The sequence below is a fragment of the Anomaloglossus baeobatrachus genome, chromosome 6 (assembly GCF_048569485.1).
Source record: "Anomaloglossus baeobatrachus isolate aAnoBae1 chromosome 6, aAnoBae1.hap1, whole genome shotgun sequence".
NCBI lineage: Eukaryota > Metazoa > Chordata > Amphibia > Anura > Aromobatidae > Anomaloglossus > Anomaloglossus baeobatrachus.
The window spans coordinates 327,570,255-327,642,343 of NC_134358.1; the positions used below are offsets into that span (position 1 = coordinate 327,570,255).

The 72,089-nt window shown below is 45.8% G+C and overlaps 1 protein-coding gene across 1 annotated transcript; it reads left to right on the forward strand.

The window, feature by feature from the left end:
* The first annotated feature begins 6,643 nt into the window (after positions 1-6,643).
* Positions 6,644-60,424, forward strand: RMP24 (ribonuclease MRP subunit p24). Its single transcript, XM_075316535.1, has 5 exons — positions 6,644-6,776; positions 7,284-7,306; positions 8,788-8,987; positions 20,241-20,446; positions 58,617-60,424. The coding sequence occupies exons 1-5, from the start codon at positions 6,697-6,699 to the stop codon at positions 58,771-58,773; spliced, it is 666 nt and encodes a 221-aa protein (XP_075172650.1). The 5' UTR covers positions 6,644-6,696; the 3' UTR covers positions 58,774-60,424.
* The last annotated feature ends 11,665 nt before the right edge of the window (positions 60,425-72,089 follow it).

Below are 72,089 nucleotides of genomic sequence, written 5' to 3' on the forward strand. Positions count from 1 at the left end.
CTCTCCCCACAGGACATGCACCTAGGACGGAGTAATCCTATAGCTGCGTATACATTAAATGGAAGTAAACTTGGGACTACAGAACAGGAGAAGGACTTGGGTATTCCCATTACAAATAAGCTGAGCAGCAGCACTCAATGTCAAGCAGCAGCTGCTAAAGCAAACAAGATTTTAGGGTGTATAAAAAGAGAGATTAGATCCCGTGATCCCAACGTATTGTTACCCCTCTATAAATCACTTGTAAGGCCACATCTGGAATACGGGATCCAGTTTTGGGCTCCACATTTTAAAAAGGACATTCAGAAGTTAGAGTCAGTTCAAAGGCGGGCAACTAGACTATTACAAGGAATGGAAGGCCTCCCATATGATGACAGGTTGAAAAGGTTAGATATGTTTAGCTTAGAAAAAAGATGTCTCAGAGGAGATCTCATTTATATGTATAAATACATGTGTGGTCAATATAAAAGGACTGGCACATGACTTATTTCTTCCAAAGACAGCACTAAGGACCAGGGGCACTCACTGCGAGTGGAAGAAAAGCGATTCCGACACCTAAATAGGAAAGGGTTCTTTACAGTTAGAGCGGTCAGACTGTGGAATACACTACCACAAGAGGTAGTAATGGCAGATACTATAAGGGTATGTGCGCACGTTGCGTACTAGCCCAGCACCGTAAAAGGTGCGCTTCAGAGCGCAGCTGAAAAGCTCCGTTCTGAGGCGCATGGTGCCGGCGAGAACGTGCGCTCTGCCTGCAGCTCCTGCCATAGACAGAGCAGGAGCTGCCGGCAAAGCGCACGGAAGAAGTGACATGTCACTTCTTTTTACGCAGCTCTTCGGCAGTAGCCGAAGCGCTGCGTTGTAATATGCCACGTGCGCACGGCCCCTGCACAATCTCCATAGATTGTGCAGGGGACGCAGGACGCATGCAGTTACGCTGCGCTACAAAGCGCAGCGTAACTGCATGAATTTACGCAACGTGCGCACATAGCCTAACAGCTTTTAAAAAAAAGGCTGGATGATTTCCTCAGTACACAAAACATTGTTGGTTATAAATGACTTAGTGACTAAATGTAGAACTGGTGGAGGAAGGTTAAACTAGATGGACCTAGGTCTTTTTTCAACCTAAGTAACTACTAGAAGGTGGCCCGATTCTACGCATCGGGTATTCTAGAATTTACGTATTGTGTAGTTCATGTATGATTTTTGTTATATATATATATATATATATATATATATAAATATATATATATATATATATATATAAATATATATATATATATATATATATATATATATATATATATATATATATAGATGTTGTTGTGTGTAGTTACCAAGTGTTTGTGTAGGGCGCTGTACATGTTCTGGGTGTTGTCTGGGTGTGGCGGGGGGTGAGAGCGGTGTTGTTTGTGTGTTGCGTTGTTTGTGGAGCGCTGTGTGTCTGTAGCGTTGTGTGTGTGTGTTGCGCGGTTTGTGTGTGTGTGGTGTGTTTTGGGGGGAGGTATGTTTTGTGCAATGTGTGTGTTGTGCGGTATGTGCGTATATTTGTGTGTGCAGCGTTGTCTGTGTGTGGGTGTCTGTGTAGGGCAGTTGTTTGTGGTTCCCAGTGTGTGTGTGTGTGTGTGTGTGTGTGGTGTGTTGTGCAGTGCGCGCGTGTGTGTGTGTGTTGGGGGGAGGTGTGCACTCCCCATCGTGCTCCATCCCCTATGCTGCGCACCCCCCATCGTGCTACATCTCCCATCCTGCGCACTCCCAAACGTGCTCCATCCGCCATGCTGCGCACTCCCAAACGTGCTCCATCCGCCATGCTGCGCACTCCCAAACGTGCTCCATCCGCCATGCTGCGCACTCCCAAACGTGCTCTATCCGCCACTCTGCGCACTCCCCATCGTGCTCCATCTCCCATGCTGCGCACTCCCAAACGTGCTCCATCCGCCATGCTGCGCACTCCCAAACGTGCTCCATCCGCCATGCTGCGCACTCCCAAACGTGCTCCATCCGCCATGCTGCGCCAGCATCAGCCTCTCTACCCGCAGCATCAGCCTCTCTGCCCGCAGCATCAGCCTCTCTCCTCCCAGCATCAGCCTCTCTCCCCGCAGCATCAGCCTCTCTCCCGTAGCATCAGCCTCTCTGTCCCCAGCATCAGCCTCTCTGTCCCCAGCATCAGCCTCTCTGTCCCCAGCATCAGCCTCTCTGTCCCCAGCATCAGCCTCTCTGTCCCCAGCATCAGCCTCTCTGTCCCCAGCATCAGCCTCTCTCATCCCAGCATCAGCCTCTCTGTCCCCAGCATCAGCCTCTCTGTCCCCAGCATCAGCCTCTCTGTCCCCAGCATCAGCCTCTCTGTCCCCAGCATCAGCCTCCTCATCCCAGCATCAGCCTCTCTGTCCCCAGCATCAGCCTCTCCATCCCAGCCTTCCCCAGAATCAGCCTCTCTCCTCCCAGCCTCCTCCAGCACGCCATGCTCCTCTGCCGACACTCACACACCCGATCGCATACACTCACGCACACACACATTGACGATATTGCACATACGCGCTCATACTCACAACATCCGGAGATACCACATGCTTCTGGCCATGTGATCCTCCGACAGGTCCTGGAAGGTCACAACAGCACAGTATCGAGGCCGAGAAGCAAGCGATATCGCTGGATGCTGTGAGTGTGTGGATGCGATGTGATGTATGTGTGAGGTGTGTGTGAGAGTGAGTGTGAGCCGGTGTACACTGTTAACTATGATACACATCGGGTAACCAAGGGACCTTAGTTACCCGATGTGTATAATGGTTAACAGCGTTCACGGGCTCCGTGAAGATCCCAGCATCGCAAGGTTATGTCTGGCGCTGCTGGGATCGTGATGGAGCCGGTGTAGAAGCAAGCGATATCCCAGGATGTTGTGAGTGTGTGGATGTGATGTGTGAGGTGTGTGTGAGAGTGAGTGTGATCTGATGTGTGTGTGTGTACTCACCTGGGAGTCGGAGCTACGTGTCAGTTGGGCAAGAGCGAGCGTGCATTGCGTGAGGGGGGCGAGAGGCCAATCCGTGTGGGGGGGCGGGGCCATGGCGAGCCCAGCGGCCAATCAGCTTTGTGTCACCGTAAGGACACAATTTTGGAGCATGACAGACAGACAGACAGACAGACAGAATAAGGCAATTATATATATAGATGTAACTATGACTACTCCTCCTATTATCCTCCTCTCCCCCCAGGACTTCTCCTCCTATTAGACTCCTCACCCCCAGGACTACTCCTCCTATTATCCACCTCTCCCCCCAGGAATACTCCTCCTATTAGACTCCTCACCCCCAGGACTACTCCTCCTATTATCCTCCTCTATCCCCAGGACTACTCCTCCTATTATACTCCTCACCTCCAGGACTACTCCTCCTATTATCCTCCTCTCCCCCCAGGACTACTCCCCCTATTATCCTCCTCTCCCCCCAGGACTACTCCCCCTATTATCCTCCTCTCCACCCAGGACTACTCCTCCTATTATCCTCCTCTCCCCCCAGGACTACTCCCCCTATTATACTCCTCTCCCCCAGGACTACTCCCCCTATTATACTCCTCTCCCCCCAGGACTACTCCTTCTATTATACTCCCATACCTCCCAACTTTTGAAGAAGGAAAAGAGGGACAAAGTTTGCGGCGCGCGTATCGCGCCGCGGCAAATTTTTAGGCCACACCCCCTAACCACACCCATTTCACAGTCACGCCCATATCCACTCCTCATCCACACCCATTCAGCAAACTGAAACTGCACAAGCTGTCCGTGATCGCTCTGAGCCACCACAGATGCGCAAGCGCTGGCCATATGAACCACATTACCTATTACCGCAGGCGCAAGATTATGGGCGGCGCTGTGATTGTCATCAGCAAAGTCATCCAAGTACCCACCCATAATCTCGTGCCCACGCTTCTCACTCTGCCTCCACCGTTATGCGCAAGCACTGTCCATATGAACCATGTTACCTATTACCGTGGGCGCGAGATTATGGGCGGCGCTGTGATTGTCATCAGCAAAGTCATCCAAGTACCCGCCCATAATCTCGTGCAAGCGGTAATAGGTAACATGGTTCATATGGCCAGCACTTGCGCATAACAGTGGAGTCAGAGGGAAAAGTGCGGGCACGAGATTATGGGCGGGTACTTGGATAACGCTGCTGATGACAATCACAGCGCCGCCCATAATCTCGCGCCTGCGCAATCACCTGAAAAAGCGTTCACATGCGCAAAACTTCGGGAGGACAGTTACATGAGGAAGGCGTCCTTGTGTATGTAAATGAGCAATGGGGGACTGCGTAAAGCGGCAGGAGGGGGAATAACGGACGCTAGACAGCCCGCCCCCGTGACCATAAAAAACATTTGCATACAAAAAGGTAAGACTTCATAAAGTATTTTTGTAGGTCTCAAAGGGGGCACAATAACAACAGGAACCTTTCTAGAAGCAGCCCAGGAGCTGCAGAGGGGAATCTATTACTTTCATTGTGAAATTTCTGCTGACATGTTCCCTTTAACTGGTAGGGGAGCCAGGATAAAGCAGAGCTGAAGTTGTTGGGCAGCTAGGACCCAGCAGCTCCACAGGCAGGAGACCACTGATCGGTAAGCTAATAGAAGCCTGCAGATGTCACTCTGCATAGGTTATTACTGGCCAGTGCTATCTGCAGGAGAGAGAAGTGCTGATTGCACTTTCTCCTCAGCTTCCTGATTCCCCGTGTGTCTGCAGCAGTGAGAAGCCGCACACGGGGAGTCAGAGAGAACAGCTGCAGGGAAGCTCCGGGGCTGGGGATGTCGGCTCTGGGGGAGGGGGGGGGTTGGCTCTGGTGCAGGGGATCCACTCCGGGGCTGCGGATGTCCGCTCTGGGGGAGGGGGGGGGCTCGGCTCTGCTGCAGGGGGGGGGGTCGCTCTGCTGCAGGGGGTGATTCATACCTCAGCAGCAGTCACAGGAGTTTCAAGGTGCGCGCTCGACTCTGTAATGAATAGAAGGGAGAAACAGCGAGGCGGGGCTACAGTGGGTGGGTGGAGCCACGGGACACTCAGGCCCACGGGCGGGACTCGGGATCAAAGGCTCAAAAGAGGGACTGTCCCGCTGTATCCAGGACGGTTGGGAGGTATGTACTCCTCTCCCCCGAGGACTACTCCTCTTATTATCCTCCTCTCCCCCAGGACTACTCCCCCTATTATACTCCTCTCCCCCCAGGACTACTCCCCCTATTATACTCCTCTCCCCCCAGGACTACTGCCCCTATTATCCTGCTCTCCCCCCAGGACTACTCCCCCTATTATACTCCTCTCCCCCCAGGACTACTGCCCCTATTATCCTGCTCTCCCCCCAGGACTACTCCTCCTATTATCCTGCTCTCCCCCCAGGACTACTCCCCCTATTATACTCCTCTCCCCCCAGGACTACTGCCCCTATTATCCTCCTCTCCCCCCAGGACTACTGCCCCTATTATCCTGCTCTCCCCCCAGGACTACTCCTCCTATTATCCTGCTCTCCCCCAGAACTATTCCTACTATTATACTCCTCTCCCTCCAGGACTACTCCTCCAACACACACACACTGCACAAAACATACCTCCCCCCAAAACACACACACACCCACACAAACCGTGCAACACATACAGCACCACACACACAATGCTGCAGACACACAGCGCTCCACAAACAACACAACGCAACACAACACAACATACACCACCACACACACACACACACAAAGCACCACACACACAACGCTGCAGACACACAGCGCTCTACAAACACAACACACAACGCAACACACAAACAACACCGCTCTCACCCCCCCATCACACCCAGACAACACCCAGAACATTTACAGCCCCTACACAAATACTCGGCAACTACAGACATCTATATATATATATATATATATATATATATATATATATATATATATATATATATATATATATATATATAAAAACAAAAATCATACAGTAACTACACAATAAATTCTAGAATACCCGATGCGTTAGAATCGGGCCACCTTCTAGTGTGTACACACATATACATATATATATATATATATATATATATATATATATATATATTCAAATTGTCTCTCCAGTAAAGGAGACAAACTCTAGCACAGCGCCACCTATTGGAAGTAGCGATCCTAAACACGATCCTATATACACACACACACATATATATATATATATATATATATATATATATATATGAGGACCTCAGAAAATCAACTCCATTCTAGTGGTTTCTATGAGGAGCTGTCTAGATTGGAGTTGATTTTTTGAGGGAGAGAGATCCTCAAAAGATCAACTCCATTCTAGTCACCTCAGTACAGAGCCATCTAGTGTGGAGTTGCTAAACTGAGGGACTCAAAAAAAAAAAGCGTCTGCAGTGAGGGCCTCAAAAGATCAACTCCATTCTAGTCACCTCAGCACTGAACCGTCTAGAGTGGATTTGATAAAATGAGGTCCTCAAAAAATCAACTCCATTCTAGTCACTTCACTAGTGAGCTAGCCGTCTAGAATGGAGTGGCTAAAGGATCACAAAAAAACTCCATTCTAGACGCAACCCTGCCGCTTCCCGCCGGCGCCCACAGCTCTGCATCGCACTGACGAGGCCCCGCCCCTTCCGGTGACGTCATTGCAAAAAAAAACAAACAAAAAACAACAACCTCTCTGCTCCGGCACTAGGGCCCCTGCTCCGGTATGGCCGTACACAACAGGTTCCTCAGAGAAGCGGCCGCTGCCGTGAAGGACACGTGCCCCGGGCTGTCCCGGTACCTCATGTGAGTGTTTTATTAGTTCATTGGTTCTCGTGGAGATATCACCGGCCACGTGTGATCTAAGTCACGTGAGTCCGTGTACGGAGCAGCAGGCTGACTCCGGGGAAATGCACGGGGCAACAAGTCGTGTAGGCTGGAAAACCAGATCGATCATTGTGGATGCCAAGAAGATCGTCCATGTGACTGCTGCATGAGATCATTCACCCCTGCCATTCGCAGATCGGCCGTGTGACTAACGACGCTGCGGGCGATCATTAACCCCTGCCATTCGCAGATCGGCCGTGTAACTGAGGACAGTGCGGGCGATCATTAACCCCTGAGTGTTGTCTCCATCGGTTTAGGTCTTGTACGCAGTGTGTCCTCCCAGCGCTCGGCCGTTATCCGTGTTCTCCACCAAACCCCAGAATGCTCTGAGTACGGCCCGGCAGGATCTGTCATGTGTAGTATGCTGCTGTCATACCCACGCACACACCCCTACATAAAGTGTCTGTTTTTTTTGTCTTTTTCTAGGTCACATCATCGCTTGCCTGAAAGTAAGTATATAAAGGGTTAAGGGTGTAATCTCCTTTACCAGTCTGTATTTGTGGTTGGCACAGTGTCCTGCCTTTTGTGCCATGGGGCTGCCTGTGTAGCATCTGTAGGGATTGGAAAAGAGGTATTCCCATTTCCAAGATCCTATCCTAATATGTAGTAAGTGTAGTAATAATAATAATAATAATAATATTAGCAAATACCTCCAAATAGAAATGTAGTATAGTTCTCCTGATTAGCTATGCCACTTACCTCATGTGCAGGGCATTGCAGGACCTTAGCTATCCATGGTTATGAACATGAGTAACTAAGGGTACCGTCACACTTTAGCGACGCTCCAGCGATCCTACCAGCGAGCTGACCTGGTGCGTCGCTACATGGTCGCTGGTGAGCTGTCAATAAGGCAGATCTCACCAGTGACCAGCCCCCAGCCACTAGCGACTAGTGGAAGTGATGCTGCGCTTGGTAACTAAGGTAAATATCGGGTAACCAAGCAAAGCACTTCGCTTGGTTACCCGCTATTTACCTTGGTTACCAGCGCACACTGCTTAGTGCTGGCTCCCTGCACTCCTAGCCAGAGTACACATCGGGTTAATAAGCAAACCACTTTGTGTGGCTATGTGTGCAGGGAGCCGGCACTGAGAGCCGCGGAAACTAGTAACCAAGGTAAATATCGGGTAACCAAGCACAGCACTTCGCTTGGTTGCCCGATATTTACCTTGATTACAGCTTACCGCAGGCTGCCAGACGCCGGTTCCTGCTCCCTGCACATTCAGATCGTTGCTCTCTCGCTGTCAAACACAGCGATGTGTGCTTCACAGCGGGAGAGCAACATCCAAAAAATGAACCAGCAGTGTGTGCATCGAGCAGCGATTTCACAGCAGGGGCCAGATCGCTGCTCAGTGTCACACACAGCGAGATCGCTAATGAGGTCACTGCTGCGTCACAAAAACCGTGACTCAGCAGCAATCTCGCTATGTGAGAAGTACCCCTAACTGTGACAATATGCGTGGTCGTAACCATGGATACCTAAGGTGCTGCAATGCCTTGCACATGAGGTAAGCAACATAGCTAATCAGGTGAACTATACTACATTTCTAATTGGAAGTATTTGCTAACATTATTATTATTATTATTACACCTACATATTAGGATATGATCTTGGAGATGGGATACCCCTTTAACTATCGGCCATTCTCCCTCTCCCAGTGCCATGTTGAACCTTTTAGCATTGCGTTGCTCTCCAGATACTCCAGTATGTCTAAAGCACTGTCCCCATTGGGGCTCACAATCTGTATTCCCCATCACTATGTCTTTGGAGTTAGGACTTTTAGCACGTATATAATTGTGAATGTAAAAACTAGACGTCACTTAGAAGTGATAATGGAGATGTGGCGCCACATAGATGGGAAGCCGCCCAGATCCCCTCCGCGCCCACTCTCAGGCAGTGTAATAATACATGGGATACTTTCTTCTGTTGCAGAGAAGAAAATACAAGAGAGGGGAATTTGTCCATTCTGTTTCCAAATCCTTCTGCCTGATAATCACAAGGTTCGTCTGAAGCCCAAAATGAAGATCACGCCACAGATTGAAGGTCTGCTAAAGAAGGAAGCCAAATGCCACAGACTGAATTTAAAGCAAGCCAAGCTTCTCAGGAAATATAAGCTTTCTAGGAGCTGTCTGGTAAGAAAGCATGTCCCCAAACCACCTGTATTATCAGACTGGTAAATGTCGCTACTCGAGAACCCCCTCCCCAATTACCAGACTCCCCCACATGGAGTAACACACCTTTACTCCGCTCCGATATATCAACATTGGCACAATCCTGCTTGGCACATGGCTGGCACAAGTGATAAGAGCAGTGCCCTCTGCCAGCTGCTAGGATTGATGGAAATGCTCTTCATCTGCTCAGCTATGGCTTGGTATGGAAAATGATAGTGTGTAATCAGGACTTTAGTCTTGGATATGTTGCTACACACGGCATAGGTCTTCCACTGATGGTGACATTAGTCATTTATATTCCGCGCCCATAAAACCTATTACAGGATATCCAGTGATTGTACAGCAGAAGGGAGGGTTGGTCCTATTGTCTTTTCTGTTGCTTGATCTAGTAACATTGAGTGAGGGTCCCAGAACCCAGACCTGATGATTACCCCAGTAATGTAGTAGGGGTGATGTATCAGCACTAATAACTTATCATCCCGCTTATGATGTAAAAGTGAAGTGTAATCTCAGTGTGCTCCATAGCTGGCTAGTCTGAGACCGCTGCCACTCTTCCCAGCAGTGCTGCGCTATCACGCTGCATGATTGACAGGATGGATGAGTGGCAGTGGTCTATCGTATTAGGGGATGATTAGAAGCATGATTAGGTAGTTGACACAGCACTCCTAATACATTATTGCACTAGATTCTGAGGACTGGGTTCCCTTACAGGAGTTGTCTATTCTTCTGATAGGTCCGGTAACTCCATACAAACTGTATGAAGCATAACTCCACAGCTGCGTACACTCTCTTGTGGACATTGCTGGGTACAGCAGATCAGCTCTTGTTGTAAAGTGGGGAACCCTCTGGCTCCGTACACTGAGCAGTCCCACATATTGGTTTTCACAGTTTGCTGCTTCAGTGTTTTAGATCTTTTAGGCTATGTGCGCACTAGAAAGTGCATTTTTCTTGAGAAAAAAACGGACCCCCTGAAAGAATCCCGCACCAGCGTTTATGCCGCGATTTGCCACAGTTTTGCCGCGGATTTTCCATGGATTTTCCGCTAGTTGGTCCCCGCGGTTTTTACTATTATCTATGGCAAAAACCGCAGGTACTTGCGGAAAAGAAGTGACATGCACATTTACTCAAGAAATTTTCTCAAGAACATTCTTTCTGCAGAATTTCTTGAGAAAAAACGCAGTGTGCGCACAGGGCCTTAATCGGATGATTTTTGAGTACAATTATAGTAATCTGAAGTTTAAACCTTCTAGTTACAAATACATGAAGCACATGTAAAGACTCAATAATCACAGTAGTGACCTTTAGACTATGTGCACACATCAAGTATGTGTTGCAAAAATGTCTGCAATATTTCTTCATCTCTTAGCTGGAAAAAGACACATTTTTCCCTCACCCCATGACTGCACCACGAGAGGGGGGATCCGCCCTTCAAGGACCAGAAACCTATAGGATAAAAAAGGCGGTACTTCTGCCCGCATCAGTTGGTTTCCTGTTGTCCTTGAATAGGGAACCTCAGGATGATGGCCCTGGAGGGCCTAGGAAGTTTTTCATCGCTTACCCAGCCTTGGCGGTCAGTTATGGCAGTAGCATAGGTCGTGCCTCGAATAGCGCGAGTTCCTGGAGATGCCATGGCGAGCCCACGGGGGTTTCGACCATGAGCAGACGCAGGCTGCGGTCCCCTCTTGTAGGGATAGCCACTGCCTAGCGTCTCCGGCAGCATGTCAGGCGGCACCATCTTGGATGTCGCCGCATGGTTTTGCGCATGCGCGAGAGCTTCAGCGCCATCTTGTGTGTGTGGCGTTGAGTGCTCCGTAGTATGGGTAAAATCTGTAGCAGAACGCAGAAAGAATTGACATGCTGCAGATTTGTTTTGCAAGGAGAAAATATACTTTGACAGCCAGCTTCCAGCCTAAGAACTAATGTAGTCCTGGATAACCCCTTTTATATATGCCTAATATAGAGGCGATGTTCCAGGGTCTCTACCGGTTTATATGGCAGTGAGTCCCCCATCTCTCCAAGGCAGAGGGGAGGTAGATCAGATCATGCCCCGATGGTGCTGAGCCTCATAAGGTGGAAAGGTATCTTATATATATTTTTAGGTTTGTTACCAATAAACCTACGTTTGACTTCACCGCTTACACTTGTTAGCCTTTCCGCACATAACCTCCTTATGTAACTTGTACAGATCAGTAGAGCTCTCTTACTAGATCAATTTTCATTACACTGGCAGATAATGTGATTGCCGTGTGCCCATGTAGAGCTGGCAGAACTCAAGGGCATATTTGGCCTAAGGGAAGTTTTTTTCTTTTTTCTGCTAACAATCATTGCCCTTCAAAATAATGGCTCAAAAGACTAGATAAATATCACATTGCCTGTTTGCTTGTATGTGATGTATAGCCGGGTCAGTGGGGCTATCACCGTCACCTAAACCTATAGGAAGTGTCATTGGTACTAAAGGTTAAAGCTCCACTTCAGTGTTTTGTTTTTTATAATGTCTGTATCGGGTGGTATCACTGTCTGTTCCCCGCCCTTACTAATATACAGTGTGTTCGTAAAATCACGATGCACTTTTGTCCGGCCACAGGAAAGCAACAAAAGATGATAGAAATGTGAAATCTGCACCAAATAATAGGAAACCCTCCCAGTTTCTGTAGCATGATGTGGCAGCATGTGCGCATGAATAGGTGTGACACTGGGAGGGTTTCCTTTTTATTTGGTGCAGATTTCACATTTCTATCGTCTTTTGTTGCTTTCCTGTGACCGGTAAACGTGCACCATGCCTTTATAGACACACTGTATATACCGGCCATCGTCTTCTGCTCTTCCTGGCGTCCTCCTGTTCCACCATCCCGTGACCAGCTCCTGACTGTCCAGAAGTCAGAACTAATGGTTACAAGCTCTCTAGGCGCCAAGCAATGTATTGCCTTGTTATAGCCATCATAGGCTTACATTGAGAAGTGACTTCTGGCTCATCCAGCAAATGCTGAGGCGATCTGGCAGGTCAAAAACAGCAACAGGAGCCAGCGGCTGGTCAGTATTTTAGGATGGGCAGGGAACATGCATAACTGACAACACTCTAGTGTTAAAATGAAAAATAACGCCGTGGTTGGGATTTAACAGTAACTAGATGTATAAACAGATCAGTCATGACATTAAAACTAATCAAGTGAATTGATAATCTTGTTATCATGGCAGCTATGAGAGTTGGTAAGGGAACTGTTAACCATTAGGAAAAAATTGCAAGAGAGTAGCTGAGCGACACTGACAAGGGCTCAGATTGTAATGGCTTACTTACTGGATCAGAGTGTCTCTAGAGCAGCTGGTGTGTACATGGAGAGAGACCTGTCAACCATGGTCTGATTCACGCTGCCCATAGTTTTTTAACCAGTTTGCGACTTTCAATGGTAAACATCGGAGCTTACTGGGATCGGGCGCCCCAGAGTTCTGCAAGTGCCGGGATTCTGGTGCAGAACGCTAGCTTTGACCAGTGACCTCATCGGGACCTGATTCGCTCAGGTTCCGATGACATTTTACCTGTGCTGTCGTCTAGATGCTGTGATCAACAGAGATCGTGGCATTTCAAAGTTTGTGAGAGGAAGTGGGCTCCTTTTGTCTCACCCCACTTGCTCCCCCACCACATGAATACGGGGAGCCGTGGGTTGTCATGGCAGCTGAAGGTCATATATTTATATGAAGGTCATATGTTTATATATACTGTATGTATGTGTGTGTGTGTGTGTGTGTGTGTGTGTGTGTGTGTGTGTATATATAATATACTAGAAGGTGGCCCGATTCTACGCATCGGGTATTCTAGAATTTACGTATTGTGTAGTTCATGTATGATTTTTGTTATATATATATATATATATATATATATATATATATATATATATATATATATATATATATATATATATATATATATATATATATATATATATATATATATATATAGATATAGATGTTGTTGTGTGTAGTTACCAAGTGTTTGTGTAGGGCGCTGTACATGTTCTGGGTGTTGTCTGGGTGTGATGGGGGGTGAGAGCGGTGTTGTTTGTGTGTTGCGTTGTTTGTGGAGCGCTGTGTGTCTGTAGCGTTGTGTGTGTGTTGCGCGGTTTGTGTGTGTGTGGTGTGTTTTGGGGGGAGGTATGTTTTTGTGCAATGTGTGTGTTGTGCGGTATGTGTGTATATTTGTGTGTGCAGCGTTGTCTGTGTGTGGGTGTCTGTGTAGGGCAGTTGTTTGTGGTTCCCAGTGTGTGTGTGTGTGGTGTGTTGTGCAGTGCGCGCGCGTGTGTGTGTTGGGGGGAGGTGTGCACTTCCCATCGTGCTCGATCTCCCATCCTGCGCACTCCCAAACGTGCTCCATCCGCCATGCAGCGCACTCCCCATCGTGCTCCATCCCCCATGCTGCGCACTCCCCATCGTGCTCCATCCCCTATGCTGCGCACCCCCCATCGTGCTCACTCTCCCATGCTGCGCACTCCCAAACGTGCTCCATCCGCCATGCTGCGCCAGCATCAGCCTCTCTGTCCCCAGCATCAGCCTCTCTGTCCCCAGCATCAGCCTCTCTGTCCCCAGCATCAGCCTCTCTGTCCCCAGCATCAGCCTCTCTGTCCCCAGCATCAGCCTCTCTGTCCCCAGCATCAGCCTCTCTGTCCCCAGCATCAGCCTCTCTCCTCCCAGCCTCCTCCAGCACGCCATGCTCCTCTGCTGACACTCACACACCCGATCGCATACACTCACGTACACACACATTGACGATATTGCACATACGCGCTCATACTCGCAACATCCGGAGATACCACATGCTTCTGGCCATGTGATCCTCCGGCAGGTCCTGGAAGGTCACAACAGCACAGTATCGAGGCCGAGAAGCAAGCGATATCGCCGGATGCTGTGAGTGTGTGGATGCGATGTGTGTGTGAGGTGTTTGTGAGAGTGAGTGTGATCTGATGTGTGTGTATGTGTGTGTGTGTGTGTGTGTGCTGTTATGTGTGTGCGTGTGGATCTTCCGCCGCTGCAGGACCTTGATGTGCTGGTTACTATGCTAGCATGGTTACCAGCTGGTAACTATGCTAGCATGGTTACCAACATATCCCGTCCCCCGCTCGCACGGGAGCCCACACCAGCATACGGCGGCAAGGCCAGCAATGCGAGGGTAAGTGTCGGCTGGGTTGGCGGCGTACGCTGATGTGGGCTCCCATTGGGGGTGGGGGGTGGGGGGTGGGAGTACAGTACTCACCTGGGAGTCATGGCTCCGTGACGTGTCAGTTCGGGGAATGCGCGCGGGGGGGGGCGGGGCCAGAGCTAGCGTGCATTGCGTGAGGGGGGCGGGGCGTGGCGTGGCCGAGTTGCCAATGCCTGCAGGGTGCCGGGGCGAGAGGCCAATCTGTGGGGGGGCGGAGCCTGGGCGAGCGGCTGGCCAATCCGTGTGGGGGCGCAGCCTGGGCGAGCGGCCAATCCGTGTGGGGGGCGGGGCCATGGCGAGCCCAGCGGCCAATCAGCTTTTTGTCACCGTAAGGACACATTGTCACCGTAAGGACACAATTTTGGAGCATGACAGACAGACAGACAGACAGAATAAGGCAATTATATATATATATATATATATAGAAGATTACAGTCAAAATTGTTGGTACCCTTCGTTTAATGAAAGAAAAGCCTGCAATGGTCTTAGAAATAACTTGAATCTGACAAAGGTAATAATAAAAAAATCTATGAAAGTCAGACATTGCTTTTCAACCATGCCTCAACAGAAATTTTTTAAAAATAAAGCTCATGAAACAGGCCTGGACAGAAATGGTGATACTCCTGAAAATAATGTGACAAAAGGGACATGCTAGATCAAGGTGTGTCCACTAATTAGCATCACAGGTGTCTACAATCGTGTAATCATTCAGTGGGCCTGTATGTAATGCTACAGATACTCACTGTGCTGTTTGGTGACATGTTGTGTACCATACTCAACATGGACCAGAGGAAGTGAAGGAAAGAGTTGTCTCAGGAGATTTGAAAGACCATTATAGATAGGCATGGTAATGGTTATAAGACCATCTCCAAGTAGCTTGATGTTCCTGTGACTACAATTGCACATATAATTCATTTAAGAAAATTTAAGAACCATGGGACTGTAGCCAACCTCCCTGGACGTGGCCGCAGGAGGAAAATTGATGACCAATCAAAGAGATGGATAATACGAATGGTAGCAAAAGAGCCGAGAAAAACTTCTAAAGAGATTAAAGGTGCACTTCAAGCTCAAGGAATATCAGTGTCAGATCGTACCATCCGTCGTTGTTTGAGTCAAAGTGGACTTCATAGGAGACGACCAAGGAGGACACCATTGTTGAAGAAAAAAAAAAAAGCCAGACTGGAATTTGCGAAACTACATGTTGACAAGCCACAAAGCTTCTGGGACAATGTCCTATGGACAGATGAGAGAAAAATGGAACTTTTTGGCAAGGCACATCAGCTCTATGTTCACAGACTGAAAAATGAAACATATCAAGAAAAGAACACTATCCCTACTGTGAACCATGAAGGAGGCTCTGTTTTATATTCTGGGGCTGTTTTGCTACATCTGCCACAGGGTGTCTTGAATCTGTGCAGGGTACAATACAATCTCAAGACTATCAAAGGATTTTCATTAATGTACACTCTGGACCCCATCTTGTCAGACAAAAACACAGAAATGTAGAAATTTTTGCAAATTTGTTAAACAATAAAATCTGAAATATCGCATGGTCATAAGTATTCAGACCCTTTGCTCAGTATTGAGTAGAAGCATCCTTTTGAGCTAGTACAGCCATGAGTCTTCTTGGGAATGATGCAACAAGTTTTTCACACCTGGATTTGGGGATCCCCTGCCGTTCTTCCTTGCAGATCCTCTCCAGTTTCATCAGGTTGAATGGTGAACGTTGGTGGTCAGCCATTTTCAGGTCTCTCCAGAGATGCTCAATTGGGCTTAGGTCAGTGCTTTGGCTTGGCTAGTCAAGAATGGTCACAGAGTTGTTCTGAAGCCACTACTTTATTTTAGCTGTGTGACTAGGGTCATTGTCTTGTTGGAAGGTGAACCTACGGTCAGGTTTGAGGTCAAGAGCACTCTGGAAGAGGTTTTCTTCCAGGATCTCTCCGTACTTGGCCGTATTAATCTTTCCTGTAATTGCAACCAGTCGTCCTGTAACTGAAAAATATCCCCTTGGCATGATGCTGCCACCAACATGTTTCACAGTTGGGATTGTATTGTGCAGGTGATGAGCAGTGCCTGGTTTTCTCCACACATACCGTTTAGAATTATCACCAAAAAGTTCTATACTCGTCTCATCAGACCAGAGAATCTTATTTCTCATAGTCTGGGAGTCCTTCATGTGTTGTTTTTGCAAACTCTATGCAGGCTTTCATATGTTTTGCACTGAGAAGAGGCTTCCGTCGGACCACTCTGTCATAAAGGCCCGACTGGTGGAGGACCTTTATGACATCTCGCTACTGCATTCCTGGAGCTTAGCCACAGTGATCTTTGGGTTCTTCTTTACCTCTCTCACCAAGGCTTTTTTCCCTCGATTGCTCAGTTTGTCTGGACGGCCTGGTCTAGAAAGAGTTCTGGTGGTCCCAAACTTCTTCCATCTAAGGATTATGGAGGCCACTGTGCTCTTTGGAACATTGAGTACTAGAGAAATTTATTTGTAACTTTGGCCAGATCTGTGCCTTGCCACAATTCTGTCTCTGAGCTCCTTGGGTAGTTCATTTTGACCTCATGATTCTCATTTGGTCTGACATGCACTGTGAGCTGTGAGGTCTTATATAGACAGGACTTGATTTGAAAGACGCACACCTATAAGTTTAGGCTAGGTCCACATTTCCGTTTTTCATGATCAGTCACAATTCGCCGCTCTGATAAACAATGCAATCAGTTAGGCGGATTCCGTTGTTCCCATAGACTTGTATTAGCGGTGGATTGTGACTGATGACGCTGCGTTGCGCCCGCCCGCCCGACTGAGGAACCGTGGAACGACTGAGCATCGGGCGGCAGAAACGCAGCATGTAGCGTTTTTTGAGCAGTGAAATCCTTTTGATTTCGCTGCACATGCTCTCTTGGCGGCCGAGCGATCAGCTGATCACCCGGCGGCCGGCTAATGAGAGCGATCAGCTGATCGTTCTCTCTCGTTTTATAACGGAATCCGCTTTCTCTTACAATACTTGTCATCCGTTGTACAACGCGTCAGTCACAAGCGTCAAACAACGCATGTGACGGATGCAAAACAAGGGAAATGTGAACCTAGCCTTAATTCAACACAGCTGCACTCCAATGAAGGAGTAGAACCATCTCAAGGAGGATCACAAGGAAATGGACAGCATGTGACTTAAATATGAGTGTCTGAGCATAGGGTCTGAATACTTACTTATGACCATGTGATATTTCAGGTTTTTTTGTTTAAAAATTTTAAAAAAATTTCTACATTTGTTTTTTTTCTGCCCAAGATGGACTGTAGAGTGTACATTAATGAGAAAAAAAATTACTTTTTTTTTTTTTTTTTTTTTAATTTATCAAATGGCTGCAATTAAACAGTGAAAAATGTAAAGGGGTCCGAATACTTTCCGTCCCCACTGTATATCTGGTATCTCTGTAATTCCCCTGATCTGAAGAATAAAACTGCCTAATTGTTATAAACCACAGTGAGCAATGTAATAAATAAAGGCAATTCTTGAACTGCTATTGCTTTGTTTTTTTCTGCCTCCCAAAGATTGCAGTAAGGCACGGCTCATATTTATCTTGTGCTCTACAAAGAGCGCTTACAACAGCGATTACATGTAAATCTCTAAAATACTTGATTCGCACAGCACCCCCTACAGAACATTCACTATAATGAGGCAGAGGGAGTCACTTTGAACTGTGTCTGACCAATGACCCTGCGGTGTCCATCTTATTAAGCGTTCATTAAAGAGCTGTGACTTCCTCCAGATGTCATTTACTTCTGAAGAAGGGGACAGTGAAGTCAGTGCAGATTGATTGCAGGGATCTCTTGACACAACAGTGTGGGGTCCCACAAAAGCCAGATCTGACCATGCTGGAATGGTGCTATTAGCGGAGGTGAGTAAAGCTGTTATTATTTTACTGGGGAGGAAATGTAGGAATTGAGCATGGGTTGTCTTTGTACCTTGCAGGGTGCACTAAATAATTCTCGTGCCTCGGGGGTAAAAGGATTGCCAAGCAGGAAGCCCAAAAGCACGAAGGGAGAATTGAGGCCTGAATACTTCAACCCATCCCAAAATCTAAGGGAATTGACTATAATGGGGTTTATAATTTGTGTGGAGATAAATCAGTTTCATGTGAACAGCTGGGTGCATGCTCATGTCTTACCCAGGACATAGATGGCACCAGGATACACTGTAAGAAGGAGAGCCAGGAAACCTTAGATTCTGCCATTCACATGAGTATTACTTTACCCTATGCCACATACTAGACACCTAAGGCAGCTAGTTCTTTCAGCAAAATAATGCAAATAGCAAAGTGTTCAAGGTTTTAATGTTATGTGCTGCTGTAGGTGTTGGCTTCCCACTTTGGATATTCTCTCCAGAACAGTGGTCCCCTACCCACTGTCCTCCCTGGTGAGGCAGAACCTGGACTCTGCATTTTGCGTCAGTGTTGAGTGGAGTGGTAGTCATGCATGGCTTGGAACTTTCCATATACTTTAAGGATTGTGAAAATGGCTGAGCAAGTATGGAGATTGGATCCACATTTATGGCATGTGCCATAAATGTCTAATGGAAATACCTCCTAATGCTCATGGCTTACTAACCATTACAACACCTATTACAGATGATCTATATACTATTTTCATTATGATCGTGTTTGTGTAGTAATTGCCATCTAACAAAGGTTTATAACTGGGCATAAATATTTCCCGAAAGATTATCACTTTTCATTTTAGTAATACACAATTTTGGAATAGGTTACTACTCTTATTGTATAAAGCGTGCCTCCTTGAGCACCTGAAGGCTAGAGAAGTCTGTAGGGCCTGCAGCTTATATTCATCCCCCCATAACGTAGAGCCATGTGCCAAGATATTTACATTTTCAGGGAAAAGAAGCGATAGAAGCAATAAATAGCGTCCAACAATCTTGTGCTAGGAGCACCTCAAAATAAGCAGGTCACGGCTGATCCTACCGTAGTTCTAGCTCATAGAGGGGCCACCAAGAAACGGACATTTGGGGATTGACTTGCCCCACTAAAATATGTTCTAAATGACCAGTCTCCTTTAAAAAATCCACCATTAGGACTTGTGTGCGCCACCTTGATGGGAATAACGGGCATCAATGTAGGGATCCCATGTTAAAAAAAAAAAAAAAAAAAAGTGTGTGTGTGTGTGTGTGTGTGTGTGTGTGTAATCTAATATATAAAGCTGAGTGTATGTCCGCTAAAGGAATCCGCACCGTTGCATTTACAATCATGAAATTTTGCACAGACGCCTCATGTGACTCAGGGAACTTCATAGACTATGTTTGGACGGGAAAATTTAACCCCGCGCTTTACAGTTAGTCTCCAAAATCCTGCCTCCATTAATCTGAATGGAGCTGGGAGATACGGGCTATTAATAGCAACTGTCAGTGGTTGCTATAGGAACAAAATAAACTGTTAGTAAAAAAGCTAATGTGTGAGGTAATACGATGGGGAGACAGAGACACAGACAGAGGCAGACCTGGAAAGAGAGAGAGACAGCCAGGGAAAGAGACAGATGGGGAACAAGACAGACAGACAGAGAGAGAGAGACAGAGTTACTATCCCGGGCAACGCCTGGGTACTACAGCTAGTATATAATATGTATATAATGTATAATATATCTTACTGTGCCCTATTTGTAAACACTTGGTGTAGAACATTTGCTCTGTGAAAATAGTATTATATTTTAGGACACGATTGATTTTGATACTGGGGCAGACATTCGTACCACAGGCATCCCACGATTGACGTCATGGGGTTTCCATCAATAATGCTGTATAAATCAGTTGTGGTCAGAAAGCCAGATTTGTCTGCAGCCGGCTATACTGAGCTTTCTACAGAATGGCAGCTTTTACCACGGTACTGCCACCTTTAATCTCTAGATTTGTTATATCGTTCAGGGGTATTAGTAATTCTGTGTGTAAGTAGTAGGATAGTGTTTGATTCTCCAGGATGGTTTAATATGGATGAATGTCATGATCAATCTTCTAATCTTTTAGGTAGTGACATGTAATACTTGCCAAATGATTTCCAAGTATCCTGGGGAAAACAGAATCGCTATTGCCAACAGTCCTGGAACTCCCAAAATGCTGAGGAATTTTGGATCTCCCGATTTAAGAAAGCCTGGATCTAATCGCAAAGTTAACCTGTCTTACAGCCAAGAGAAGCTCAGTTCTAAAACCCGAAGCCCTGTACTAACACCCAGGTATTTTGTATTTGTGTGCTTAGACTTTATAATCTCCATTAAGGTAATGGAAAGGACACAACCTCTTCCTCCTAAATTGTAAAGGCCCAGTCACACACAACGACTTACCAGCGATCCCGAAAACTATGCGACCTGATAGGGATCGCAGGTAAGTCGCTGGGAGGGCGCAGGTGAGATGTCACAGTCAGATCTTACCAGCGATGCAGGAACACTACAAGTTGCAGTAGTGACCTGTATAACGATCTCAGCAGTCACTGTGACCCTGTCACACAGTGTCAAACACAGCGATGTGTCCTGCTCAGCAGGACATCGCCTTTGAAGAAAATGGCCTGGACCATTCTGCAACGACTAGCGATCTCACAGCAGGGGCCTGATCGCTGGTAGATGTCACACATAACGAGATCGTTATCCGGATCGCTGTTGCGTCACCAAAACCGTGATTCAGCAGCGATCTCGCTAGCGATCTCGTTATGTGTGACGGTACCTTAAGGCTATGTAGGGAGGTACAATGTTAGCAAATCAGTTTAAGCCTACAATCACACATGTATTTAAGCCTAACACAGGTGTGTACAAATGAGAAAGATAAGTGTTTCCTTCATCCTTTCTCTCTTAGCTTGGATCCACTCTTGACTTTGGCATGAAAAAACAGCATCTAAACAGCAGATGTGATTCCATCCTTACACCTACACCTATTAGATATAACAATGTGTCGGCAATGGCACTGACACCTGTTGTGGGTCAGTAAGGATGCAGAAAAGCATACGCATAACACAGTGAGTGAAAAGTAACTTCTCAGAATAAGCTGTCATGTTTGTTATTACTCGTGGATATGATATATGTCTTGTATCATGCATTTTCACTAGTTTTTCCCTCTGCAAGCCCTACCTCTTTATTTGTAGTTGGCTCTGACCTGGTGGTAGGATACTAGCTGCTATACCTCAGAACAGCAGGGAAGCTTGGAGGGAATTATACAGCAGTACTAGGCAGCATATATGTGAATCCAGCTCTAGGGTTAGATAAAAGATTTGGCAGAAAGCTCCCTCTGTTTCCTCTCTGTGTTCCTCACTTATCCTCCTCACTGCATAGGCTTTAAATTTAGCACAGCCTGACACTTCAATGTACAGCTGTATATCTCATCTTCAGCTAGAGGAGTTTGGCTGTTTATTTTTTCCAGAGTGGATGTTAAAGGTAATCAGAAAATGACCCACTGTTTAAATACATTTTTTGTGTTACATGGATTGTTACAGCCAATAGGTGCGCTATAGATCAAATACTCTTCCTTCTGAAGAGACTATTTGCGTATTTAATTTCCCACGGCAGCATGGTGTGGCTTATAAGCCTCCTTCCACTGGCACGTTACTCTCCACAAGGAGAAACTGTTCCCATTAGAACCTTATGCATTGTTAAAACATGTTTTGGCAATGTTGTTTTGTTTTCTCTTATCACAATCTGTATTAAACAGAATTGGTAATCTCTCACTGGCCAGTGAGGTTATTTTAGGCTGCTTTCACTCATCCGGTTTGAGCCGTGTGGCTCAATCCGGCTGTGAAACCTATGCAACGGATGCGGTGAAAACACCGCATCCTTTGCATAAGTTTTTTACATACAGCCCGTCCGGTTTTTGCCGCTTGCGGCATGCTACTGAGCATGCGCAGTGGCAAAAACCGCATGCGGTGGCCGGATGCGGTTTTTGCCGCATCCGGCATCCATAGGGATTCATTGAGAAAAGTGCCGTATCGGCAGGATGCGGCGCGATGCGGTTTTTTTTTGCCGCACAAAAAAACGTGCCAGGCAACGTTCCATCCGGCCGCTGCATCGGCTAAATCTGCTGCATGCGGCAAAAACCGGACCGAACGCAAGGCCATGCGGCACTAATTAAAGTCTATGCAGGAAAAACGCAACCGGCAGCAAAAAAAAAAAAACGGTTGCGTTTTTCCTGCAAAGTGCCGGATTGTGCCGCATGGCAAAAACCGGAGGTGTGAAAGCAGCCTTAGACTGGTACTTCCTGCCCTTTCAGGAAGAATTTTCAGCAGGCTCATTATATACTCAAAGTCATGGTTACACTGACAGGTAACACCTCTATACACAGATCACAGCTGACCCTACTTCTCCTTCCGTCACAATGACCTTTGCACAGACTCAGATACTTAACCACGAAATATGGTGTTGGAGTCCCTTAGTTGTTGTTGTTGTACATATGGATTTCCTGAAACCGGAAGTTGGTATGAAATGGCCCCAGCGGTGACTGTCAAAATTATTATTATTATTATAATTATTATTATTATTATTATTATTAGGTCTACAAAAAAAAACATATTTTTTGTGATCATAGCAGGTGACTTTGTTCTTTTCTGAATCATCTTTTTGTCCTGATTTCAAAAACGTATATAGTTTTTCTCTAGTACGTATAGTTTCCATGGAGCAACATCATTATAAGGTACAGGAAATATACTGGCGACATTAAGGAAACAGCAATCTACATATCAGAGAAAAATGCTTCACCTTACAAAACAGTTTTTATTGGACCAAATTAATTTCACATGCAAACTAGAAACCAAAATATGAGCAGAAATGATGAAATGCTTGACATTAGACTGTCGTTGATACGATTTTTCAGGGTTGTCCCTATATAATATCAAACTGTAATCTGCCATCATTGAGTCATTCCAAAAACCCTGGTAGCGGTGTTCCATTACTTTAATGTCCTGGTGAAACCGCTCGCCTTGTTCATCGCTTACATCCCCAAGATTTTGAGGGAAGAAATAGTAATGTGAATGCAAAAAGTGCATTTTCAGAGACATGCGACATCCAAGACAACGGTATGCATTTAGCAGTTCCTCAACACCTTCAACATATTCTGGAGATTGATATTTTCCCCTCAGAAGTTATCACAGATCCACTTGAAGATTTTCCAAGATCTCAATTCCTTATCATTTAGAGTTCCTTCAAACACATCATCTCTCATAAGCGCATCTGAGGACCAACAAATACCCCTTCCTTCAGTCTTGTTGGTGAAATGCTGGAGAATTTCAGTGAAATGTACTGGAACCTTTGTGAATTTGTCTTTCCCATGGCCTTCACAAATTTACTCTCAACTGTATATGTAGTGGAGGAAGAAAGATTTTTGTTAGAGCAACTAAAGGATTATGCTGATCATTGTATCTACCTGGAGCATAGATGTTTCTCTGTCCCTGATCATGATGAACATAGTGCTCTACTGTATTTCTATTGTCCCATAAACACAAAAAGCAACAATATGTTGTGAAACCTCCTTGCATTCCCATTAGCAGACCAATCACTTTCACATCTCCACAGATAATTGATGATGCTTATATTGTATAGCATCCAAAATAACTGACAGATTTTCATAACTTTCCTTTAGGCTAAGTTCACACTTCCGTTGTTTTGCATCAGTCACAATCCGTTGTGTGACTGATGCAACGGATGTGTTGCAGATAGTGGCACAACTGATGTGACTGAAGCTATGTGCCCATGTTGCGTTCTGTCCCTGCAGAAATTTCTGCAGCGATTTGAACAGCACATGTGCGCTTCAAAACGCTGCAGAAACAGCCGATTTTATTCGCTCTGGATTCAGCCCCTCCCATAGACAGAGCGGAAGCTGCAGGCAGAGCGCACGAAAGAAGTGACATGTCACTTCTTAGAACGCAGCGCTTCGGCAGTAGCCGAATACGCCACGTGGGCATGATTTGGCACAATTTTCATAGATTATGCTGGGGACGCAGAACGCAGCGTAACTGCATGAAAATACGCTACGTGGGCACATAGCCTTATTCTGCAAAAAACGATCCGTTGTGTATGTTTTTTACTGTTTTACCATTTTACCAGTGGGCGGCTTTTGTGAATGACCAGCTGATCTCCCGGCGGCCGCAGGAACTGAATTTACAGTGGATCATGGTTTTTTACTGTGCGCATGCTCACAGTAAAAAAAAATGATCCACTGAACACAAAAAAACGTTACATTCAGCGTTGCTCGTGGAATTACGGTAACCGTTACAGGAAACCGTTATATTCCTCATAGACTTCTATTAGCTACGTATAGCAACGGATGGTCTTGCATTGCATTCGCCCCACAGCGCATCAGTTGTTTTGACGCTGACAGTCAGTGAGCGTCGGGCGGATGGAACGCTGCATGTAACGTATTTTTGAGCAGCGGAAACCTTTATTTTTCACTGCGCATGCTGGTTTTTTTTTTTTTTTTTTGTTATCACAAACTTTATTTTATTTCTCGGTGGCCGAACGTTCAGCTGAGCGCTCGGCCGCCGGCATGTCTGTGCGCCCAGCTGAGCGCTCGGCCGCCGGCATGTCTGTGCGCCCAGCTGAGCGCTCGGCCGCCGGCATGTCTGTGCGCCCAGCTGAGCGCTCGGCCGCCGGCATGTCTGTGCGCCCAGCTGAGCGATCGGCCGCCGGCATGTCTGTGCGCCCAGCTGAGCGCTCGGCCGCCGGCATGTCTGTGCGCCCAGCTGAGCGCTCGGCCGCCGGCATGTCTGTGCGCCCAGCTGAGCGATCGGCCGCCGGCATGTCTGTGCGCCCAGCTGAGCGATCGGCCGCCGGCATGTCGGGGCGCTCAGCTGATCCGCTGGCATGTCAGGGCACTCAGCTGAGCGCTTGGCCGCCGGCATGTCAGGGCGCTCAGCTGATCCGCTGGCATGTCAGGGCACTCAGCTGAGCGCTTGGCCGCCGGCATGTCAGGGCACTCAGCTGAGCGCTTGGCCGCCGGCATGTCAGGGCACTCAGCTGAGCGTTCGGCCGCTGGCTATTAAGAGCGATCAGCTGATCGTTCACAATAGTCGGCTGCCGGTAAACTGTAAGAAAAGAAAAAAAAAAAAGCTTTCCGTTATTTTGTACGATCCGTAGCATTGCGTGGTGCCACTATATGCAACACATCCGTTGCATGCGTCACACAACGCAATGCTACGGATCCCGTCCAACGCAAGTGTGAAACTAGCCTAAGATGACATGAATGAGCAATAGGGATTGATGGTTTCATATTTCCATTGTGAAACAACACTGCTTTCAAACTTCTCTGAGATGAGTCAATAAAAAAGTTCCAATCTGCAACAAAATACTCTTGATTCAGTTCTTTAAAGAGGCCATTCACATTGTTAGTCTATGTTCACACTGGGCGTTTTTGCAGCAGTTTTTAGCTACGGATTTGCCTTGGTTTTATGCAAATCCATGCTAATAAAACGCTTTTTACAGTCGCAGCAAAGTCTGAGATTTCTGGAAAAAATTATATATATATATATATATATATATATATATATATATATATATATATATATATATATATATATATATATATATATATATATATATATATATATATATATATATATATATATATATATATATATATATATATATATATATATATATAATAATTATATATATTATATATATATATATATATATATATATATATATATATATATTATATATATATATATATTATATTATATAATATTATTATTATAGCGCCATTTATTCCATGGCGCTTTACAAGTAAATATAATATACGTCAGGATTTTTTCTTGAGGGTTTTGTAAAATACCTCCGATATTATATATTTTTTTTTTTTTTTTTGCTGCGTTCTGAAAAGAATGAACATGTCAATTCTGGATACCCAGCCAAGATAAGCACACAGCTGAGGGCTGTAGCTGTTCTGTGCTGGGTATCATAATATGGGGGGGACCCTACGTCCTTTATATATACAGTGCCTACAAGTAGTATTCAACCCCCTGCAGATTTAGCAGGTTTACACATTCGGAATTAACTTGGCATTGTGACATTTGGACTGTAGATCAGCCTGGAAGTGTGAAATGCACTGCAGCAAAAAAGAATGTTATTTCTTTTTTTTATTTATTTATTTTTTTTTTTTAAATTGTGAAAAGTTTATTCAGAGGGTCATTTATTATTCAACCCCTCAATTCACCAGAATTCTGTTTGGTTCCCCTAAAGTATTAAGAAGTATTTCAGGCACAAAGAACAATGAGCTTCACATGTTTGGATTAATTATCTCTTTTTCCAGCCTTTTCTGACTAATTAAGACCCTCCCCAAACTTGTGAACAGCACTCATACTTGGTCAACATGGGAAAGACAAAGGAGCATTCCAAGGCAATCAGAGACATGATCGTGGAGGGTCACAAGGCTGGCAAGGGGTACAAAACCCTTTCCAGGGACTTGGGCCTACCTGTCTCCACTGTTGGGAGCATCATCCGGAAGTGGAAGGCTTATGGAACTACTGTTAGCCTTACACGGCCTGGACACGGCCTGGACAGCCTTTGAAAGTTTCCACCCGTGCTAAGGCCAGGCTTGTCCGAAGAGTCAAGGCTAACCCAAGGACAACAAGGAAGGAGCTCCGGGAAGATCTCATGGCAGTGGGGACATTGGTTTCAGTCAATACCATAAGTAACGTACTCCACCGCAATGGTCTCCGTTCCAGACGAGCCCGTAAGGTACCTTTACTTTCAAAGCGTCATGTCAAGGCTCGTCTACAGTTTGCTCATGATCACTTGGAGGACTGAGACAGACTGGTTCAAGGTTCTCTGGTCTGATGAGACCAAGATCGAGATCTTTGGTGCCAACCACACACGTGACGTTTGGAGACTGGATGGTACTGCATACGACCCCAAGAATACCATCCCTACAGTCAAGCATGGTGGTGGCAGCATCATGCTGTGGGGCTGTTTCTCAGCCAAGGGGCCTGGCCATCTGGTCCGCATCCATGGGAAGATGGATAGCACGGCCTACCTGGAGATTTTGGGCAAGAACCTCCGCTCCTCCATCAAGGATCTTAAGATGGGTCGTCATTTCATCTTCCAACAAGACAACGACCCAAAGCACACAGCCAAGAAAACCAAGGCCTGGTTCAAGAGGGAAAAAATCAAGGTGTTGCAGTGGCCTAGTCAGTCTCCTGACCTTAACCCAATTGAAAACTTGTGGAAGGAGCTCAAGATTAAAGTCCACATGAGACACCCAAAGAACCTAGATAACTTGGAGAAGATCTGCATGGAGGAGTGGGCCAAGATAACTCCAGAGACCTGTGCCAGCCTGATCAGGTCTTATAAAAGACGATTATTAGCTGTAATTGCAAACAAGGGTTATTCCACAAAATATTAAACCTAGGGGTTGAATAATAATTGACCCACTTTTTTATGTTGAAAATTTATTAAAATTTAACTGAGCAACATAACTTGTTGGTTTGTAAGATTTATGCATCTGTTAATAAATCCTGCTCTTGTTTGAAGTTTGCAGGCTGTAACTTATTTGCATCTTATCAAACCTGCTAAATCTGCAGGGGGTTGAATATTACTTGTAGGCACTGTGTATATGTGTATATGTATATATATGTGTATGTTTGTGTCTGTGTGTATGTATATATATATATGTGTATGTGTGTGTGTATATATATATATATATATATATATATATATATCACACTATGAAGAAAAAGACATGGATCGCACATCCCAAAAATACATTGATCTAAAAGCCGCTAGGCAAAATATTAAATAGAACATGAGGTTCTTTTGTTACCATTCTGATCAGATTGTATTAAGCCCACTGCCACGTCACGGCAAACCTCTTGAGTGGGTCCCTAACCTGACCTTTTTGTGTGGCACCGTGCACCGACCACCGCCGTAGCGACAAAGCGCCAGCAGGGCGGGCGACCTGGCGCCTCACAGCACCCATGCTGCAAGGCAAAGCCCCCAAGGCTCCAGGCCGCGCCGCCCCACCGACACCACACCACCACAACAGCAGCCACCACACAGCACCAGCACACAGTGAGAGGAGCTGTGCACTCACCTCCCACTGGCTCCCATATGTGAACTGGGAGCAAAAAGAAGGCTGACCCCTCTTGCAGTTTCCTGCTGATTAAAATCACCTGTGCCAAATGGGGAGAGTGCAGATCCAAGCAAAAAAAGAGGGGGATAGAATGTTGTATAACACACTATGAAGAAAAAGACATGGATCGCACATCCCAAAAATACATTGATCTAAAAGCCGCTAGGCAAAATATTAAATAGAACATGAGGTTCTTTTGTTACCATTCTGATCAGATTTGGGAGCCAGTGGGAGGTGAGTGCACAGCTCCTCTCACTGTGTGCTGGTGCTGTGTGGTGGCTGCTGTCGTGGTGGTGTCGTGTCAGTGGGGCGGCGCGGCCTGGAGCCTTGGGGGCTTCGCCTTGCAGCATGGGTGCTGTGAGGCACCAGGTCGCCCGCCCTGCTGGCGTTTTGTCGCTGCGGCGGTGGTCAGTGCACAGTGCCACACAAAAAGGTCAGGTTAGGGACCCACTCAAGAGGTTTGCCGTGACGTGGCAGTGGGCTTAATACAATCTGATCAGAATGGTAACAAAAGAACCTCATGTTCTATTTAATTTTTTGCCTAGCGGCTTTAGATCAATGTATTTTTGGGATGTGCGATCCATGTCTTTTTTCTTCATAGTATGGTATTTATATCAGGCTATCCCCCTCTTTTTTTGCTTGGATCTGCACTCTCCCCATTTGACACAGGTGTTTTTAATCAGCAGGAGACTGCAAGAGGGGCCAGCCTTCTTTTTGCTCCCAGTTCACATATGGGAGCCAGTGGGAGGTGAGTGCACAGCTCCTCTCACTGTGTGCTGGTGCTGTGTGGTGGCTGATGTCGTGGTGGTGTCGTGTCAGTGGGGCGGTGCGGCCTGGAGCCTTGGGGGCTTCGCCTTGCAGCATGGGTGCTGTGAGGCACCAGGTCGCCCGCCCTGCTGGCGTTTTGTCGCTGCGGCGGTGGTCAGTGCACAGTGCCACACAAAAAGGTCAGGTTAGGGACCCACTCAAGAGGTTTGCCGTGACGTGGCAGTGGGCTTAATACAATCTGATCAGAATGGTAACAAAAGAACCTCATGTTCTATTTAATTTTTTGCCTAGCGGCTTTAGATCAATGTATTTTTGGGATGTGCGATCCATGTCTTTTTTCTTCATAGTATGGTATTTATATCAGGCTATCCCCCTCTTTTTTTGCTTGGATCTGCACTCTCCCCATTTGACACAGGTGTTTTTAATCAGCAGGAGACTGCAAGAGGGGCCAGCCTTCTTTTTGCTCCCAGTTCACATATGGGAGCCAGTGGGAGGTGAGTGCACAGCTCCTCTCACTGTGTGCTGGTGCTGTGTGGTGGCTGATGTCGTGGTGGTGTCGTGTCAGTGGGGCGGCGCGGCCTGGAGCCTTGGGGGCTTCGCCTTGCAGCATGGGTGCTGTGAGGCACCAGGTCGCCCGCCCTGCTGGCGTTTTGTCGCTGCGGCGGTGGTCAGTGCACAGTGCCACACAAAAAGGTCAGGTTAGGGACCCACTCAAGAGGTTTGCCGTGACGTGGCAGTGGGCTTAATACAATCTGATCAGAATGGTAACAAAAGAACCTCATGTTCTATTTAATTTTTTGCCTAGCGGCTTTAGATCAATGTATTTTTGGGATGTGCGATCCATGTCTTTTTTCTCTTCATAGTATGGTGTATATATATATATATATATATATTTTTACTGTACGATAGACCCACAGACTCCAGTTGGAGGGGGGAAGCCAAGAATATGCATGAGGTTAATGATCGGTGCGGAAGTAGCAGGGGCCGCGGTAGCAGGTAAGGATGATCCTAGAATGTATGGGTTCCGTTCAGGTTAGTGGGCATGACCAGCTGGGTTAGTGAGCTTGGCGATGTTTTCTCCCTTCCACTATTATGTGTCGTCCCCCCCCCCCCCCCAACCCCCTCCCCACCTCGCCCACCATGTGATAGGGGCCTGTAAAATGACATCATACCTGGAAGGAGCCCATACACTATAGCATTTCTGCAGTCATTCCCCCGCAAAACCTATGGTAATAAAAAAAAAAAAATGCCCGTACTGCGTCCCCTCCCACCCCCCACCCTAAAGATTTTTGCTGCAGAATTTCTGCAGCAAAAAATGTGCATGTCACTTCTTTTCCGCAGGTACCTGCGTTTTTTGTCATAGATAATGGAAAAAAAAAACGCAGGGAACAACCTGCAGAAAATTCGCAGTAAAACCGCATGCGGTTTACGGGTGCGGGTTGCTTTGTTTTTTTACCGCACGTGCAGTAATCTTTCAGAGGGTGCAGAATTTTCTTAAAATTCCATTATCTAGTGCGCCCAGGGCCTAACAAGGCCACAAAAACCGCACCAAAACTGCAGATGACTCTCAGGAGAAATCCTGCCACAAGGTCAGGTTTTGGTCAGGAAAAAAAAGCTGCAAAAAACATCGTGTGTGAACATAGCCTTACAGTACACATTTGGTCCATCAACTGTGAAAAATTGTGTTAATGTGTGTTACTTCTGTTTCAGTAATAACACAGTTTGACATCCATCATGAAGAAGATTCTTCTGTTTTAACCTAGATGCAAGAAGTTAAGCTTTATCTTTTGACAATGAATCAATGACAATGAATTGTCTCTGATGAGCTAATTTAATTACCGTATTTTTCGCTTTATAAGACGCACTTTTCCTCCCAAAAATTTGGGAGGAAAATGGGGGGTGCGTCTTATAAACTGAATATAGCGGTACCTGGGGGTCCTGTCCGTGCGCCGATCGGGCGGCCGGGTGCCTGTGGCTGCGTGCAAGCGGCCGGGTACCTGTACTTGCGTGCGGTGGCAGCCGGGTAGCCGTGGCTGAATGGGTGGCAGTTGGGTGCTGCCGGCCGGGTGGTGTGTGCGGACGGCGGCCGGGTGGTGTGTGCGGCCGGCGGTCGGGTGGTGTGTGCGGCCGGGTGCTGTGTGCAGGCGGCAGACAGCTGCCGCCCGGCCGTTGCACGCAGGGTGGGCGGGCAGCCTGCTGCCTGCCACTCTGTGCGTGCGGGGCGGGCGGCTGTGCAGCAAGTTACCCAGTTTGTCCGCGGTCCCAGTTTCAAATGTTGGCGCCGGGAGCGGGCGCGTGCGCAGATGGAGCTCTTGGATGAGAGCTCCATCTGCTCATGCGCCATCATTTGAACCGGGACCGCGGACACTCACTGCATCGACCTGCTGCACGACTCACCCGCCACCGCTGCTACTGTTGCTGCTGCCGCCACCACGGGCCCCGCGGCTCCTGCCACCACTGACCCCCCCCCGACTCCTGACACCCCGGACGCCACGGCACCTGCCACCACGGACGCCACGGCACCTACCACCACGGACCCCGCTGCCACTGACCCACCGTGCCTGCCAGCACAACCTCTAGCTCCTGTGACCCCGCTTCACCACCACTGCTGCCCCCCTCCGGTAAGAGAACACCGGAGTATAAGCCTGACCCCATTTTTCTTTTTTTTACCTTTTTTTTATGTCTAAGTTTGGGGTGCGTCTTATAATCCGGTGCGTCTTATAAAGCGAAAAATACGGTAATTTCATTTAATAGCTCCTCCCCATAACATGTGACTTTCCAAGAAGCAGTCACTGGTTGACTGCATGGTCAATACTCCTTTCCATAAAGCTAGCTAAAACCTTTACTGATGTTGTCCCTGTAAAAAAAAAAAAAAAAATCACAATTAAGACAAGCAAATAAATGAGAATAACATAGGTAAAACTACATACATTGAAACTTTATGATAGAGCAAATCTAAGTAGATTTTTGGAATCGGCACATCAAACCCCATAAAACAGACTTATTACCTTTTGCTGATGATTTTTTTTTTTTTTGTGTTGACCAGTGTTATAGATAACTGATAAGAAAAAAAGTTAATTGAAACAAAAAATAAGTTTACACAAAAACTTGATTTAAATAGGTCATTTTGTGATGACATTTCCTTTAAGTTCAGGAGTTAAGGGGAGGGGAGGAAGTGGCTCAAGTGGAAAAAGCAGCAGATTTTGATTAGATAAATTGACAGTACTTTCTGATCTCTGTTTTTACTAAAAGTACATTTAAGGCCTCTTTCACATGTCCATGCAAAACACACACGTTTTGCACGGTCCGTGGTGTAGGTGCATATATGTGTGTGTGTGTGTTCAGCGTATGCTTTCAGTGTGCTATCGGTGTGACATCCGCATAGCAAACAGACAGCATAAACTTCTATTCTTACTTGTCCCCGGCAATGATGTCCCCGGAACTGCTGCTGCTTCCGGTCCAAGGTGCAGTGAATATGCAACGAGCATAATGAGCAGGTGTCGGAAGCAAGTGACAGCAGTGCTAGAGACATTAGCGGTGGAGAAGATCACATCAGCGTGCAGGCCGTGTGACATCTGTGCTACCGGAGAAAAACCTGACATGTATACGTGTGGAGCACACTGACACACACATGCTCCACACGGTCCATGTGAAAACATGCATGTGTGCGCAAACCCATTGATTTTAATGGGTTAACGTGTGTGTGTGTGTGTGTGTGTGTGTGTGTGTGTGTGTGTGTGTGTGTGTGTTAAAACGGAAGTCACACATACCGGAAACACAGATGTGTTGTAACCCCATGTAAATTCTACACAATTCAGAAAAATTCCCATAACCCCTTCACCCCCTCGCAATTTTTCATTTTTTGTTCCCATTCTTCCAAGAGCCGTAACTTATTTTTTTTTTTTTTTTGTTGTTGTTGTTATTTTTCCATTAATCTTGCCATATGAGGGCTTGTTTTTTTAGCGGGACGAGTTGTACTTTTAAATTAAACTATGAGTTTTACCATTATAGTGTACTGGAAAACTCCCCAAAAAATTCCAAGTCAGGAAAAATTGCAAAAAAAAGTGCTATTGCACGATTGTTTTGGGGCTATTTTATGCACCATGTTCACTATATAGTAAAACTGATGTCAGTAATGATGCACTTTTTGCGCCATTTTGTGTGAACCTTGGTGTTTTCATTTTTAGGGATATGGGGCTCATTGATGGCTTATTTTTTGTGTCGCGACCTGATGGTTTTAATAGTACCATTTCTGCGCAGATGCTACGTTTTGATTGCCTGCTATTGCATTTTGCACTAAATTTGCGACAACTAAAAACATAATTTTGGAGTTTGGAATTTTTTTGCCGCTACTCCGTTTACCAAACAGATTGATTTTATATTTTGATAGATCGGGCATTTCTGAATGCGGCGATACCAAATGTGTGTATATCTTTAAATTTTCTTCATCGTTCCTTATGGGAGACCCAGACCATGGGTGTATAGCTTCTGCCTCCGGAGGACACACAAAGTACTACACTAAAAGTGTAGCTCCTCCCTCCGAGCATATACACTCCCCGGATGACAAATCCAACCAGTTCAATGCTTTGTGTTCAGGAGGTCACACACACATGCATCCTCTGATTTTTTTATTTCAAAGATTTGGAAGAAAAGCGGGTCCAATCTGGACTCCCGGCATGTCCCTTCTCACCCCACTGTGTCGGCGGTGCTGTTAAGGTTGATTTTACAAGGCTGGAGCCTTCACATGCCGTGCTCCTTCACCATCCCCTGAGGCTCTGGCTTGAAGTGGGAGCCATCACGGTTCTCACTGCTTTGCAGGAGACCGGTCTCCATCCGCAGCCCTTTTCAGGATCCTGCCGGACGGAGCGCTCATCCCCCAGGGACCTGGCACCTGCGTCTCACAAGCTAAGTACTGAGACGTTATTACCACAGACAGTGGTCTTTCCAGGGGTCCCTTGTACTTTTTATGTTGGGGAGAGTGTGTTATATGACTGTGTTAACATTTCCGGCCGGTTCTCCAGTTTTCACTGGAGAACCGCGCCGATGGTGCCTGCACGCTGGCCGCATGTTTAAATCTAGGCCCCGGCTTCGCCTGAGGCCTAGTTTCGATTCTCTACCCCTGCATGTCAGTCAGTGCAGAGGGACAGTGTGGCTCCGCCCAGCGGCTGTTCAGCACAGGGAACGGACACTCCTCACTGAGGAAAGATTCCCTCCCCTGTATGCCTCATTTGCCCTCCAGGTCCTGCTCTCAGAGTAGGCCCCGCCCCCTCTCCTCGCTCCGGCGCCATTTTCTCAGCGTTCTCAATGTCTGCATAACCACATTGTGACAAATGGAGGCCTGGGCTGGGGGATCTGGAGGGCACAGAGATGTCCCTATGTTAAACGGTCTGGCAAGCCACAACCTCCGGTTGTGCAGCTGCTTATATACACTGTTTATATACTCTGCTGGGGGGACAGAGCCCCCACTTCTGCAGCATGTCTCACATCAGAGCAAGGCTGCAAGGCTGTTATTATTATACACTGCATGTAGACTCGTGCTGCCTGTACCGAGCACATAACCACATTGTGATGCTTGCTCTAACATAGTGGTCTCTCAGCCTGGAAGCTCATCAGTGGTCCCTCCAGCTGCTCCGGCTCCGGTGGCTGTCCCCCCGGTTTGGGCAGAATCCCTCTCTCCAGGGGACAGCTGTCCCGGACACTGCTGAGCATGCATCAGCCCCCTTCTCAGGGCGCTTCTGCTGCTACGGCTCGCTCAGCAAAGCTCACAGAGGATTCCTCATCTGGTCTCAGTCCCCGTCCTCCTAAAATGGAGTCGCAGGGTCCCCTTTCCTTCCTCGTCCCGCAGCTCTGATTCACGAGCCGACTCGCAGGACGAGGAGGATGCTTTTACTAGGGGCTCGGACGCTACGTCATGTACATTGATCTGTCCGAAGGTGACGCAGATGCTAATGATTTGATTGCGTCCATTATATTTGTACTGGACCTCAATCGGCCTGTATCAGGGGTGCATTCCACTCTGGCAGAAAGGCATTAGTATACCTTAAGAGAACAAGGAGTGTGTTCCTTAACCACTCCAGTTTGTCAGCCCACTGTGTCCAAGCCCAGAGCCTGTCCTGACAGACGCTTCCCAAAGCGTGGTTCTGATGACTGTTTGCCCCTCCCACCAGTGGTGATCAAGGAGTGGGCTCATTCACCAAGGGTGGACCCTCCGGTGTCTAGGCTTTCAGCCCGGACAGTTGTATCAGTGGCTGACGGCTCCTCTCTAAGGATCCCACTGTCCGCCAGGTTGTCCTTCTGGCCAAATCTATGAGGCGGCAGGGGCCGCGTTCTCCCCATCTTTTGCAGCAGTGCGGGCTCTCAAAGCCATCTCTGCTTCTCTGGAGGAGATGCATCCCCTCACCTAGGGACTTTATGCCCGAAGTGGTTGCCTTAACTTCCAGGCTTCAGTCTTTTCATCCTAGGCCATGTCTGCCATGCTGGAGACTGTCACCGCACTGCGGTGGCCTCGGCTACTTCCCTCGCTATCCACAGGCTCCTGTGGCTTCGAGAGTGGAAGGCAGATGCTTTTTAAGAAGTTCCTTGCTGGGTTCCCTTTGCTGGGACCAGTCTATTCGGTGAACAACTGGATGAAATTATTACGGAAGTTTTTTGGCAGGAAGAGTACTTCCATGCCACAAACCCAGGAAACCTGTCCAGGGCAGGAACCAGTCGAGGTTTCGTTCCTTTCGTTCCTCTAACTGATCGTCCTCTAAGCCCTCGGCCTCGTCCACTAACTCAGCCAAGGTCCGTAAACCAACTGGCGCATGAAGCCGCGTCCTCAGAAGTCCGCAGGAGCTGCGGCCACCAGGCAGCCTCCTCTTGATTATCTGGCCGCGCCAGCAACGTCCTTGGTCGGTGGCAGGCTCTCCCTCTTGGGCGACGTGTGGTTTCAACACGTCTTCGATCAGTGGGTGTGGGTTACCATCTCCCACGGCTACAGAATAGAATTCTATCCAGCCCGCCAAACAGATTTTTTCTGTCAACTCCCCCCTGCTCCAAGGCCGCCGCCTTCTCACAGGCCGTGGCATTCTTGCAGGCCAATGGAGTAATTGTACCAGTTCCCGACTGGGAACGGTTCTGAGATTTCTACTCAAATCTCTTCCTAGTCCCCGAAAAGGACGGTGCTTTCCGACCTGGATCTCAAGCTTCTCAACAAGCATGTCAGGTGCGGCATTTTTGCATGGAATCTCTGCGATCAGTCAATGACCCAAGGAGATTTCTTAGCATCCATCGACATCAGAGATGTCTTTCTGCTTGTGCCAACCGCAGTTTCTCACCAGCGTTGGCTACGTTTTGTAATCGGAGAGGAACATTTCCAATTCGTGGCTCTCCCCTTCGGGTTCGCCACGGCCCCTCGTGTATTCACAAGGTCATGGCAGCAGTGGTTGCGGTTCTGCACCTCCAGGGGTTGGTAGTGATTCCTTTCCTGGACGACCTTCTAGCAAGGCTTCATCCAGTGCAGACTGTCAGTGGAGTGTCTCGCTCACTCTCAGCGGAGTGTCTCGCTCACTCTCGCCACGCTTGCAAGTCCACTCTGACTCCGACCCAGGACCTTGCGTCCCTAGGGATGCAATTCGAGACTCTGCTGGCACTTGTGAAGCTGCCCTTAGTCAAACAGCAGTCCCTTAATCTGGCGGTTCGCTTTCTGCTGAGGCTCCGCCGTCATTCCATCAGGTGCTGGGTCAGATGGTGGCGTCAATGGAAGCGGTTCCCTTTGCCAGTCCCCTCTGCGTCCCCTGCAGCTGGACATTCTCCGCTGTTGGGACAAGCGGACCTCTTCCTTGCACAGGCTGGTGGCTCTGTCGCCACAGACCAGGAGCTCTCTTTAGTGGTGGCTTCGGCCCCTCTCTCTGTCCCAGGGACGCTCCTTTCTGGCCCCGTCCTGGGTGATTCTCACCACGGATGCCAGTCTATCCGGCTGGGGAGCAGTGTTTCTCCACCACCGAGCACAGAGCACTTGGACTCCGTCTGAATCAGCCCTCTCAATCAATGTGCTGGAAATCAGGGCTGTACTCCTAGCTCTCGTAGTTTTTCACCACCTGTCGGTGGGCAAGCACATTCGAGTCCAGTCAGACAACGCGACAGCAGTTGCCTACTTCAATCACCAAGGCGGGACTCGCAGCCGCCTAGCAATGTTGGAAGTTCAACGTATTCCTTCAGTGGACGGAGGACTCCAAGTCCACCATATCGGCAGTCCACATCCCAGGCGTTGAAAACTGGGAGGCAGATTATCTCTGGGCGGCACGGTGGCTCAGTGGTTAGCACTGCAGTCTTGCAGCGCTGGGGTCCTGGGTTCAAATCTCACCAAGGACAACATCTGCAAGGAGTTTGTATGTTCTCCCCGTGTTAGCGTGGGTTTCCTCCGGGTTCTCCGGTTTCCTCCCACACTCCAAAAACATACAGATAGGGACTCTAGATTGTGAGCCCCAATGGGGACAGTGTTTCCAATGTATGTAAAGCGCTGTGGAATTAATAGCGCTATATAAATGAATAAAATTATTAATTATTATTATTATCTCAGCCGTCAAACCGTGGACAGCGGCGAGTGGGCCCTGCATCCGGCAGTGTTCCGGTCAATCTGCCGCAGGCGGGGCACTCCGGAAGTGGATCTAATGGCATCCCGGCACAACAACAAGGTCCCGGTTTACGTGGCTCGCTACCACGATCCTCAGGCCTTGGCAGCGGACGCGCTGGTTCAAGATTGGTCCCAGTTCCGTCTGGCCTACGTGTTTCCCCCCTAGCTCTCTTGCCCAGAGTCCTGCGCAAGATCAGAATGGAGGGCCGTCGGGTCGTACTCATCGCCCTCAGACTGGCCCAGGCGAGCTTGGTTCCCAGACCTGCTCCGTTTGTCCGTAGAGGTGCCGTGGCATCTCCCGGACCGGCCAGACCTTCTCTCACAGGGTCCGTTTTTCCGCCAGAATTCTGCGGCTCTCAGATTGACGGCGTGGCTCTTGAGCCCTGAATCCTTACGGCTTCAGGCATTCCTTCCGAGGTCATCTTCACTATGACTCAGGCTCGGAAGTCTTCCTCGGCCAGGATTTACCACAGGACTTGGAGAATTTTCCTGTCCTGGTGTCGTTCTTCCGGCCATGCCCCTTGGCCGTTTTTCCTTGCCGACCATCCTGTCCTTTCTACAGTCCGGTCTGCAGCTAGGACTGTCCCTCAATTCCCTCAAGGGACAGGTCTCGGCTCTGTCAGCGTTGCTCCAGCGGCGTATCGCCCGGCTGGCCCAGGTGCGCACCTTCATGCAGGGCGCATCTCACATCATTCCGCCTTACCGGCGGCCTCTGGATCCCTGAAACCTTAATCTGGTCCTCACGGCCTTACAGAAACCCCCCTTTGAGCCTCTTAGGGAGGTTTCGTTGTTTCGTCTTTCACAGAAAAGTGGTTTTTCTGGTGGCCATAATTTCTCTCAGGAGAGTCTCTGATTTGACTGTGCTCTCTTCGGAGTCACCCTTTTTGTTTTTTTTTCACCAAGACAAGGTGGTTCTCCGTCCGACTCCGGGCCTTCTCCCTAAGGTGGTGTCTCCTTTCCACCTTAACCAGGACATTTCATTGTCTTCCCTTTGTTCGGCCCCTGTGCATCGCTTTGAGAAAGCGTTGCATGCTTTAGATTTGGTGCGGACGCTCCGGATCTATGTGTGACGCACCGCTGTTCTTAGGCGGTGCACCTCTCTTTTTGTGCTGACCACAGGTCAGCGCAAGGGTCTCTCGGCTTCTAAACCGACCCTAGCTCGTTGGATTAGGTCGGCCATATCCGATGCCTACCAATGTTCTCAGGTGCCTCCCCCGCCGGGGATTAAGGCGCACTCGACCAGAGCTGTCGGTGCTTCTTGGGCTACGGCTCAGCAGGTCTGTCAGGCTGCCACTTGGTCTAGTCTGCACACCCTTTCGAAGCACTACCAAGTGCATGCTCATGCTTCGGCAGATGCGAGCTTGGGCAGACGCATCCTTCGGACGGCTGTCGCTCATTTGTGAAGTTAGGTTTGCCTACTTCTCAGTTTCTGTTTATTCCCACCCATGGACTGCTTTGAGACGTCCCATGGTCTGGGTCTCCCATAAGGAACGATGAAGAAAAAGAGAATTTTGTTTACTTACCGTAAATTCTTTTTCTTATAGTTCCGACATGGGAGACCCAGCACCCTCCCTGTTGCCTGTTGACAGCTTTCTTGTTCCGTGTGTTTTCACCGGCTGTTGTTGTAGACAGAGGTTCCGGTTATTCCGGGTTTTACTCTATCTCTACTTATGGGTGGATGTCCTCCTTCAGCTTTTGCACTAAACTGGTTGGATTTGTCATCCGGGGAGTGTATATGCTCGGAGGGAGGAGCTACACTTTTAGTGTAGTACTTTGTGTGTCCTCCGGAGGCAGAAGCTATACACCCATAGTCTGGGTCTCCCATGTCGGAACTATAAGAAAAAGAATTTACGGTAAGTAAACAAAATTCTCTTTTTTTTTTTTAACTCTTTTAATAAGACATGTGTGCCCTGCTGGCATACGTGGTTCCACGATCCACCTGCGCCTGTTAACTCCTTAGATCACGCTGTCAAAATGTGACAGCGCGATTTTTAAATGGCTGTGGCGGGGAAATCACCTTTCCCCGCCGTCTTTTAGCTATCATGACGTAGTTCCTGTTACAGCCGGCAGAGCAGTGGCTGTAACAGAAGAGCAGCATTTCTGCAGATCAGAGCTGTGCAGCCCTGATCAACAGAAATGAATGAGCGATCAGACTGCTTGCTGATCCTTATACTTCCCTAGAGAGACTAGTAAAATTAAAAAAAAAAAAAATAGTCTCTCTAGGGCAGAGGTTCCCAACTCCAGTCCTCAAGGCACACCAACAGTGCATGTTTTCAGGATTTCCTTAGTATTGCACAGGTGATAATTTAATCACCTGCAAAGGTGCTGAATCCAACACCCATGCAATGCTAAAGAAATCCTGAAAACATGCACTGTTGGTGTGCCTTGAGGACTGGAGTTGGGAACCTCTGCTCTAGGGGACTATAAGGATCAGCAAGCAATCTGATCGCGCATACATTTCTGTTGATTAGGGCTGCACAGCTCTGATCTGCAGAAATGCTGCTTTCCTGTTACAGCCACTGCTCTGCTGGCTGTAACAGGAACTACGGCATGATAGCGGTAAGTCGGCGGGGAAAGGTGATTTCACTGCCGCAGCCATTTAAATTGCGCGGTCACATTTTGACAGCATGATCTAAGCAGTTAACAGGTGCGGGTGAATCGCGGATCCACCTGTGCCAGCAGGGCACACATGTCTGTTGTTCAAATCAGCAGACATGTGCAGGGATCGCCACCAGCTCACCGACGCAGCCAGTGGTGATCACTCCTTCATGATTTAGGACGTCCTTGTTCGTGAAGGGGTTAAGGTTACTGAAAGCAAAACGTGGTTTATATGAAATTAAACGCGTTGATTCCAAATAAGACCTCGGAATTTTCCTGACACGTCTATATTTTAAGTTCTACATTCAAAGCCTATTCACTTGTAATATGAATGCATTGCTTATTGGAATATTCCACCAAACATACCTGGTCCTGTTCGGATGCTCTGACAGGTCTATCAGCTGATGTCAGCAGTAAGTATTAAAGGCAGTCTTCTGGCAAAAAGAATGCACCAAAAAACGCAGTGCATATTTACCGCGTTTTGGTGCGTTTTTGCTCGTTTTTTTTTTGCCATGTGGGTTTCACAATGAAGTCAATGGGTGTAAGAGCTAAAAAACACATGGAAAAACACACCAAGAATTGAAATGCTATAATTACTTTCTGCACCTGTTCTGCAAGGGAAAAATAAGTAATATGCGCACAGCACTTCAGAATTCTCATTGGCTTTGCTGCCATAAGGATTTGTGACCAAACTGCATCAGAAAACGCATTAAGAAACACAGCGTGCACATGGGGCTTTATAATGCTATCTGTTTTTAAACCTAAGATGGATACGTGTGAGTCGGCCATCGGGGTTTTCGGTAGGGGTACTCTGACGCTGGAACTACGGCTACTTTACTCTCGATGGGGTTATCACAGGTGGTCGGTCCCGGCTTCGTGCCCTGGGAGCTCACTCTGCGGCTGGGGAATGGTGTACGGGGATGATTTTGGGGATATACGTGACGCCACCTGTGGTGTCTGGTAAGCGGATATACCAGCGCTGCCCGCGGCCGGCCTCTGAGGCGATGGTGACGGCAGCTTAAGATCTCTCAGCTCCCAACAGGTGGAGCTATTTTACCTCAGGGCGGCGGGTCGCTGACCAGGAGGGAAGCAACCAAGCGGTGATGGCTGCCTTCTTCTCTGACGTCGCAGGGTCCTGTCGAATGGCGGCGAGATGACACACCGAGTCCACATCAGCTTAAACAAGTCCTTTTTACTAACATCTGGTTTGTTTTGCACAGTACACAGAAACAGTTCGGTTACCAGAAGGCCAATGGTCACAAATTTTGGAGGAGATTTAATGACCGTTTTTTCTCTGAGGTAACCTTTCTTTGTCTCTTTCTCGGTCTCTGCTCTGAGGGCTCTGTGACTCCCTCTTTAACCCACTCGTTGGTCTCGTGACTGGTTTTCCCAGGGGTCTGATGCTGCACGGTTTCTTTATCTATCCCGCAACAGCGTCGTGAACGCTGCTTGGGGTTAGTAGTCAGACTCTTGATGGGTACCGGGACTCCTCTTATTTAAGATCCCAGGTTAATGGTCAATGGTTTGGGGATAAAACTGACAAACCTCCTCGGTTCTGTTATACCGGTGTCGACCTGAACTCTTCAGCCGGCTCTCGCCAGACCTAAAGCGTCCCCTTTCCTCCTGGGTTACCCCTTTTCCTGTGTCTCTTTTATTTCGGGGTACTCTCGCTCAGGACGTCGGGCCTATGTTATTTCTAGCCCTTCTTTCAGTTATCAATTTACTCTCATCTCTGCTTGTCACTCTTTTTACTGTCTGTTAACTGACTGTCACCCAGTCGTTCTGGCAACCACGTCGTGTCTCACGCTCAGCTAGGCTCCACCCCCCTATGGACCTACTATATAAACAGTCCCAGGAATATGAAGGTAGGGGCTGCTGAGTCAATGTTACTCAATCTAATATAATACTCTGCATTTCTTCTCTCTTTCACCTGTGACCAAAGAGCACTGCACCTTGCTGTTAAGGTGCTGTATTTCCCTGTAGTGCCTAACCACAGGGGCGCCACATACCCCCCTTAGTTAATCACACTTGTCCCCGAGTGTGGCAACAAGGTTTGGGTTAAGCTAAACATTTTCTTATAATTTACCCATATCATGTTGGTAATATTTACTCTACTTTTTTTTTTTTTTTTTTTTTTTACAGAGTCTTAAAAATAAAAACTACAAAAATTGAATAAGATAGGTCACCAGCTCATACAGCATTAGTCCATTGGCCGTAAGATGTTAAAGAAACTTTTGCCACACCCAGTCCTGTGGTAGTTTAAGAGTTCTAAGTGTGGTAAGGTTCCATATCAGTCATAATCACTGTAGGCCTCTTGGCCCTGGAGTCACCTTCCTGGCCCCTATACAGCATTATGCAAACTTCCTTTACCCCTTTTATATATTAATACTATCTACCTATTCAACTATTTACATATTCCACTTTCTACATTTTATTCTCTGTATCTAAGCGGTGGACAGCTAAAGTTAATACGTGTTGACCTGCGTAAAATTGGTATACTTGAGGGTCTACGTACTCTCCTAGTGGAAATGGCAGGTACACCGACCGCAGAAATCTGATTCCATTACAACGGGTGGTTCTTCTGCTCTGGGCGTTTCACTGAGTTGTGGAAAAGTCCCCATCGGTATCAAGTATACGCCATCTACTTGTGGCCAATTTGCAGGAAGTTTTCCTAAAATTGTCTTGACTATTCTTTCTTTCTCTTCTTTTCTCTGAATAGGAATTCTCTCTACTGGTGGCAACTGTTGAGGGTATTTCTTTAAATGATTCCTGGACACCATTTCTGTTATTTCACCTTTGTCTTTGCTAATCAAACAGGTTTTCTGGTTGTTGAAGTTTGATGGTTGTACAGTGTAGGGTTCTGCCTCCCATTGATCATCTATTTTATGCAGTCATCTTTTTCTCTTTAAGACTAATTCACCTGGTAGTAAGGGTGTTCCTTGAGCACTTTTGTTAAAGTTTGCTTCTTGTTTTTCCTTTGATTTTTTTTTCCAGGCTTCTCTCGACACATTCCTGTATTTTCTGATATTGCAACTTTTTTACTTCCCAATCTGCATCTGAGGTATTTTCTTCAGGAACTATTATATACATCTCCAAATCCACCAGCAATTTTCCTGGTCTTGCTCTCATAAGGTATGCAGGAGTGCAATTTGTTGAGCTTACTGGAATGTTGTTATACATGTCAACTAGATCTGGTAACTTCTCTGGCCATCTGTTCTGCTCCTCCAAGGGCAGGGTTTTTAGCAGCTCTATCACAATGTGATTCATTTTCTCACACATTCCATTAGTCTGAGGATGATAAGGCGTAGTACGAATTTTCTTGCATCCGTATAATTTACAGAATTCTTGAAATAGTTCAGACTCAAAGGTCGGGCTTTGATCTGTTAATACCCATTCTGGATATCCATGTGTTCTGCAGAAATAGGCTTGGAATGTTTTTGCCGCTGTTCGAGCCGTTAAGTCCTTCACTGGAGCTACTACTAGGAACCTGGAATAGTGGTCCACCATGGTAAGAGCATAAGTATAACCGGATCTGCTGGGTATGAGCTTGACATGATCAAGGACTACCAGCTCTAATGGCTGTTTGGTAATGATGGCCTGTAGTGGTGCCTTCTGACTGTTACGGTCTTTTCTTCTTAATGAGCATGGTCCACAATCTCTACACCTTTTGTCTATAGTAGATTTCATGCCAATCCAGTAAAATCACGTAACAGGATCTCCAACTTCCATCCAAAATGTCCTGATTGATTATTATACATATCTAAAAACCATTTGGGTGTCTCTGTTTGGAACCACAATTTGCCAAACCATCTCATGTGTACTAGGATTAATATATCTTCTGCACAGTTTATCTTGATGGATAAATAACCTGCTTCTTTCTTTCCACAATTGCTTGGCCTCTAGCGGGGAATCTTTGTCATGTTTGCAGCTTGGTTCGGTTACTAGCTTTTTCACTAGGCTCACTGCCAGATGACTATCTAGGGTTTCTTTCCAATTATAGTGAGGCAACGGGTTCAATGCTATATTCTGCTGGTTTTGATAGCCTCTGTCACTTCCCATTTTCTGTTCTTATGGAAAGCTGGGAGTTCTACTTCCTCCAAGTCATCCTCCTCTACTTCTGATCCTGGTACATATGCCTGAGGATTCCTAGACAGGGCATCAGCATTGGCATTTTTACGGCCTCTCCGGTACTTGATGATAAAATCAAAATTTGACAATCTGGCCATCCAGCGTTGCTCCAGTGCACCGAGTTTTGCGGTGTCCAGATGCGTCAATGGATTGTTATCCGTATAGGCGACGAATTTTGAAGCAGCCAGATAATGTTTAAACCTTTCCGTTATGGTCCAGACCAAGGCCAGAAACTCCAACTTAAAAGAACTATAATTTTCAGAGTTTCTTTCGGTGGGTCGAAGTTTCCTGCTGGCATAAGAAATTACCCTTTCTTTTCCATCTTGTACCTGAGATAATACTGCTCCTAGGCCTACATTACTTGCGTCGGTATACAGGACAAATGGTAGGTTGTAATCAGGATATGCCAATATTTCCTCACCAGTCAGGGCAGTCTTCATCTGTTGGAAGGAATCTTCTTGCTCTTTACTCCATACCAATGATGGTTCTGACCTTCTTCGTTTAGTTTGGCCTACCAGTAGGTCTTGTAAAGGTGCTGCCATTTTCGTATAGCCGCTTATAAATCTCCGGTAATATCCTACCAAACCCAGGAACTGGCGTACTTCTCTGACGGTGGTTGGTCTCTGCCAATCTTGGATAGCTGTTATCTTCTCTGGATCTGGTGCTATTCCATCTGCGCTAACTACATGTCCAAGATATTGGACTTTTGGTTTCAGCGGGTGACATTTTGATGGTTTAAGCTTCATTCCATATTTTGCTAGAGATGCAAATGCCTCAGCCAAGTGTTCCAGGGGATCTTCATAGGTCTTGGAGTATACAATTACATCGTCTAGGTACAAGAGTACGGTCTCAAAGTTCTTGTGTCCCAGGCAACATTCCATGAGCCTTTGAAATGTTCCTGGTGCATTATATAATCCGAACGGCATCCTATTAACCCCTTAACGACCCATGACGTACTGGGTACGTCATGGATCGTGTGCCGGTAAGCCCCGCCCCCTGCCGCCGGCAGGCGGCGGCGATCCGCGCACATATCAGCTGTTATCAACAGCTGACATGTGTGCCTGCTAGCCGCGGGTGGAATCGCTTCCACCCGCGGCCATTAACCCCTTACATTTCGCTGCCAAAATCTTGGTAGCGATATGTATAGGGGCGCCGCCATGACAGTCACTTACCCCGCCCCCACCGGAAGTCACGTGACATGATCACGTGACTTTCGGCGGTTGCCATGGTAGCACATGGTCATGTGATGACGCCTGTAGCTAACATGACTCACTTCCTCTCAATGCCGGAATACAGCCGGCATTGAAAGTGAAGCAGCAAATCTGCAGTTCTCAGCTCTGTAGCTGAGATCTGCAGATAGTGCAGAGCGATCGGATTGGTGATCGCAATAGCCCCCAAGGGGGACTAGTAAAATAAAAAAAAAAGTAAAAAAGTTTTAAAAAATTACAAAAAAATAAAGTTCAAATCACCCCCCTTTCACCCCATTGAAAATTAAAGGGTTAAAAAAATAAAAAATACACTCATATTTGGTATCGCCAAGTTCAGAAATGCCCGATTTATCAAAATATAAAATCAATGAAACTGATCAGTAAACGGCGTAGCGGCAAAAAAATTCCAAACGCCAAAATTACGTTTTTTGGTCGCCGCAAATTTTGCGCAAAATGCAATAACAGGCGATCAAAATGTAGCATCTGCGCAAAAATAGTACCGTTAAAAACGTCAGGTCGAGACGCAAAAAATAAGCCATCACTGAGCCTCAGATCCTGAAAAATGAGAACGCTACGGGTTTTGGAAAATGGCGCAAAACGTGCGCCACGTTTTTTGGACAAGTTTGTGAATTTTTTTTAACCCTTTAGATACAAGTAAACCTATACATGTTTGGTGTCTACAAACTCGCACCGACCTGAGGCATCACATAGATACCTCAGTTTTACCATATAGTGAACACAGTGAATAAAATATCCCAAAAACTATTGTACGATCACACTTTTTTTTGCAAGTTTTCCGCACTTGGAATTTTTTTGCCGTTTTCCAGTACACTATATGGTAAAACGTATGGTTTCATTTAAAAGTACAACTCGTCCCGCAAAAAACAAGCCCTCATATGGCAAGATTGATGGAAAAATAAAAAAGTTACGCCTCTCGGAAGAAGGGGAGCAAAAAACAAAAACGCAAAAACGGAAAGTGCCCGGGGGCTGAAGGGGTTAAATTCACATACACATTGGTGTTGTAAATGCCGTCTTCTCTCAGTCTTCTTCTGCCACGGAGACCTGCCAATATCCACTAGTGAGATCTAATGTAGAAAAATAATTAGCAGTCCTCAATGCAGCAAGAGACTCCTCTATATGGGGTAACGGGTAAGCATCTTTGTGAGTGATCTTATTTATTTCCCTGTAATCCACACACATCCTCATAGTGCCATCTTTTTTTTTTCTAACTAGGACTAAGGGTGCTGCCCATGGGCTACAACTACCTCTTATAACCCCTGCCTCTCTCATGTCCCGCAGCATCTCTTTTGCACACTGGTAGTGTTTTGGTGGCACAGGTCTATGTCTCAGTCTAATTGGGGGATGATTCCCTGTGGATATGTGATGACGTACCCCTTCGACCTTCCCAAAGTCTAACGGATGCTTACTAAACACCTGTTCAAATTCTCGTGCTACCCGATAGATTCCATGTTTTTGATAGGAAGGGGTGGTATCGGTCCCTACATGCAACTGCTGACACCATTCCTCCAGCTGTCCCTTGGAGTTGTCCTCCGCTTGATTTGACGGGGGCAAAGGCTTTATCGCCTGTATATGGCTGTCACAGACAGTGTACAGCTTTTGCTACTGTAGCGTACCTGGGTAATTTTACTTCCTCTTCCCCACAGTTTAATACGAATTGGTACTCTTCCTTTGCGTACATCCACCACCCCTCTGGCTGTCAGCAGCGTAGGTCTGTGCTCTGAGTATACTGGTTCTACAACTGCCTGGTATTCCTTTCCTCTAAGACCAATAGCTGCTCGACACCAGATCATCATTTCACTTTTAGGTGGTAACATAATAGGAAATTGGTCTGTAACCCGTACACTGCCAATTTCCCCTCCAGACAGATTTACCTGTTGTCTGTGTGTCAGGACTCGAATCTCACGATGTAGCACTCTCCTCTGTCCATGATTAGCAGTCACAGCAATCTGTCGGAGCAAAAACAATACTTCCCCAAGGCAGTTTTCAATTACATTTGTTCCAAGTACCATGGAGGGGCATTTGTTGTTAGGGACATCTTCTACCACACATAATCCTTGGTCTTTTAACTCTACTCTCCCCAGTTTTAATGTGACTTCCCTAAACCCAACCTGGTTTACTGGTAGTCCATTGGCTGCTGGTATAACCAAACCAGAATCTGGGGGTCTAAGATCGTCATCTGACCAATAGTGTTTGTACAATATATGTGGGATGGTGGTTACTTGTGACCCAGTGTCCAAAAGAACTGACATGGGGATTCCTTCTAGTGTAATATTAAGGTACGGGCGGCCTCCCACGTACCGACTACGCCAGTATTTTGGGGCCGACTGTCTTATTCCTGAGGCTCGGCCCTGGGCCCCAGGAATCGCCGGTTTAAAAGACATCCTCTTGCAAAATGGCCTGGCTTGTTACAACGAAGGCAGAGGGGTTGTCCTGAAGAATCCGTGTGGTCCATGGCTCTGCATTGGAATGGTGCGTTGGTCCTCTGAACGGGCGACTTGTTGGTCCCCTCCACGGGCGACTTGTTGGTCCCCTCCACGGGCGACTTGTTGGTCCCCTCCACGGGCGACTTGTTGGTCCCCTCCACGGGCGACATGTGCCTTTTTTTCATCCATGAAACATCCTTAGGAGAATCAGCTAACTGTATTTTACTGGGTAGTTGTGACCCTGGCTGGTTCTGCAAGAGTGTTAACACAAAGTCCATCTTTTTAGTCAGCTGCTGTATTTGGTTGCGCAAATCATCCTCTCTGCTTGATGTCTCAGCCACCTTTACAACCTTTACCAAATCTTTGGAAGCATTTGTTATGCCGGCGGGAGAAGTATCAACCTGCCAGGATGGGTCCACTGACTTGGCCGACAACTTGTACTGTAATACTGTTATTGCTCTATCTTTTATAGCATCAAAGTCAACATCAGGGTGATCTAAGACCCACATATGCACCTGCTGACGACTGACTTCTGACCTCAAGCCAGCTATGAACTGTTCGGCAAGCATTTTATCCTCGTTGTCCGCACTTGCTGGATCCACTTGCTTTAAGGACCGGAGTGCTACCTGTAAACGTAAGGCATAATCTCTGATGGTTTCCTTTGGCCCTTGTTCACATTGGTAGAATATCATCCTCAACTCAGCCCGGGTGCGTTTCTCAAAAGCGGCTTTTAACTTGGCAAATACATTTTCTACGGAGTCTCTGTCAGTATCTTTCCATGACTCCACCTCCAGCTCTGCTGCACCGATTAATTGTTCCAGCACCATAGCGGCTCGCTGTTTCCCGGTCATAGCATACACATCCAGCACCGCACATATTTTCCTCTTAAAAGCTGCCAGAGTGCCTGGTTTCCCTTCATAGATTGGCAACCATTTTGCTCCTGTGCACATATGGTTATTGCCATTATTGAGGCTACTGGCGCGTCTCCTCCTTCTGCAGGGACCCTGGAATCGTTGTCATTACTCATGGCGGTGCCCCCTTTGTTAATTGCGGTTAGTTGCAAAGCCTTTAGATACAGTCAAAGTTCAGCACACACTAGGCTTTTGAATAGACAGACCTGCCTATTTCAAACCAATGAGCAACGCCGTTTAATTACAATGACTATGGCGGTTCTGTGCGCACTTTACATAGCCAATAAAGTCTTTTTAGGCACACATTGTTGGTTTTTAAGTACGATCCTGTTCGTGACGCCAATTGAGTCGACCATCAGGGTTTTTGGTAGTAGGTACTCTGGTGCCGGGACTACGGATACTTTACTCTCGATGGGGTTATCACAGGTGGTCAGTCCTGGCTTCGTGCCCTGGGCGCTCACTCTGCGGCTGTGGAATGGGGTACAGGGATGATTTTAGGTATATACGTGATGCCACCTGTGGTGTCTGGTAAGCGGATATACCAGTGCTGCCCGCGGCTGGCCTCTGAGGCGATGGTGACGGCAACTTAAGATCTCTCAGCTCCCCACAGGGGGAGCTATTTTACCTCAGGGTGGCGGGTCGCTGACCAGGAGAGAAGCGACTGAGCGGTGATGGCTGCCTTCTTCTCTGACGTCGCAGGGTCCTGTCGAATGGCGGCGAGATGACACACCGAGTCCACATCAGCTTAAACAAGTCCTTTTTACTAACATCTGGTTTGTTTTGCACAGTACACAGAAACAGTTCGGTTACCAGAAGGCCAATGGTCACAAATTTTGGAGGAGATTTAATGACAGTTTTTTCTCTGAGGTAACCTTTCTTTGTCTCTTTCTCGGTCTCTGCTCTGAGGGCTCTGATTCCCTCTTTAACCCACTCGTTACATAGTTACTAAGGTTGAAAAAAGACCTAGGTCCATCTAGTTCAACCTTCCTCCACCAGTTCTACATTTGGTCACAAAGTCATTTATAACCAACAATGTTGTGTGTACTGAGGAAATCATCCAGCCCTTTTTTTGAAAGCTGTTATAGTATCTGCCATTACTACCTCTTGTGGTAGTGTATTCCACAGTCTGACTGCTCTAACTGTAAAGAACCCTTTCCTATTTAGCTGTCGGAATCGCTTTTCTTCCACTCGCAGTGAATGCCCCCTGGTTCTTAGTACTGTCTTTGGAAGAATTAAGTCATGCGCCAGTCCTTTATATTGAGCACACATGTATTTATACATATAAATGAGATCTCCTCTGAGACGTCTTTTTTTCTAAGCTAAACATATCTAACTTTTCCAAGCTCTCATCATATGGGAGGCCTTCCATTCCTTGTAGTAGTCTAGTTGCCTGCCTTTGAACTGACTCTAACTTCTGAATGTCCTTTTTAAAATGTGGAGCCCAAAACTGAATCCCATATTCCAGATGTGGCCTTACAAGTGATTTATAAAGGGGTAACAATACGTTGGGATCACTGGATCTAATCTCTCTTTTTATACACCCTAGAATCTTGTTTGCTTTTGCAGCTGCTGCTTGACATTGAGTGCTGCTGCTCAGCTTATTTGTAATGAGAATACCCAAGTCCTTCTCCTGTTCTGTAGTCCCAAGTTTACTTCCATTTAATGTATACGCAGTTATAGGATTACTCCGTACTAGGTGCATTACTTTACATTTATCAACATTAAATCTCATTTGCCAAGTATCTGCCCATTCTTACATCTTATCCAGATCTTTTTGTAATATTATACTATCAAGGTCCGTTTTTAATATCCTACATAGTTTGGTGTCATCAGCAAAGACTGACACTTTACTATCAATCCCATCCACAAGGTCATTAATAAAGAGATTAAAAAGAATTGGTCCTAGCACAGATCCCTGCGGCACCCCACTGCTGACTACGGCCCATTTAGAGAATGTTCCATTTATGACTACTCTTTGTTTCCTATCTTTTAGCCAATTCCTTACTCAGTTGCATATAGTTTCCCCTAGTCCTTGCTTCTGGAGTTTTAGTATAAGCCTATTATGTGGTACAGTATCAAATGCCTTTGCAAAGTCCAAATAAATCACATCAGCTGCATTACCAATATCCAGGTTTGCACTTACCCCCTCATAGAACCCCAACAGGTTGGTTAGACACGATTTATCTTTCATGAATTCATGCTATCTGTCAGTTATTATATTTTCTGCAACATATTTTTGCATGTCATCCCTTAAAATGCCCTCAAAAACTTTGCATACTACTGATGTCAGGCTTACTGGACAGTAGTTGCCTGGATCTACCCTCTTACCTTTCTTAAATATTGGTACCACATCAGCAATCCTCCAATCCTGAGGCACCAACCCTGTTACAAGCGAGTCTAAAAAGATAAGATACAGCGGTCTGTCAATTACGGAGCTCAATTCCCTCAATATTTGTGGATGAATGCCATCTGGCCCTGGGGATTTGTCAATGTTTAATTTACTTAGACGTAGGCGTACTTCTTCTTGTGTTTAATTAATTATATCGGGTGGTGAACTTTTGATTTTTTCACTTGTTGAATGATGCCTCGTACAGTCAGTTCCTTGGTGAACACAGAAAAGAAATGCCTATTTAATATCTCAGTCTTTTGTTTGTCCTCTATAACTAACTTGTTATTATATTTTAAGGGGATAATATTATCCTTTGTTTTCCTTTTGGCATTAATGTATTTATAAAAGATTTTGGGATTTATTTTAATGTCATTGGCGATTTTTGTTTCAGTGGCTAATTTTGCTTGTTTGATTTCTTTTTTGCATTGCCTATTGATATCTTTATACTCCTGAAATGCTATTTCTGTATTCTCAGCCTTCAAATTTTAAACGCCCTTTGTTTTTGTTTTATTATACTTTGTACAGTCTTATTTAGCCATAGTGGTTTCTTTTTATTCCGGGACATTTTATTACCAGAGGGTATACGTTTTTTACAGGACTCTAGCAGTATATTCTTAAACTTTCCCCATTTATGTTCAGTATCCCCAGTTACCATGACTTTGTCCCAATCTACACATTTAAGCTCTTCCCTTAATTTGTTGAAATCAGCTTTCCTAAAATTCCAGGTTTTAGCATTTCCCCTTTTGAAATGTTTTATTGAATATTACGTTGAAGCTTACCATATTATGATCGCTGGTGCCCAAGTGCTCCCGGACCTGTAGATCTGAAATTGTATCCGGTCTATTTGACAGGACCAAATCTAGCAAATTATCTCCCCTCGTCGGTTCATCTACCATCTGAGAGAGGTAATTGTCTTGAATGGTAGATCAGAATTTACAGCTTTTAGCACAACCAGAAGATTCTATGTCCCACTGTATGTCTGGATAGTTGAAATCCCCCATAATAAGAACCCGATTATTATTATTAGCTGCCTTTTCAATTTGTTCCAGCATTTCACCCTCTATTTGTTCAGGTATGTTAGGAGGCTTATAGCAAACTCCAATTAGCATTTTTCCATTATTCCCCTCCCCATGTACATTTACCCATACTGACTCTACATTGTTGCAGTTCCCCCCCAATGTCATCATTCAACACAGGTTTTAGGTTAGATTTGATAAATATACACACCTTACCACCTTTTGTCTTTCCTGTCCCTCCTAAATGCACTATAACCCTGTATGTTTGTCACCCAGTCATGGCTTTCATCCAGCCAGGTTTCCGTAATGCCCACCACATCATAATCAATGGTTGACATAAGGGTCTCCAATTCATTCATTTTGTTTGCAAGACTTCTTGCATTTGCCAGTAGACATTTAATCCTATTAACACCTTTATTACTCCTAGCCTCCCTATGTTCCTTGCATGTCTCATCCCCCCCTAATCCTTCATTGACCCCTACCATCTCACTGTCTCTATCTGCTCTATCTATCCCCTTTTTTGCTCCACTACCCTCCCTCCCCCCAGATCCTAGTTTAAAAGCTCCTCCATCCGTCTCACTATTTTCTCCCCCAGCACAGCTGCACCTTCCCCATTGAGGTGCAGCCTGTCCCTACCGTAGAGCCTGTAGCCGACTGAGAAGTCAGCCCAGTTCTCCATGAACCCAAACCCTTCCTTCCTGAACCAATTTCTAAGCCACGTATTTATCTCCCTAAGCTCCCGCTGTCTTTCTAGTGACGCTCGTGGCACCGGTAGTATTTCTGAAAACACCACCTTAGCGGTCCTGGACTTCAGCTTCTCTCCTAGTTCCCTGTAATCATTTTTAAGGACCTTCCACCTGCCTCTAACTTTGTCATTAGTACCAATGTGCACCATGACCGCTGGGTTTTCCCCAGCCCCACCCAGCAATCTGTCTATCCGATCCGCAATATGCCGCACCCGGCAGACAACACACTGTTCGGCATTCACGGTCTCGGCGACAGATGACCTTGTCTGTCCGCCTAATTATAGAGTCCCCTACCACTAACATCTGTCTGGGCTTTGCTGCACTCCTATTTCCCTCCTTCCTACAGCAGTTGTTTTCCTGGTTGCTAGGAGCAACGTCCTGCTGTAGTGACCCTAGTCCTGGCCCTTCATTCCTAATATCAGCCAAACAGGCATATTTACTAGGTTGTGCCAGGTCAGGACTAGGCTCCCTGACACTTTTTCCCCTACCTCTTCTTCTAACTGTTACCCAACTACCTACCTCTGGGTCCTGATCTTCTCCACCTCCACCCTCCTCCATATCACTGGCCCCAGCCAGAGAAAGCTCAGTGAGCTCTAAACTCCTCTCCAGGTTGGCAATGCCCCTGAGTGCTGCAAGCTGCTTATTTAGATCAGTTACCTTGGCTTCCAAACACGCAACATGCTTGCATCGAGTGCAGACATATTCACCCTCGAATGGCTGCTCAAGGCATGCATACATCTGACAAGATACACACCTGGTAGCAATGTCCATGGAGCACCTATTAAATTGGGATAAACGTTAAAGTAGAAAAACAAGAGAAAAAAAAAAATGGGAAACGTATAAAGATAAATTCAAACTATGTTCTTGTGTCAAAATATGTAATTGTGTTGAAACTATGCCACACTTATCTTCAAATCCTGCACACTTTGCTTCAGTACCTTGCACGCTCAGCACCTCGCTTGCTCTGGCTGGTTTATATAGTTCTACATGACTTCCAGAAGCTGCCAGATGCTTCTAGAAACAGGTGTGACTAATGCTACTGATTAAATCCCAAGTCCAACTTTTTTTTTGCTTTTTTAACAGTATCACAAACAGACAAACAATTCCCTAATGAAATTAAACAATTACAGTTATCACCACTATGTAATTGTGTTGAAACTATGCCACACTTATCTTCAAATCCTGCACACTTTGCTTCAGTACCTCGCAAGCTCAGCACCTCGCTTGCTCGTTAGTCTCGTCACTGGTTTTCCCAGGGGTCTGATGCTGCACGGTTTCTTTATCTATCCCGCAACAGCGTCGTGAACTCTGCTTGGGGTTAGTAGTCAGACTCTTGATGGGTACCAGGACTCCTCTTATTTAAGATCCCAGGTCAATGGTCAATGGTTTTGGGGATAAACCTGACAAACCTCCTCGGTTCTGTTATACCGGTGTCAACCTGAACTCTTCAGCCAGCTCTCGCCAGACCTAAAGGGTCCCCTTTCCATCTGGGTTACCCCTTTTCCTGTGTCTTTCTTTTCTTTCGGGGTACCCTCGCTCAGGACTTCGGGCCTTGTTATTTCTAGCCCTTCTTTCAGTTATTAATTTACTCTCGTATCTGCTTGTCACTCTTTGGGTGACAGTCAATTAACAGTCAGTCAGTAATCGTCCTGGCAACCATGTCGCGTCTCACGCTCAGCTAGGCTCCCCCCCCCCCCTATGGACCTACTATATAAACAGTCCCAGGAATATGAAGGTAGGGGCTGCTGAGTCAATGTTACTCAATCTAATATAATACTCTGCATTTCTTCTCTCTTTCACCTGTGACCAAAGAGCACTGCACCTTGCTGTTAAGGTGCTGTATTCCCCTGTAGTGCCTAACCACAGGGGCGCCACACATGCAAATGTGTTTAATACAGACAATTTCTGCTACATGTGTGTTAAATACACTATTTCTGATCAGCGCAAGAACCTGACAAAGCGAGTGCGTATTCCTTACAGTATTATTTTAACTGTTAAATTAGAGATCAAGAGAAACGCTGGGCACCTCAAGTTTGTTGTACAGTGTGTTACTCTGAGCTAAGGCAGTGGTTGAATAAAAAAATGAAATGATTGGCTATTTCAGTGCCAGTGGTTTGGCTTGAGCAGCAAAATCGCCATTCGTACTATTATTTTTGCACTACTAAATGCGCTAGATATTCAAAAATAAACAAGTCTTAGATTGTGTATCCTGACTGTGAGTCTGCAGACCAGTACCCCACAATGTAGAGAATCCAGTGCCTGCCTCTCAGGCAGCAGAAGCCGCAATTGAAACTGACAATTTTGATCCTAATTAAGAAGATGATATATTTCCTGATCCCAGAACAACTGGACAGTCAGCTGCACTTGCTGAGCCCATCAGATTTAGATTTTCTGGTAAAAGATCTGTCATTAGCTAAAGAAAAGTAAGATCTGCTAGCTTCTAGACTTGGGAAATGGAATTGCTACAATGAGTCGCCACCAGGGCTGTGGAGTCAGTAAGCCAAACCTCCAACTCCTTAATTTCCCTGATTCCGACTCCCTCTTACAGTTGAAACCAGAAGTTTGCATACACTATAAAGACATCTGCATGTTTTTCTCACTATCTGACATGAAATCAGAATAAACCTTTGTCGTTTTAGGTCAATTACGAGCCAAAATTATTTATATTTCCCAAATGCCAGAAAAATGAGAGAATTTTTTTAAGGTACTTTTATTACTTTCTGCAAATTCAAAAGTTTCCATCCATTAATTAGTATTTGGTACCATTGCCCTTAAACTGTATGACTTAAGTCAAACGTTTTGAATATCGTTCCACAAGCTTCTCACAATAGTTGGTAGGAATTTGGGCCCATTCCTCCTGACACAACTGGTGTAACTGAGCCATGTTTGTAGGTCTCCTTGCTCACACCGGCTTTTTCAGATTTACCCATAAATTTTCAATAGGATTAAGATCATATATCCTATTTATTCATTTGTATAGCGTTAATTTCAGAGTGCTTTACATACATCAGCAATCGAGGTTTTGTGATGGCCGCTCCAAAACATTGACTTTGTTATCCTTAAGCCAGTTTGGCAGTATACTTTGGGTGATTGTCTATTTTGGAAGACCCATTTCCGCCCACGTTTTAAGTTCCTGGCTGATGTCTTCAGATGTTGCTTCAGTATTGCCACATAATCTTCTTTCCTCATGATGCCATCTAGTTTGTGGAGTGCACCAATCCCTGCTGCAGCAAAAAACCCCACAATATGATGCTACAACCCCCGTGTTTTACAGTTGTGATGCTGTTCTTAGGCTTCAAAGCTTCTCCCTTTTTCCTCCAAACGTAACGATGATCATTATGGCCAAACAGTTCAAATTTTAGTTTTGCCAGAGCACAGGATTAACCTGGCTTATTAGTTTCTTTTGGAGTAATGGCTTCTTCCTGGCAGAGTGGCCTTACAGTCCATGTTGGTGCAGTACTCATTTCCCTGTTGATAGTGACACAATCTTACCAACTTCCACCAGTATCTTAACAAGGTCTTTTGCTTTTGTTCTTGGGTTGATAGGCACTTGTCTGACCAAAGCACATTCATCACTGGTACACAGAAGCTGTCTCCTTCCTTGAGCGTTATGATGGTTAGACATTCCCATATTGTTTGCACTTGTATATAATTGTTTGTACAGATGAATGAGGCACCTTCAGGTATCTGGAAATTGCATGCTAATTGCATCTCTTCCTTAAATATTGTTTGATTTCTTTTGACTTTCCCATGATGCTACACAAAGAAGCAGCGTGTTTCAGGTGTGCATTAAAATATATCCACAAGTCTGTCTCTAATTACCTCAGATGTTAACAATAAACCTATCAGAAGCTTCCAAAGACATGACACCATCATATGGGCTGTACCATATTGTTTAAAGGAATAGTACTTAGTGTATGTACACTTTTGACTTTGCAGACCGCAATAAAAATGCCTTAAAGCATTCTCTCTCTCTCTCTCTCATTATTCTAGCATTTGGAAAATTATAAATAATCTTGGTAATCCTAATTGACCTAAAATGGGAAAGGTTTATTCTGATTGCATGTCACACATTGAGAAAAAATGAAAATGTGTCTTTTTAGATTGTGTATGTAAACTTCTGGTTTCAACCATACTTGACTTATGTTTGTGATCAATTTACTCTAGTAAAATGGTAACATCGCTACACTACTTCTATTATGTAGCTGAAGTGCAGCACAGATTCATCTCAACTAAAAGCCTAGATTCTTTGATTGTGAATAGACATTTATAGGACATTTCATAACTTTTTCAAGTTCTCATGAAAAAATATTCATCACATACAGCATTATACTGCTTTACACAATTTATTGTATATTTTCGGAGTCGGTCCATTTTATGCTGACTCCACAGCCATGGTCACCACAACTTCACACTTTCATCATTGACACACCAAGTTAGCTGCATACTATGCAATGAAAAGCAATATCTGTTTCTGTTCTAATGTAAATGGTCTAATGATAGTTAGTATACATTTTCCTGATTGAATAAATTATATTCATAAACGCTAGCAAAACTAGTTTGAAAGCTATCTTGTTGCACATTGGTAGCAAACCCATGCAGAGAGCTTTCCATAAAGATATTTCTACAATGGGGGAACAGATATGAAGGCCACTGGAATTACAACATGACTCCAATGCCTTTTTGCAAGCAAGCTTATTTACTGCTGCTTGTGTTTTGTTTTGTTTTTTTTTTTTATTAGGCTACCTATTGTTTCTTGAAGAGAAAAAGAAAAACGTAAAAAATGTTTGTGTGTGTGTATATATCATTCATATACATACATACACACGCGCACACACTTACCGTCTTATTTCTTCTGGCAGCGGCTGGTGTGTGACTGAGGGTCCCGTCACACGTAGCGACGCACCAACGTTGGTGCGTCGCTACATGGTCACTGGTGAGCTTCAATCAGGCAGATCTCACCAGCGACCAGCCACCAGCGACTCGTGTAACGATGCTGCGCTTGGTAACCAGGGTAAATATCGGGTAACCAAGCAAAGCTCTTTGCTTAGTTACCCGATATTTACCCTGGTTACCAGCGTACACCGCTTACAGAGTCTGTGCTCGTTGGGCTCCCGCAGGTCAGCACGCATTGGTGTGTGACTGCGGGAGACCAACGACCTAAAAATGAACCAGAACAGTGTGTAACAATCAGCGATTTCACAGCAGGGGCCAGGTCGCTGCTTAATGTCACACAGCAAAATCGCTGATGAGGTCACTGGTGCGTCACAAAACCTGTGACTTAACAGTGATCTCGCTATGTGAGAAGTACCCCTTACAATCATGATTAGTGGCTGCAGTGGAGATAACACAGCACAAGAAAAGAAGTAAATAACCAATTTGATTATATATATATATATATATATATATATATATATATAATGCTTGTTTTGTTTTGTAATTTTATATGTGCTTTAACAGACATGTACATTATTTTTGCAGGTCATGTGCCTCTGCCACATCTTCACCAGCCACAACAGCAAAGTCCGCAAAGAAAGGCAAATTTCATTTTTCAAGGTTAAAAATGCTGCTTAGTCAAGAGGAGAAAGAACAAAATAAAAAGCAAAATTTGCAGAATTTCCTTACATCTCTTTCATGATGGATGTACTAACCGCAATCCTTGTGGCCTTGTATTGAAAAATATGAACACTGCTACAACTACATTTTATAGATTATCTGTAGAAGGTATTAATCCTATGTAACGTTTAGGCTGGTGTCACACGTCTGTGAAACATGGACTATTCTCATATCTGAAGACCCAGCCTGACTTCCTGATCTACCAACCTGGGCTCACTGCTTCATAAATGCCTATGAAGTAGATGGCTGCGTGCAGACGACCAGGCAGTCAGGCCGGGTATTGGGATGCGAGAATGGTATGTGGCCATGTGCAACTGGTCTTAAAAAGTGCAAACTTAAGAACAGTTCCAATAGGTGGCATTAGCGTCGTCTCCTTCCTCCCTGAAGAGACAATTTGAATATTTCCCAGAGGAGCATTGCAGATTTCTCACTGCCAGCCATATTGGTTTGTCAGTCTCTGCAATGAGAAAAGTTTCTCATTAGACCCCACTATAGCTTCTCATAAAGCCAGATCAGACCTCATACTTTGCATTGAACGAGGGGCAATCACCCAGAAACAGTGTTTGCAAATTCAGTTTCTGATCTGACATAAATCCTAAGTCATATGAAAAGGCTCGTTAAAAGGCCACTTTTGACTTTTAGGATTGCTACTTCCAATAGGTGGCGATAGAGTTTGTCTCCTTTCTCTCTGCAGAGACAATTTGAAACTTAATAGTCAGTTTTAAAATCCGCCAGATTTATAAAAGTAGTTCATGCTGATTAGTAAATCTGGTTCCTGTTTAGATTGTTCAGTGAACGTTTACAGTACCTATTTGCTTACTTTGTGCTAATAATTGTCACTAAATAATTTGGTGCACAATGTTGTATGTGAAGCCACAACCCCTTCTTCTTTTTCCTCCTTCCAGATCTGGATCTAACACTGTCATAATTGATCAATAAATAGTAACAACACATTTTTTATTACTTAGATTAAAATAGCATTTTTATCAGGTTAGTTTTTTTTTTTTGTTTTTTTTTTACGAGCGAAGGACCCTAGATGTAACAAAAAACATTAATACATTCTAAAAGTAGTCTAAATTCAAAAAAAGTAATATCTTTCTTTATTAAAATAAAAATGTGCTCCTCGTGGCTGAAACCTGAATGCTGCAGGGAGGATTAAAGTTAATTTCCCCCTGGCAGCTGGGTTCAATGTGCAGGCACCGGGCAGGATTCAAGAAGTTTTATCCTGCAGATTAACCCCATACCTGCAGGTTAGTAGCAGTTACAGGTGACAGATTCTCTGTAATAAATATGGTGCAAATTATGAAAGACCAATTTTTTTTTTTTTTTCCCATGACTTGTAAATCTCCTCCATTGTTTTACATAAATGTACAACTGATAGCAATTTTCATTTTAGATGAAATTTTTACATGTTGAATGAATTTTTACATGTTGAATGTATCATTAAATATTGTACTAACTGTATTACTGAGGCATAATAAAGCAAAAACTAAAAGTAAGTTTTGAAATTGTATACTTTATTGATTTAATTTTTTTTTATTTTAGATAGCAGAGCTGTATTAGGCCAGATATTTTATTACCTGTTATGAATACAGAAAAATATAGTTTTACTACACACGTGGTCATAATTGTTGGTACCCCTTGTTTAATGATAGAAAAATCCACAATGGTCACAGAAATAACTTTAATCTGACAAAAGTAATAAATAAAAAAAATCTATGAATTTGAACAAATTAAAGTTAGACATTGCTTTTCAACCATGCTTCCATAGAATTTTTTAAAAAAATAAAACTCATGAAATAGGCCTGGAGAGAAATGATGGTACCCTTGAAAATAATGTGACAAAAGGGACATGTTAAATCAAGGTATGTCTACTAATTAGCATCACAGGTGTCTACAATCTTGTAATCAGTCAGTGGGCTTGTATATAGGGATACAGATACTCACTGTGCTGTTTGGTGACATGGTGTGTACCACACTCAACATGGACCAGAGGACGTGAAGGAAAGAGTAGTCTCAGGAGATTAGAAAGAAAATTATAGACATGCATGTTAAAGGTAAAGGTTATAAGACCATCTCCAAGCTGCTTGAGGTTCCTGTGGCTACAGTTGCACATACTGTGTTTCCCCGAAAATAGGATCTCCCCCGAAAATAAGATTTAGCAGGATTTTTCAGGAAGGCTTAAATATAAGACCTCCCCCGAAAATAAGACCTAGCCGCGGTCTAATAATGGAGTGTCCATGCAGCGGTAAAAAAGTGACACTGCCGCACACTTCAATATAGACAGCGGGCACCCCCAAAGAGAGAAGACAAAAGAGAGAAGACCCCACGATCATACTTGCCAGACGCCGACCGGGAGCAGGGAAGTGCATCAAGGTCCTGTAGCAGTACACACACATCAGATCACATATACACAGACACACATGACATCACACACACAATCACACTACAGATCGCGTACACACACACCACATCCAGCGATATCTCTTGCTTCTCAACGCGCGTAAGGACCTGGGACACTGTGCAGTGGATCTTCCAGAACCTGCGGGAAGATCATATGGCCGGAAGCACATGGTATCGCTGGATGTGGTGAGTGTGTGCGCGCAATTGTACCGGTATGTGCAATTTCGTGAGCGTATGCGATCGGATGTGTGAGTGTGTGTGTGTGTTCTGATCTCTGTGTGTTCCCTTGTGTGAGTGTGTGTTCTGATTTGTATGTGTGGCGGCCAGATGCAGGGGAGTACGGCATGCAGCACATCTGCCTGGAGCGCCTGACGGAGATCACAGGGAGGAATGATGTGGAATCTTGGGTTGTGTGTGTGTGTGTGTGTGTGTGTGTGTGTGTGTGTGTGTGTGTGTGTGTGTATATATGCTATCTGATGTGTGAGTGTGTTCTGATGTATGTGTGTCGGCCAGATGCAGGGGAGGACGGCGTGCAGCACAGAGATCCCAGGGAGGAATGATATGGAATCTGCTGTGTGTCTGTCTATATGAGTGTATGCCATCTGATTGTGTGTGTGATCTGATGTATGTGTGTCGGCCAGACGCTGGGAGACAACGGAGATCTGGGAGCCACACAGATGAACGTATGATGATCCTGGGAAGGGGGGGTTTCTGCTTTTTGTGGGGGGTAAACTTACCCCAAACCATGGCTCCTCAAGTATAAGACACCCCCTGAAATAAAGTCTAGAGCTTTTTTCGGGGCAAAAAAGAATATAAGACGGTGTCTTATTTTCGGGGAAACGGTATTATTCAGAAATTCAAGATCCATGGGATTGTAGCCAACCTCCCTGAAAGTGACTGCAGGAGGAAATTTGATGACAACTCAACGGGACAGATAATACAAAAAAGAGAAAAATTAAGAATAATAAAGAGAGAAACTGAAAATTTTGCATTGGTCTCTTAATTTTTTGCCAGAGCTAGATATATATTATGCAAAATCTAGTTGTATAAAAATAAATAATTAAAAAAAATAATAATAATGTGCTTCCTGTATTTTGATTGCCGGCCAAGCTAAAGCCAGACAGATGAGGGTGGCAGCCTGTAGCCTTCCGCTTTTTCTGTGCTGAGAATCAAAAATACCGCGGAGCGCTACGTCACTTTTTTTTTAAATTATTAAAAAAGGAAATTCATGTTGATATGTCGCAGACATTGGGGGATTAGTGCCCTTTATATTTCACAGTTAAGAACTGGGTTGGCAAATTTAAAATGAGCCACTTCAGCACCAATTATGAGGAACGTCCCGGATGACTGAGAGTGGTTGTTCTGGAGTCGTTGGTGCTGTGCACAACCTCATACCGGAGAATCGATGAATTTCAGCTAAGGCAATAGCGGACATCATGGGGATTTCCAGTGAAGGTGTTTGTGTTATCCATGAACATTTGGACATGAGGTAGCTATCTGCAAAATGGGTCCCCAAATGTTTTACAACAGATCAGAGAAGCATGCAAGTGAAAACTTCCAAGTCCATCTGTCAGCGTCGGGACTGATAAGAACTTCCTGGATCGACTGGTCACTATGGATGAGACCTGGATTTATTTGTATGACCCTGAAAACAACAGTCAAAAGAGTGGAGGCACAGTGGTTCTCCTCGTCCACAGAAGTTCAGGGTGCAAAAATCAGCCACTAAAGAGATGGCATCTGTGTTCTCGGGTAAGGAGGGTGTGCTGCTAGTGGACTACTTTCAAAAGGGTGACACCATCAATGCAAGGTATTACAATGAACTTTTGGACCAATTGAAGGCAGCTATGAAGGCCAAAGGGAATCTTGTTCCTGCAAGACTACGCTTCCGCTCACACTGCACAAGCGACCACGGCGAATCTGGCAGAGCTGGGCATCCAGCTGGTTGACCACCCACCTTATTCACCAGATCTAGCTCCCTCTGACTATCGTATGTTTCCAAACCTGAAGAGGGTACCAAATTTCATACCATTTCTGACACCGTGGCTGCTATGGATGCCTGGTTTGAGGCCCAACCGAAATCCTTCTTTTGCTTTCATGTCAGATAGTGAGAAAAACGTGCACATGTGTTTATTGATCGTGGATGGGATCTTCCGGTATCAACTGTACATGACTCATGTTTGTGATAAATTTACTGTAGTAAAATGGTAACATTACTACTTATATCATGTAACTAAAGTGCAACACAGATTCATCTCAACTAAAAGCATAAGCCTAGATTCTTTGACCAGGAATAGAACAGACATTTATAGGATATTTCATAACTTTCACAAATTCTTATGAAAAAATATTCATCACATACTGCATTGAACAGCTGTACACAATTTATTATATATTAGCTGTAGTACCTGGCGTTTCCCGGGATAGTAACCGTCTCTCTGTTTCACTCCCAGTCTCTGTCTCCCCCTCTGTCTGTCTCTCTCTGTGTCTCGTTCCTTGTTTATCTCTTTCCGTCTCTTTCCCTGTCTCTTTGTCTGTCTATTTGTGCCTGTCTACCTCTGTCTGTCTCTTTGCCTGGCTGTATTGTGACATGCCAACATTCCATTTAAGGGCGTGACTGCGCATTCTTCTGAAGTTCTGGCTGCACTGTGGCTGCTCCATTGACTTTAATGGGGGCATGTTTTTTGGCGAATAACTGAAAAGTGCAGGGTTAAAATTTCCCCTCAAAACATAGTCTTTGACGTTTTCTGAGTCAAATGGAGTGTCTGTGCAAAATTTTGTGATCGTACATGCGACCGTGAGAATTCCTTTAGCGGACATACATGCATACATACATATACAGTGTGTCCACCCATATCTTGTCCCCCGCCATTAACTTGAGAACGGCGGCACCTATAGGTATAGAAGTGGTGTCTAGGGATAGTAAAGTAGCCATGCGCTACGCAATGAAACCACCTATAGCGCCACCTGGTGGAAAACAACAGAGTTAGCATTTTTATCTCGAAAACGGAACGAGATAGAGAAAAGAAGTGAATTAAAAAATTGTAAGGCATCATCAATTCAATACGAATCAACACATTGCATACAGAAATGCTATATGAAACCCATGACCCCCCCCAAAACATTGAATGCTGGTCACACATATGGCACTCATTTAACTTTGATGCTCAAAGTGGCCACCGTCAGCTGCAATGCACATCTGGACTCTGGACAGCATACTGTATCTTGCTGCACGTTGTGCAATATGGTAGGTGACACGTTTGCACAAGCATCTGTGATACGTCATCATAGGTCCTGCAATGTTGATGGAGGGCTCGCATACACCTGCTGTTTGATGTGACCTCACAGAAAGAAGTCCAATGGGGTCAGGTCAGGTGAGTGAGGAGGCCACGCCACGCAGCCACCATACCCAATGACTTGTAGGAAGGTCTCCATGAGGTATCGCTTCACGTCCGCAGCCTTGTGAGTTTTGCACGTTCTAATCATAGCATTTCTGTATGCAAGGTGTCAATTCGTATTGAATTGATGATGCCCTACAACTTTGTAATTCACTTTTTTCCTCTAGTTCTGTTTTCGCGATACAAATGCTAACTCCGTTGTTTTCCACCAGGTGGCGCTATAGTTGGTTTCATTGCGTAGCGCATGGCTACTTTTACTATACCTAGACACCATTTCTATGCCTATAGCTGCACCCATTCTCAAGTTAATGGCGGTGGACAGGAGATGGGTAGACACACTATATATATACACAGCTCTGGCAAAAATTAAGAGATCACTGCAAAATTGTCCGTTTTTCTGATCTTTCTCTTTGTAGGTGTTTTTTTGAGTAAACTGCAAATTGTTCTTTTATTCTATAAACTACTGACAACATGTCTCAGAATTTCCAAGCAAAAAATTTTGTATTTATTTTCTGAAAATAGTAGTTTATAGAATAAAACAACAATTTTACAGTTTGCTCAAAAATATACCTACAAAGAGAAAAATCAGAAAAACTGACAATTTTTCAGTGGTCTCTTATTTTTTGGCAGAGCTGTACATGTGTGTAATATATAATATAATGTATGTATGTACAGTTAGGTCCAGAAATATTTGGACAGTGACACAATTTTCGCGAGTTGGGCTCTGCATGCCACCACATTGGATTTGAAATGAAACCTCTACAACAGAATTCAAGTGCAGATTGTAACGTTTAATTTGAAGGTTTGAACAAAAATATCTGATAGAAATTGTAGGAATTGTACACATTTCTTTACAAACACTCCACATTTTAGGAGGTCAAAAGTAATTGGACAAATAAACCAAACCCAAACAAAATAATTTTATTTACAATATTTTGTTGCGAATCCTTTGGAGGCAATCACTGCCTTAAGTCTGGAACCCATGGACATCACCAAACGCTGGGTTTCCTCCTTCTTAATGCTTTGCCAGGCCTTTACAGCCGCAGCCTTCAGGTCTTGCTTGTTTGTGGGTCTTTCCGTCTTAAGTCTGGATTTGAGCAAGTGAAATGCATGCTCAATTGGGTTAAGATCTGGTGATTGACTTGGCCATTGCAGAATGTTCCACTTTTTTGCACTCATGAACTCCTGGGTAGCTTTGGCTGTATGCTTGGGGTCATTGTCCATCTGTACTATGAAGCGCCGTTTGATCAACTTTGCGGCATTTGGCTGAATCTGGGCTGAAAGTATATCCCTGTACACTTCATAATTCATCCGGCTACTCTTGTCTGCTGTTATGTCATCAATAAACACAAGTAACCCAGTGCCATTGAAAGCCATGCATGCCCATGCCATCACATTGCCTCCACCATGTTTACAGAGGATGTGGTGTGCCTTGGATCATGTGCCGTTCCCTTTCTTCTCCAAACTTTTTTCTTCCCATCATTCTGGTACAGGTTGACCTTTGTCTCATCTGTCCATAGAATACTTTTCCAGAACTGAGCTGGCTTCATGAGGTGTGTTTCAGCAAATTTAACTCTGGCCTGTCTATTTTTGGAATTGATGAATGGTTTGCATCTAGATGTGAACCCTTTGTATTTACTTTCATGGAGTCTTCTCTTTACTGTTGACTTAGAGACAGATACACCTACTTCACTGAGAGTGTTCTGGACTTCAGTTGATGTTGTGAATGGGTTCTTCTTCACCAAAGAAAGTATGCGGCGATCATCCACCACTGTTGTCATCCGTGGACGCCCAGGCCTTTTTGAGTTCCCAAGCTCACCAGTCAATTCCTTTTTTCTCAGAATGTACCCGACTGTTGATTTTGCTACTCCAAGCATGTCTGCTATCTCTCTGATGGATTTTTTCTTTTCTTTTCTTTTTATATATATATATATATATATATTTTTCTTTTCTATATACTGTATATATTTACACACAATATATAGTTGTATAAGAATAGATCATTAAAACAATGACGTAGCGCTCAGCGGTATTTTTGATTCTAAGCTCAGATAAAGTGGACGGCTACGGGTTGCCACCCCCATCTGCCTGGCTTTACCTTGGCTGGCAATCAAAATACAGGAAAGCCCATTAATTTTTATTTTTTATTTAACTAAATAATTAAAAAAAAAAATGTGTGGGCTCCTGCTGTATTTTGATCGTCAGCCAGTTAAAACCAGGAAGCTGGGGGCTGGGATTCTCCGCAGCCATCCCTGAAAATGGTGCATTGTTTCTTAGCGCCATTTCTAGGCGCTTTACCTGGTTCGCCAGTGGCCCTGGTGGTGATGGCATGCTGGGTAATAAAGGAGTTAATTCCAGCTTTGTATTCTCAGGTGGTGCTAAGCCTGAAATTCATGGTGTCACGCCAAATTAGACATGGCCACCATGAATTTCTAATAAACAGTAAAAAAAAAAAAAAAAAAAAAAAACCACAACACAGAGAAAAAATTTTTTTATTAGAGATAAAAGAAAAAAAACATTTAGACTCCATCTTTATTATAAAAAAAATGCCTTAGGGCGCTCTCACACATCCGGCTTTTCGCCGGTTTGATGGATGCGGCGCATGCCAATACAGTATGATACTGTACAGTTGAAGCGCTGCAACTTCCGGGTCACATGCTCCGGTCACATGACAGCATGTGATCGGCACTTGTTGCGCTGCCACTGTACTGTATACACTGTACTGGCGTGCGCCGCATCCATCAAACCGGTGAAAAGCCGGATGTGTGATAGCGCCCTTAGTCCAACAAATGTCCACAGGGAGAGCAATGTCAACTCTGCTTCATCACTCTGTAAAGATAAGCGGCTCCACAGAGACAGAAGCAAAGCGCATTGTCAACTCTGCTACATCTCTCTGTACAGAGCGAGAAGCAGGCTGACAGTGAGGGGATGACTCCTGCAAGTCTCACATCATTATCAGCCGATACGGCCTAACGCTCTCAGGACAGGAGCGCTTCAGCTGCATGGTAATACATGCAGCCGACCGCTGTATGGCAGTATCGGGTGATGCCGATGCGACACTCGCATAGTGGCAGTCAAAGTTCAGGTAAAAGACCTTCGATGACGTCGTAGTCATGTGACCAGTCTGTAAGCCAATGTCTTTACAACATTCACACCAGACTGGTCACATGACTATGACGTCATTGAAGGTCCTGTAAGTCAGTGCTGGTTACTGGGCGGCACAGCAATGATCGGAAGCAGAAGCGGCCGGGAGACAGTCTGCAGGACGCGTCGCGGGACCTGTAAGTATGATCATAATATTTTTTAATAATGTGCTTTTTTTTTCCTCTGTTTTTTACAGCCCCTGGACCCAATCTGGACTCGATCTGTAACACGAGCTTCCCAGGAAAGCTTTTGATCGGGATCGTGTACCTAGTCACTATGTGATCAGTACGATTCCCGAACTTTACAGTACGGGATCGCCCATCACTAATGCTGAATGCTGCAGCCAGGATAATTTTCCTCTCCAACTGCTACACTGATGCCTCTGCCTTGAGCTAGTCATTGCACTGATTGCCGATCCGCTACAGACTACAATATAAACTTATCACTCTGACGCACAAAGCTGTCCACAGTTCAGATACATCCTATTTTCCCTTCACCCATGACAGCACCACGTGAGAGAGGGATACGCCCAGCGAGGACAGGAAACCATTCTGAAATAAAAGGGCGGTACCTCTCCCCTTCGTCAGTTGGTTTCCTGTCCTTGATGGGAGACCCTTGTTTTTCTGAATACGGCGGTGAAAACAGAAGATGGCAGGTCGTCTGCTTACCCAGCCCTGTCCGGTGTCTGGATGAGCAGGGTGAGTCCTGTAGCACCGTTCTTTGGGGCTGGAAGCGCCGTCCACCAGCCCTTAGAGAACCTGGTGTCGGTGCAGGGGTGTCGGGCAGGACCCGTTCCAGTGGTCCCGGACCGCCGCTCCATCCTACCCACCTCGCGCTCCCCTGCTGACTAGTGGACTTCCGGGTCACTGTGACGTGCGATGGACATGCTGGGTAATGGGCGCGTCTGCATGACATCACCAGGAAGAAGATGTCGGCACCCATACAGCGGTGAAAAAAAGAAAAGGGAAACAGTGGGAATGATTGGTAATGGCGCCCACTGCCTGTGCACCGCTGGGAGTGTGGGGAGACGGGGAGGGGCCTCTTTTTTTGGGACCGGAAGGTGGAGGATCTAATTAAAGGGCACTTCCTGGTGATGTCAGGTGCTTGTGCCTGTATTCCAGGATAGACACAGATGAGCAGCAGCAGCACTCTCCGGTGCGCCGTCAGCAGGGCCGTAAGAACGGTGGTCGCTCCAGTGACACACGCCAGATGGGCCGTGGCAGCCAGGAAAACAGATCCTCTCGCGGCTCCACAGCTTCAGTGAGAACTGTGGATGTTCTGAAGCGGTGTTCAGAACCGGTACCCTTGATATCCTATGGTGGTGAGTGAACTTGGTAAATGTCACCTTACTCATAGGTCCCTTGTGGTATTTTTCCCGCTTTTGTCTCTGCCTCAATAGGACCCTAAAAAATCCATATCTAAAAAGAAGCATAAGGAGTGTCCCCTGTGTAGGGAGCCCCTGTCGGATCAGTGGCAAAAGAAATTGTGTGTGGCATGTATCTATCACACAATTGCAGAAGAATCTCCGAGGATCTTGGCTGACCTTCGGTCTGTAATCCGATCGGAAGTACAAGATTCCATGAAGGCTTTCTTGAAAAAGTCAAAGCCAGTAGACACTGAATTCGTTTCTTCATCTTCATCCAGTGCTTCTTCGGACTCAGACTCCTCATCCTCAGATAGCGATATGGGGCGCAGACCGTGCTTCTCCATTGATGATATTGGGGCTCTGGTTAAAGCAGTCAGGGCTGCTATGGGGTTAACTGAGGAGAGATCCTCTAAATCCCTGGAGGATGTTATGTTTGGTGGATTGGAGGAACGGAAGAAGCGTACCTTTCCGGTTAACACTAAGATTGAAGCGCTTATTCAGAAAGAATGGAAATGTCCTGACAAAGCAGGCTCTCTCCCCTCCACCTCAAAGCGGAAGTATCCCTTTGATGATGACAAGACAGCTTTATGGGATAAGGCCCCACGAATCGATGCAACCGTAGCAAAATCCTCTAGGAGAGGAGGCATGCCCTTGGAGGACTCAGGCACGTTAAGAGATCCCCTAGACAAAAAAGCAGATGGCTGCCTTAAACACATATGGGAAACGTCAGCAGGGATTTTGAAGCCGGCTATCGCCAATACTTGCACAGCCCGTGCTTTAGTGATCTGGCTCCAACAAGTGGCGGATCAGTTAAGGGATAACACATCTAGGGAGAAAATCCTTTCTAACTTACCGCTTCTACAAGGAGCAGCGGCATTTCTTGCTGACTCCTCAGCGGATGTGAGCAGGCTAGGAGCACGCTCAGCAGGATTATCCAATCTAGTCAGAAAGGCATTGTGGTTAAAGGGTTGTCCAGGGGATCTACAATCCAAACATAAATTGTGTTCGGTGCCCTGTGACGGTCAACTCCTTTTTGGAAAACAGCTAGAGGATGCGTTGGAGAAAGCATCCGATAGCAAGAAGTCCTTCCCGAACCTCCATTCTTGCTCATCTTGTTCCTTTCGGAGGCAAAAATTCAGCAAGGGCAAACCCCCGGATAATCGGAGGTGGGAACGTAAGCCCAGGCGAGAGTCAGGCTTCATGTTCGGGGGTTCTGCAGCCTTCTCAAAGAAATCATCCCAGTGACGCCAGGCTGCCAGTCAGGGGACGCCTTTCTCATTTTCTGAGGGCATGGAAAGGTATTTCCTCGAACACCTACGTGCGGGCCATTATAAAGGAAGGTCTAAAATTGCAATTTCTCCATCAGCCCCCGCAACATTTCATCATCACGCCTCTTCGGAGGTCAGAGGAAGAACAGCAGGCTCTAGAATCAGAAGTCATGTTATTACTAGACAAGAAAGTCCTGGGCGAGGTACCACTTTCGGAAAGGGGAAAAGGCATCCATTCCCCTCTTTTTCTCATACAGAAACCGGATGGTTCCTTCCGAACAATAAGAAACGTCAAACGTCTCAACCTGTTTCTTCAGTATTACCCGTTCAAGATGGAGTCCATTCAGTCGGCCATGAAGCTGTTGTTTCGCGACTGTTATATGGCAGTGATAGACTTAAGAGATGCCTATTACCATATCCCTATGCATCAACATTTTCAACAGCTCCTACAGGTAGGGCCACCTGTAGGAGCTGTTTCATCAAAAACAGACTTCATCATTTTCAGTTCAGAGCCCTTCCCTTCGGGCTGTCTATCGCCCCCAGGATTTTCACAAAAATAGTGGCAGAGATGAGGGCTCATTTGCGGATTCAGAATACTCTGCTGGTTCCTTACCTGGACAACTTCCTGGTGATCGGGAACTTCAAACAGCAATTTATAGAACATCTACTGTACCTCTAAAAGACCCTGCAAGACCTAAGATGGCTGGGAACCACGAAAAATCAAAGTTAGACCAGGTTACGACTCAAAAGTTTCTCGGTCTCACACTAAACTCGGAGTGTCAGCGGTGTCTTTTACCAGCGGGAAAGGTTCTCAAGGTTTCGGAATTGGCCCTGCAGGCGATCCACCATCCCAAGATGTCTCTGAGGAAAGCTATGTTCCTGCTGGGCACTCTGACATCATGCTTCCCGGCAGTTCCATGGGGTCAGGTCCACTCGAGAGCTCTCCAATGGCACATCCTGTCTGCCCAGAGAATGTTAGGAAACTATTTAGAAGAGGACCCCATCCCTCATGCAGGTGTCTTACAGACTTTTTCACTGGGCAGAGCAGAATCTCCTCTCCCTCTAAGCTCTACATATATGGGGTAGTCTCAATACCACGGCAGATTACCTCAGTCGCCATTGACTTCAACAAGGAGAATGGTCCTTGAATCCCCGGATTTTTCGACAGATAGTGACTCTATGGGGCACACCACAGATAGATCTATTTGCCACCAGACTGAACAGACAGGTAGTGCAGTTCTGTTCGCTAAACCCGTCGGACCAGCCCTTCGCCGTGGATGCACTGCAGGTTCCATGGACCTTCAAACTGGCTTATGCCTTTCCCCCAATCATCATGCTGCCGATAGTTCTACAGAAAATCAGGGAAGATCAGGCGAGGGTTCTTCTTATCGCCCCTTTCTGGCCCAAAAGACCGTAGTTTTCTCTCCTGAGGGCAATGTCGGTCACGGATCCCTGGGTTCTGCCGGAGGTTCCGGACCTTTTAGTGCAGGGGCCAGTATTCCACGCACAGAAGAAGGGGTTCCATTTGACAGCTGGGAATTTGAGAGGTCACTGTTGAGGAGCAAGGGGTTTTCCCCTGACCTAATCTCTACATTGCTGAAGAGCCGTACTCCAGTTACCACAAAAATCTACGGGAGAGTGGGGCATAAATTCCTGACATTCACAAATAGTCCCCTGGGTATGGAGGCTCCTATTGCGTACATCTTAGAATTCTTACAGAAAGGGTTTGACCTAGGACTAGCGGTAAACACTCTCAAATTTC

Excerpts from the sequence above, each read along its gene's own strand:
- RMP24 (XM_075316535.1), top strand. The coding sequence starts at position 6,697 with ATGGCCGTACACAACAGGTTCCTCAGAGAAGCGGCCGCTGCCGTGAAG. Across the intron at positions 6,777-7,283 it reads GGGCTGTCCCGGTACCTCAT|GTCACATCATCGCTTGCCTG; the intron begins GTGAGTGTTTTA and ends GTCTTTTTCTAG. Across the intron at positions 20,447-58,616 it reads AGCCCTGTACTAACACCCAG|GTCATGTGCCTCTGCCACAT; the intron begins GTATTTTGTATT and ends TTATTTTTGCAG.